Source organism: Budorcas taxicolor, chromosome 8 (assembly GCF_023091745.1).
Source record: "Budorcas taxicolor isolate Tak-1 chromosome 8, Takin1.1, whole genome shotgun sequence".
Lineage (NCBI taxonomy): Eukaryota > Metazoa > Chordata > Mammalia > Artiodactyla > Bovidae > Budorcas > Budorcas taxicolor.
In genome coordinates, this window is record NC_068917.1 from 53711546 (window position 1) to 53783634 (window position 72089).

At 39.4% G+C, this 72089-nt stretch overlaps 1 protein-coding gene across 1 annotated transcript; it reads left to right on the forward strand.

Annotated features, from left to right (window-relative positions):
* Window positions 1–498: 498 nt before the first annotated feature.
* Window positions 499–51757, forward strand: RORB (RAR related orphan receptor B). Its single transcript, XM_052644523.1, has 9 exons — window positions 499–735; window positions 6523–6664; window positions 13996–14397; window positions 29668–29789; window positions 31027–31159; window positions 33715–33822; window positions 37803–37913; window positions 40845–40957; window positions 51602–51757. The coding sequence occupies exons 1-9, from the start codon at window positions 499–501 to the stop codon at window positions 51755–51757; spliced, it is 1524 nt and encodes a 507-aa protein (XP_052500483.1).
* Window positions 51758–72089: the final 20332 nt, after the last annotated feature.

Consider the following 72089-nt stretch of genomic DNA (forward strand, 5'->3'; position numbering starts at 1 on the left):
CTCATTTAAAGTATCATTGAGAAAGGTAATGTGATCATTCCCAGTGACTTAAAGTTTGAAGTACAAAAAGAAAACCAAAACCACCGGTTCAAGAGATTTTTAAGTCACACTATATGAAGTTCGAAAAGGAAAAAACAATGAAATGAAAAGTTTAGAAAACTTCTAGTCCCTGGTTACATTTTCTAGGTTAAGGAAAACAAAACAAACAATGGTAAATGGATGCCCTTTATTTAGAAGGGATTCCCAAATGCCTCAGTGATAGAGAATCCCTCTGCCGAATACAGGAGACGCAGTAGACACAGGTTAGATCCATGAGTCGGAAAGATCCCCTGGAGGAGGAAATAGCAACCCACTTAAGTATTCTTACTTGGAGAATCCCATGGACAGAGGAGCCTGGCAGGCTACAGTCCATGAGGTCGCAGAGTCAGATACGACCGAGGGACTGACCACCACCAGGTTACTTAGAAGAAGCTTAGGGAAGCCATTCAGATAGAATAGATGACCCTACAGCACCCCCCCGCCCCCCTCCCCGCGCCCCAAAACACTGAGTCTTCAACACTGAGTCACGGCAGGAGAAGTGAGGAGGGAGATGGGACGGTGAAAGGAAGACAACTCTGTAAGCTCAAAACTGTCTGTTTTCCCCTTTCAGCACAAATTGAAGTGATACCATGCAAAATTTGTGGCGATAAGTCCTCTGGGATCCACTACGGAGTCATCACGTGTGAAGGCTGCAAGGTACGGGCATTAACAAGGCACAGCTGACAGCGTCTGTGTTGGCCTCAGGCATCTGTGTGCTTCACAATGCAAGAGGTGACAACTTTTGAAAGGCCTGCTAAAGGATTCTTATCCTGCTGCTGACACTCAGGAATTCTTGCTTGGTGGTGGGTGGGTTAATTTCTGTTATTTGGCCTTTCATCTTTTTGCCATTGTCTAACTCATCAGGAGCTGCTTAGAAGTGGATTGCTATTTAAAAGCCTCAGTTATTCACATTTACCAAAATATAAATACTGATGTGCTGTATTAACAGTCTTTTGTCCAGTAAACTCCACCACATTTATATCAACATTAAAGTTTAAAATAAAGATTATAAGTTAATGGGCCTGTATTTATTTATCTGCTTGAGAAAGAAGTCAAGGTAACATTTGCAATATGCTTGTGACTATCCTTTATTCTCATATTTCAGAAAAAAAAAACTAGAAGTATGAAATCTTAAAAGTGGAGCAGATAACCTCTTGTCAGTTAAAAATAATCTGCCTCAATTTCATCAAAAAGGTCCTGTGTTATTAACAAGATTATGTCATACGGCCAATATCACTGATCTAGTTCATGGGAGAACATAAACAAACATGTTTGTTTTTTTTTCATTCTCAGTCCAGTGTTCCCCTCCACGACAAATCCAACTAATTCTTCCAATTCCTATAAGCAAGTTGATTTTTAAAATCTTAAAACTGGAGGAATAGCAGTTAACATAGACTAATCCGAAATAAGAGAAATTTGAAACTTAAGAGTAAATGTTTAAATTCAATCCTTAGAAGGTAGGAAAGATGAGAGACTAAATATCAAGGGGAAATGAAAATAGTTCTACAACTAATTTTAAAGGGCACTGTGTAACCAGAACAAATGAAATGAAGCTATAGTCCAGGAAGAGAAATTGATAGACCGGCAAAGTTATTGGCAAAAGCAATTATTTTTTTGATCCAAGATGCAAGTTGAGTGAATCATTAATTTAAGGTCAGTAGAATGAAGGCGATGCGGCACAATCACAGATTCTAAGAACCACCCTTAATCTTGTAAGACGTTCAGATATAAATGAAACAAAATGTACTGAAACTCAGATCATCATGCTATGTGAAAAATTGGCAGTATCTTCATAACAGTCTCGAAGAAGTATAATTCCTGGAATTGAAACTGGGAGGAAAGGGAAAAAAAAGGAATAAATGAAAATAAAGTCAGGAGAGGGAATGCAGAGGGGGAAGAATAACACCAATGTACTAACGCAGCAACATACCAACCTGCTTTAGAGGTGGTAAGCAATAATCCATGTTTGAACATCATGAGATGTGCCTTGTATTCTGTTCTTCTGCAGACCTATAATTCAAAATTGCATGCTATCTACCTTAATGTGCCTCAACTGATCTCATGAAACAGTAAAGCAAAATTACAGATCAGCAATTTATTTTACTCTCTTAGAATAAGTTATTACTTCCTCCAAGCAGATAGACAATTTTCTTCATCAGTTCAGTTCAGTCGCTCAGTCGTGTCCGACTCTCTGAGACCCCATGAATCGCAGCACACCAGGCCTCCCTGTCTATCACCAACTCCCGGAGTTCACTCAGACTCACGTCCATCGAGTCAGTGATGCCATCCAGCCATCTCATCCTCTGTCATCCCCTTCTTCTCCTGCCTCCAATCCCTCCCAGCATCAAAGTCTTTTCCAATGAGTCAACTCTTCGCATGACGTGGCCAAAGTACTGGAGTTTCAACTTTAGCATCATTCCTTCCAAAGAAATCCCAGGGCTGATCTCCTTCAGAATGGACTGGTTGGATCTCCTTGCAGTCCAAGGGACTCTCAAGAGTCTTCTCCAACACCACACTTCAAAAGCATCAATTCTTCAGCACTCAGCCTTCTTCACAGTTCAACTCTCACATCCATACATGACCACAGGAAAAACCATAGCCTTGGCTAGACGGACCTTAGTCGGCAAAGTAATGTCTCTGCTTTTGAATATACTATCTAGGTTGGTCACAACTTTTCTTCCAAGGAATAAGTGTCTTTTAATTTCATGGCTGCAGTCACCATCTGCAGTGATTTTGGAGCCCCAAAAAATAAAGTCTGACACTGTTTCCACTGTTTCCCCATCTATTTCCCATGAAGTGATGGGACCAGATGCCACGATCTTTGTTTTCTGAATGTTGAGCTTTAAGCCGGCTTTTTCACTCTCCTCTTTCACTCCTCAGGAATCAGACCCCTCTCCAGTGAAATCACCCTCACTCCCACTGTGTTGTTTATTATACAGTTTTAAGAGCTCTGGTCTAGTTTATACACTATCCATGGGGGGGGAAAAAGGGACTTCCCTGGTGACTCAGATGGTAAAGAATCTGCCTGCAATACCAGAGACCCAGGTTCAATCCCTGGATCGGGAAGATGCCCTAGAGAAGAGAGTGGCAACCCACTCCAGTATTCTTGCATGGAGAATTCCATGAACAGAGGAGCCTGATAGGACACAGTCTATGGGGTCCCAAAGAGTCAGACAGAACTGAGTAACTAACACCACCATCATGGTGATGGTGATTTTAGACCACCGTCAAAGTGGAAATGTTTTGTTTTATTGTTTACAGCTGGATTTAGAAAATGTCTGATTTCAAAATATGAATCTGTGGTATTGCTAAGGAGCTAAACAGTTTTAAGCAGTAATTTTTAAACTATTGAGCTACTTAACAAATATATTCCAACAGGTCAATAGCCAAGAATGAGTGTTTAGGTTCCTGTCATCTTTTCTATTTAAAGAAGGAACCCAGATTCAAAAAACTTGTGTTGTTATTTTGAAGCATATTCTGAGGTTTTAGTCAAAATGACATTGTACATCACACAAATTTTTTTATTTCATGGAAAAACCCACATTTGTAAATATGCTACATTTTTCTCCAAATAGCAAACTCAAGAAATTCTGCTCAGAATAAGATATCAATGTCAGCACATTTAGTATCAATCTCTGAATTTTCATAATCCTGTTTTCAGGTCAACATAAGCAACCCACATTAAAAAAACATCATTTCAGCGTGTGCACTTGTTCAGATTCCTTTTCATTCAATAAAAATTTAAAACGAAATCTCCTTTTCATGCCAAAAACCTCATTTGCAATAATGAGCAACAGATAAGCAAGAAATGCCTTACAATTAATGTCAAATTGGCCTTAAATTAGGGCTATAGCTGTGACTTCAAAAAAAGTCTTTTCTGTCAACTCCTTTGCTAAGTGGCACTTAGAGTATCCACAGATAAAAACCACACAATTTTTTTGTAAAATGTAAATTCCAAGTCATCTTTAATCAGGACCAATGGACTGAGGTTATGCTTTCTGACAGCTTTCACGGTAGATGAAGTACATCATTTCAATCCCTGGGGGCTTGGATATGATCTCTTGTTTAAGGGCTCCGTGAATTGTTTCAAACTGGACAGTTGGATATCTTATTTTGCCACCACTGGTCCATTAAATAAATAATACACTTGGAACTATGGGGGCAAAATTAGTCCTTGTTGTTGAATGGCTTGGGGCTTATAAACACAAAACCTTAGAGAGGAGATACTTGGCCATGCTTCGTTTTCTGAGTTTTTCACAAGATTGGCCAAGCTCTCTGTTGCAGTGCTTTGCCAAGCCATATGGAAGCCCAAGACAAAAGGAAAATCGGTCATTTTAATTTTGCTTTTATTTAAATTTTTGAGGGGTGTGCATTAATGTTGATTCTTAACATTTAAAATCAGTGTTACAATATTTATTCTGAATGCCACATCTTTTGGCAACCCTTAAATATGGGATCAAGATGGTTGCCTCACCAACCTCACCGTAGTCCCAGCCCTGCTCTATCCTCCCATTGATACTTGAGGAGACATGGACGCTGTTTGACAGAAGTCAGGTGTCCACTTCCAGACCTCTCAGCAAGATGGGCATCGTGGGCATTGGTCAGCCCTCCTGAACATTTTCTAGGCTTCCTGCTGCCAAGAGCCAATACTATAGGTTATCTTTTCCTAACATTTGTCTTGGTAAATCTGTCTGTAGCACTTTGCACCTTTGCTGGTTTGCAGTTCAAGAGCAAGGAGTGATGAGGAAAACATTAAATAGGTAAACGAAAGGGTGAAGGAAACTTTCATATCTCTGGAGAAAATGTTTATTTAGGATTTTTGCTAAGATAACTAATATGGGTTGTAGCCAAAGAATTAGACTAAATAAATAAATAAATAAACTCAGCTGTGGATTTATTTATAAGGGTGCTGTATGGTCCAAGGCAGTTCATTTTGCACCAGAAAGCCCTAAACTTACTTGCTTGAGTACCTCCTGCATCACTACAGTCTCAGACAGTAACGGGAATGGGTTAATTTTGATCCATGCTGCTACCTCTGTGGCGTGAGCATTTATTTTGCCCCTTTTGTTATTAGAGGCATACATAATGGCCTGCCTCGGGGAGACACGCCCCCCTCACCAACACCCCCCCACCCCTGGGCTAGGGTGCCGTTGTTAGACTCACAGGAAGATAGCCTGACCCTGCCCGCCTGTGAAGCACTGGGACAGTCTTGAGTACTTTGTGTGGGAAATGGCCCCCAATGTGGCTTGGCTCAGAAACTCACATTAGGGGGACCAGAATCACAGATAGCTATGGTATGTTTGTTTATTGATATGACCGGAGATATTCCATTTTACACCACCCAAGAAATGACTGTAAGGAAGTGAAACTAACACATCCGCCTGTCTGAGACTTGCCATTCTAAGAGATAGTTGCAAGAATTAAATTGTCTTCTTACTTTGTTTCCTCACCTCCCCGCATCTCTGATCCATAAAAGAATCTGGCATCCAGGCCCAACAAGATGGTTATTTTGAGATGCTACTCTGCCATCTTCTCTGTTAGCTGGCTTTCCAAATAAAGTTGTATTGCTTGCCTCAACACCTCGTCTCCTGGGTTTATTGGCCTATCTTGCTGCAAGCAGAGAGAGCTTGGACTCAGTAACAAGATCAAGCAGAGGGCATTCATTCAGTTTTTACTTATTGTTTATTTTTTTAATTGGCAGTTTATAAACCATATTTCCTTTATTCAAAAGATGTGGTTGACTCTAATGTACATCATTGGTTAGAAATACAACCTTCCAGATACATTCGGGCCAAATATAAACATTTTGAAATGGATGAAAAAGCATCTGAAAAACTAGGAAGATAGTGGCACCTGTTGAACCCACAGTCCTCAGTACCCCGAGTTCCTCACTCACACAGCCTTGACATAAGCCTGTGTTATTGTCCCAGGTGGTGCTAGTGGTAAAGACCCTGCCTGCCAGTGCAGGAGCCTAAGAGACATGTGTTCAATTCCTGAGGCGGGAAGACCCCCCGAAGGAGGGCGTGGCAACCCACTCCAGTATTCTTGCCTTGAAGAATCCCATGAACAGAGGAGCCTGGTGGGCTATGTTCCATAGAATCACAGAGTCAGACACAACTGAGCACGCACGCGTTACCCCAACAAGTGTTGTTGTATGTGACACTCTCCTCTGCCACTCTTTCCCACTGCTCTCTGGAAGCAGGAACTCTGTTCTGTTTCACTTCACACAGAACAGCAAAGATGTCTTTAGTAAATATGAATGAATGAATGATACCTTCATATCTTGGCAGAGTCCAAGTTTTCTCCAATAGAAATGTCTGTAAGCTATCCAAGGAGAGGTAGCCAAAGAGCTGTAAAAATTGAAGTCAGTTACTTTCACTGTAGTATATGTTAATGGTCCCTTCTCATAAATCTACCTGCCTCCCATTCTCTCTCTCCCTCTAGGGATTCTTTAGGAGGAGCCAGCAGAACAATGCCTCTTACTCCTGCCCGAGGCAGAGAAACTGTTTAATTGACAGAACCAACAGAAACCGTTGCCAACACTGCCGACTGCAGAAGTGTCTTGCCCTAGGAATGTCAAGAGATGGTAAGGCGTTGCCTTCCTATTTCAAATGGATGCTTCGCTGGAATCTGTTTAAAGGGTTGGAAGAATGGTAGACAAAGAGAATTGGGGATCCAAAGTAAAGAAAGCTACATGCTGGCAGTATATTAAGAGGAAAAGTAAGAGCATATAAATATATAGTTTTGCCCATGAAATAGGAAGAAAGGAAAGACTTTCCTGTATCTCACCGAGCAACCTGTGCTAACTAGATTAGGTGAAAGCCACATAGAGTGAAAGGTGACCGCTTGTCCAGGTTTTTCGGTGAATGAGGGATTTCCTGGGATGTGAGAGTTTCTGAGCTAAAACTGGAAAGTTTCAGGCAAACCTGGACCACTTGGGTAAATTGAACTAGTGCACAAGCTGCTTATTATATGGAGATGCTAAGGAACAAAACTTGCTTCTATAGGAAGCCCAAAAGCTCCATTAATGAATGTGGCCTATTCAGATGAAGAAGGCAGAGGCTGCAGCAGAACTCCATGTCTTAGAAGGGTTGTGTAGATCGTGTCCTTCTCAGAATAGACTCAGGTGTGCACTTTACCATCACACCCAACCCAAATTGGTGGCTTGGCACTTTCTTAGATTAATGAAGAGGACAAATAAGCTCCCACAAAGGATTTCATCTAGCTTTGCTTCCATTGTTAAGTATTCAGCTAAACAAATTCTTTCCACACTGATACTGGCATAGCACTCCTATATTGGATTATGAACAGCCCTGAGTCCTGGGGTCATTTCTGTCTAGTTCCCACTGAATTCTCAGGATCTGGTTAAAAGCAGGCACCTAAGCGTTTGCTGAATGAATCATGAAAATGTTTTTTATGTAGAGCCTGAGACACAGACAAAGTCCCTGATACTTATTCTCTTTATGTGAATCATTGTGATTTCTGTGTCTCTGGTCTCACTCCCTCTAACGAAGTTCAAGATAGTTGGACCAAAAAAGGAAAAAGAAACATTTCTAGATTTTAAAGAAATTTAGCTAATTGCCTTCACTGTCTCTTGGTATAAAGGGATTCTATAAGCTATTAAATAAATTCAGGGCTTTTAGTCATTTGGATAAATTTAGCTCTGCTTAGAAGATATCTAAACATATACACTGTTTACTTCTTAGCTTGCATTCTCTAGATAGCTGCATCTTGAATTTTTCTTATCATTTCTCTAATTTCTAGCTCGCCTAAATTTGCCTTGCACAAAAGTACACCAATAAGATACATTTGACTCAAAAAATTAAAATAATCTGATCTTGAGCCCTTCAGTTTATAGGTAGATTCTAGGGCTATGGAGATTAAGTTTCCAAAACTTTTCTATTAGCCAATCTTTTTGTCTGTTTTTCTAAATTTGCTAATCACATACATTTACTCTTTAGGGTAAATTTGTAGCCCTGTGTACTTATACATTACTAAAGTGAAGAAATTAAGAGGTAAGGGTTAAATGATTTTCAGAATTTATTTAGTGAAATTCTGTGGGAATTTGAGTTGATGATTTTGTACTTCATTTTTATAATTTGAAGGTGGCATAACAATTGACAGTGTCTGAAAAGCTCCATTAACAATTATACAGAGACTAACCCACTGAGAAATGGTGCTTCTTCCCATAATATAAGGAAGTATGTATTTGGAATGAGAGATCATGTTGGTGTGGGCTGGTGAGCAGAATCATGGGCAAGGGACGGGTGTTTGGTTCAAGGCAGATTTAGTGACATCAGCCTACAAAATCTAAGAGATTATCTCAATCTCACAACATAAAAGAAATATATTGGTAGGGGAAGGATTGTTTATGGATAGAGCCACAATTCCTTCTCAAGGGGGAAGAAATTTACTGCAGCATAAATTTCTATGCAAGTAAAAGCAATACAGTACCTAAGGATGCTGAGGATTAAGAATAATGATCCTTCTTGATTTTAAGCCTAGAAACAATCCTGAGGCTTCCAGGAACATCATCCAAATTGCCTCCTAAACATGTCTTATGTCAAACTGATGATGAGAAGAAATACTAAGGGGTGATAGAAGTGGTTGGGAATGAGGAGAAGGAAGTACAACAGAAGGAAAAAATGATTCTCTCTAAGGGAAAACAAATTCTTTTTTATCATTTGTATAGAGGAAGTTTGTTATAAGCCTTGAATATAAAGGGTACTTTATAAACTAAGTAAGTCACACTAATACTTGGGAATGGACTTCCCAGGTGGTACAGTGGTAAAGAATCAGCCTGCCAGTGCAGGAGACACAGGAGACATGGGTTTGATCCCTGGGTCAGGAAGATCCTCTGGAGTAGGAGATGGAAAAAATTTCAGTATTTCTTGCCTGGAAAAACCTATGGACAGAGAAGCCTGGAAGGCTACAGTTCCAGGGGATCGCAAAGAGTCAGACATGACTTAGCACACACACGTCTGTCAAGTTCAATACCTGGGAAGCTAAATAGGGTTTATCTCCTATTGATTGATTATGCCTAGTATGTGGTATCAAAGGATTACAAAGTCCTGAGGTTATGGTTGATTAGCCATGTCTATAAGGACTCAAGAATGAGAGGTCGCATGTCTTCTGCCACTAATTTATTACAGCTACCTTCTGCAGATGAAGCAAGCATTTTCAAAGTGCTTTAGCAGTAGTACCAGCAGCCACAGTAAGTTATCTCACATCAAACTTCTTTCTACATAACACTCCATTCAGCTTCCCTCAGACATAAAGTGGCATCTTCATTTTTATGTTTTTTCATTTGCTCTCTATAAGTTAGGCCTGTCTGTAAGAATATTTACTTCACTATAGCCAGTCACTGAAACAGCATGACTACTAGTAGACAGCTTGATATAACTGTTGACTCCACTGGACTTTCATTCTCTCCTGAATTTCAGCTTTGATAGTGGTGGATTAGCCACAGCAGGTATATGAGTAGAAGACACACTCAGCAGTAACAAATTTGCTCAAATTTAGCATTGGCAAAGAATCAAGTCAAATCCACTTGGCAAACATGGAAGTGTTTGTGTGCACTAAAGGGTGAAGGTATTGCACGCACATGTGTGTGTGGAGTGAGGGCATGTGTATACCCACCGAACCTTCTCCATCATTGTATTTCTCTCTTTTTTTAAGTGGACCCTTCACAAATGTTAGCTATAGGAATCTTCAGTGTAAACTATTTCCAGTTGTATTAGTACTACTTAAAAAAAATAATAAACAGAAAAAGGTTTGGTATCAGTAGGAAGAAACTGCACCCCAAAGGGAAAACATGGTAATTACCTTGCAATAATTAACTATGTGTCCTCCAAATGGCATGTCTCTATGAAAACATGAAAGCTGCCTAAAGGGGCAGGTGTCACAGGTTTGGCTTCTTCTTATCCAGCATGGCATTGTCCAATAAGGTATCTGCATGTCACTATTTAAATTTAGATTTGTTAAAATTAAATAAAATTTAGACTTGTGGACACAGCAGGGGAAGGAGCAGTGGGACGAATTGAGAGAGTAGCATGGAAACATATATATTACCGTATGTAAAACAGACAGCTACTGGGAAGTTGTCATATAACACAGGGTGCTCAGCTCAGTGCTCTGTGACAACCTAGGGGGTGGAAGGGGGTGAGGGGTGGGAGGGAGGTTCAAGAAGGAGGGAACATATACATAATCATGGCTGATTCACATTGTTATATGGCAGAAACCAACACGACATTCACTGTAAAGCAATTATCCTCCAATTAAAAGTTTTTCAAATGAATTTTTTAAAAATTAAATAAAATTCACAATTCAGTTCTTTAGTCATACTAGCTATATTTCAAGTGCTCAAAAGCCACATGTGGCTTGTGACTACCACACTCAAAAGCACAGGGAACGTTCCATCATCACAGGACGCTCTATTGGAGTACAACCTGAGGAGGATGAGAAAGAATATTTCAAAATTATAACTAGCTTTAGGTAGATGGAATCAGATTATTTCTACAAATCTTAAAGCACTATAAAAAAGGCATATCCTTGACATTTAAATGTTAAATTAAGACCGGTTTCCTTGATAAGTAGTGAGATATAAACATTACAGCCAAAGATAAAATAATTTTTAAAATAACTATGAAAAGTCATAGATGATAAGTTCAACAACTGAATTCTTCTTGAAACAAACAAAAAAAAGCTTGTGTCTAGTTGTGTGGTAGAAAGCAGCAACCTTTGAAGAAGCAGCGTCTTTGTTTTATCGTTGTTCAGTTGCTAAGTGGTGTCTGACTCTTTGCGACTCCATGGGCTGCAGCACACCAGTCTTCCCTGTCCTTCACCATCTCCCAGAGTTTGCAACTTTGTTTTAAAATTACTCCAAAAACTTACATTCCATTTTGAATCCTATCATTTCAAGTAGACCTGAAAAAGTTTCCAACACATTTACACAAAGTTGTTCTTTGCAAGTGTGGGATCAAAATCAGGTTTAAGAGCACATCACAAGCAAATACTATCATTGTTGAATATTTATGAAGCACTTGCAATGTATACAGAACTGTGCTAGTTTCTTTGAGAGCTAGCAGTTTAACAAGAGGCTGCCTCCATACTCAAGTGAATCTCATTAATAGAATAATTCAAATTTGAGAGGGGCAAACATTTAAAACACGTGTTGTACTGATTAACGGGTAGTGGAAAGAAGAATGCTGCTGCTTGAAAATATAATAGTAATATAGCCTTTGCTAAAAATAAGTCTATGAATACAATAAATGTATTTACAAATAGTGAGAAGGAATTTTTTATTTATCAGGAAAGTTCAGTAAGTTTATTTTGCCAAGTGCTGTAATTTTTTTTCCCAAATATGTCACCACTTACTATAGAAAGGGACATAAAACTGAAAAACTGGCTCATCTGTGTTTCTGAAATGAACAGAAAATTTATTCTAAACTAATATTGAAGCCATTGTCAGCAAAATCCTTGATTTAGGATTAAGCCTGATTATTTCAAAATGTAGTGGAACTTTAAGTTTTTTCTTTGAAAATATTTAAGTTGTTCAGTGACTTGATAAGTCAGTTTTTTGGAAGAGGCATTACTATTCACCATTGAGTGAATTTTCAGATATTTACCAGGGCAAGGAACTTGGCAGCGTACTTACTTGACACTACTAGCTTTGATTGTGAGCAGAATTCTGAACCTAAAATTGCTAAATGTAGGGTGTTGTCTGGGTTCATTCCCACATCTTTTATCAGCTGCAGGTTAGTTCTCCAACCCTCCTAATTGTAGTTGGCTTTGACTGAGATGGCTCTGCTGTGTTTCACATCTCTTATCCTCCAGCAGACTAGTTTAGGCACTCAAACAGGCACTGTTTAAGTCTCTGTTTGCATTGTGTGTGTGCGTGCGTGCGTGCGTGCTAAGTGGTTTCAGTCGCGTCCGACTCTTTGCGACCCCATGGACTGTAGCCTGCCAGGCTCCTCTGTCTGTGGGGATTCTCCAGGCATGAATACTGGAGTGGGTTGCCATGCCCTCCTCCACAGGATCTTTGTGACCCAGGGATCAAACCTGTGTCCCCTGTGACTCCTGCATTGTAGGCAGATTCTTCACCACTGAGCCACCAGGGAAGCCCTCTGTCTGTGCGTGTGTTGCTCAGTTGTATCCAACTCTTTGTGACCACATGGACTGTATAGCCTGCCAGGTTCCTTTGTCCATGGGGATTCTCCAGGCAAGAATACTGGAGTGGGTTGCCAGGTCCTCCTCCAGGGGACCTTCCCAACCCAGGAATCGAACCCAGGTTTCCCACATTGCAGACAGATTATTTACTACCTGAGCGACCAGGGAAGCTTACATACATCAATATCCCATGGGCCCAGAGCATGACCCTGAGTCAAAGGGGTGGAGCAGGATGCCTGCACAGAATGAAAGGGCATTGCAAATTTATATGAGAAAGAGAAGGCACACCGGCAAAAAGCATCAGGGTTATTAAGGCAGGCAATCCACTACAATAGCTGTTTCACCTAGTGTGCTTAGTTGCTCAGGCTCCTCTGTTCCTGGGGATTCTCCAGGCAAGAATACTGGAGTAGTTTGCCATACCCTCCTTAAGGAGATCTGCCCAACCAGGGATCAGATCCAGGGATCAGATCCAGGTCTCCCGCACTTCAGGCAGATTCTTTACCATCTGAGCCACTAGGGAAGCCCAAGAATACTGGAGCAGGCATCCCTTCTCCAGGGATCTTCCCAACCGAACTGGGGGTCTCCTGCATTGCAGGCAGATTCTTTACCAGCTGAGCTACCAGGGAAGCCCGTTTCACCTAAAGTGCATAGAAATCTAAAGCAAGGAGGTTTTGAAAGAGGTTTGAAAGATACTACAATTGCAGCAGTATTTACAATAGCCAGGACATGGAAGCAACCTAAATTTCCATCAACAAATGAACAGATACAGATGTGGTACATATATACAATGGAATATTACTCAGCCATGAAAAGGAACTAAATTGTGCCATTTGTAGAGACAGGGATGGACTAGGGACTGTCATACAGAGTGAAGTTAGTTGGAAAGAAAAAAGCAAATGGTACATATATACAATGGAATATTACTCAGCCATGAAAAGGAACTAAATTGTGCCATTTGTAGAGACAGGGATGGACTAGGGACTGTCATACAGAGTGAAGTCAGTCAGAAAGAAAAAAGCAAATGGTACATATATAGAATGGAATATTACTCAGCCATGAAAAGGAACTAAATTGCACCATTTGTAGAGGCAGGGATGGACTAGGGACTGTCATACAGAGTGAAGTCAGTCAAAAAGAAGAAAAGCAAATATTGTGTAATAACGCTCCTATGTAGAAAAATGATACAGATGTACTTACTGGCAAAGCAGAAATAGAGACTCAGATGTAGAGAAGTGAAGGCAAATGATGTTACTTAAAATTGTGTTTCTCACCCTGTTCTACATCTTGGTCTTACCCAACCTGCTATTTAGAAAATAGTGAAATAATAGGGTCTTAGCTGAGAATCCAGAAATCCTAACACTTAGGAGGGAAGTTAATGATGAGTGTTGGCTGACATTTGAATAGATACTATGTGGTAGTTTGAGATTTTTGTGAATTTTATTTCCCCACAAGTAAGAAAGAACAAGGAAATGTGCCTTGTAACTTCACGGCAATGAGAAATACATCTATGAGTCTTTAAATTTCTTCCTAGCTTAGACTTAGTTCTCACTATGCACATAAACCATTACAGAAATCCCTGAATATAGCCTTTCAGCAAACGTGGAGTGCAAACCAGTGGACTCAGGGGCTATGGGACTTGGACTTTGTGCATTTTGTGTTGAGGAGACAGTCATCGTGAGCTCTTGAACTCCCAGTAGTTAATGAGAGAGATAATCACAAGTGCCGTTTTCTACTTTTGTCTCCCGCCAGCTGTGAAGTTTGGGAGGATGTCCAAGAAGCAAAGAGACAGCCTGTATGCTGAGGTGCAGAAGCACCAGCAGCGGCTGCAGGAGCAGCGGCAGCAGCAGAGTGGGGAGGCGGAAGCCCTCGCCAGGGTGTATGGCAGCAGCATCAGCAACGGCCTCAACAACCTGAACAACGAGGCCAGCGGCACGTACGCCAATGGACACGTCATTGACCTGCCCAAGTCTGAGGGTTATTACAACGTGGATTCCGGCCAGCCGTCCCCCGATCAGTCAGGACTTGACATGACTGGAATCAAGCAGATAAAGCAAGAACCTATCTATGACCTCACATCCGTACCCAACCTGTTTACCTATAGCTCTTTCAACAACGGGCAGTTAGCACCAGGGATAACAATGAGCGAAATTGGTAAGTGGAAATCTTCCAGAACATTTTTGGAAATTCTACTTTGAAGTGGCCTTGGTCCTGTTTCGTAAGATCATTTTCTTAGGTCTAAGGTGAATTACTTGCTTTCATGACTTCTAATGTGAAAACTAATTGATTTTAAAATATAGTCTAACAACTGTCATTGTTCCCAAGGCCCATAAAAGTTTATTTCAAGCAAAGGAAGAAAGAAGGAATTATAAATAGATGCTATCTGTAAAGAACAGATGCTATCTGTTGGATTTGGGTTCATCACTGAAGGAAAAATGTTATTGGTATAAACAAAATTTCAGCAAGTATTCAAAGTAATGCTATTAAAAGTGAAATAGCTAAGGGATATAGAAGCAGTATGTAGAAGAAAGTAAATGAACAGGGCTCCAACTCTCTAAGATAACTGGGGACAAATGTCAGTTTCCTTCTGTGTAGAGGCAGAAGGATAGACCCGAAGACCTCTAAGCCTCTTGTAAATCTCAATTCAAGAATTTTACATTGGAATAAAGTCTGAATTACTGGCAATAAAGAGTACAGTCCACCTAGGATCTGGAATGTAAACAGGACGTGAAAAACTTGGTGGAATCCAAATAAAGTCTAGAGTTTAGTGGAAAAAAAAAAAAGACTGTAGTTACAGAAGAGCAACAAATAAGCTCCACTGAGCAGGAAGAGTCCCAGGCACAGCTGCCTGAGCAACACTACCCTCTTGCTGTGGCAGTGTCCTTGCTAAGGAGTGGTGCTCAAGAGTGCATCTGTCTAGGTGCTCTATCTTCTCTCCTCACAACTCTTTTACCCTATTAAGCTTAAGAGTCTGTTAAATGTCTAGTCAGTTGATTTTATTCAGTAATTGCCATAAAAATATGGATGTAGGTTTAACACATTACCCTCCTGGGTGACAGAGCTGCCTGTTAACAGTGTCCCGGAGGAGCTCACAGGCAGTGGCTGTAGCAGGCTCCTTTGCAGTATTCAGTGCACAGGGGAAAGCAGTGTGGAGCTCAGAAGTCTGAGGCCTCCTCAGATCTCTCCCTAAGAGGTAGCAGAAAAGAGTGGTTAAGAACCAGGCCACTTGCAGACTTCCCTGGTGATCTAGTTATTAAGACTCTGCTCTTCCACTGCAAGGGAACTTCCACTGCAGGTTCAATCCCTGGTTGGGGAACTAAGGTCTCACCTGGCATTGCCAAAAAATAGGTACTAGGCCACTTGAATTCAAATCCTGGATCTGTGGCCTATTATCTGAGCTGGAAAGCAAGTTTCTCAATTCCAGTTTGCTTATTCTATTTGTTTCTCAAAAAGTACTAGCTCATAGATCTCACCATTGTTGTAAGAATTCCACGAGTTCATACATGTAAAACAGAGCCACGTTTGGCACTCAGTAAGCACTCAGTAGCTCTGAGCTGTTTCCACTTATCCACCACGTGTTCAGTCACCTTCTCTGTCTAAACAGTGAGTAGGAGCGCAAAGCCTACGAGTGTTTTAAATAAAGTTGATGTGAACACATAACGAAGGACATGCCATATGTATCTTGGCTACTTCTCCCATCTGGCTGAGGAAGACGTGGTGTGACACAGTTACAAAACCTGGAACGTTATTTCTCTCTCTCAGCAATTAAGCCTGTGGCAGGGAGCAAAGAAGTGGTCGACAAAGCCCTTGTAGCAACATCCACAGCTGAAGGACGTAGAAAACTGCCCATCAGCGCTGATAACAAAAATATTCATTAGATTTCTCTCTTCAACAGGGACCATGTCACAGGCACTTCACACACTTAATTTTCACAAGCATCTTATAAGATAGGTAAAACTATTATTCCCATTTTACTGATGAGGAAACAGAGGCTCAGAGATGTCTCATGACCTGCCCATATCCTTTGATTACTAAAGGATAGCGCCAACTTCCATCCCAGGCTATCTGATTCTGGAGTTCTCGTGCTTATCCATTACCCTACTATTTGCTCTGGGCTTAATGTCCACAAACTGCACTGTCAGTCAATAGAGGACAATCGGTTTAAGTAAAGTCACTCAGTCTTTCCAAGAGGACATGTTAAAAGGGAAAGGAACTAGGCACCATTTTTTGCTTTTATCCTACTTAATATCTGAGTGCCTGAGTTTGCTACTGACTTGGAACACATGTTTAAAACATACGGAAGCAGAAACAATTGTTGGGCAGTCTTCTGTTCCGTACAGAAAAAGGAAAGACTTCTAAGAATTCAAAAATCTTCGTGATTTCATTTCTAAATCACAGTTTCTTTGCGATTTAGAATCAGTAGGAGGTATTATAGGAAGGGAACTGCAGCCAGAAACATGAAGTTCAGGTAACTCTACCCAGGTCATTTTCCTTCTGGCCTGAACTAGAGAATCTCAAAATCCATCCAGATTTTCTACACAGACATTGACCCCAAAACAAACTAACATTTATTTTTCCCATTTCCAGATACTATTAGTCTTTAGAGATCTCTAGATCTGCGGTAAATTTTGGAGGTTTCTTCCATCAGACTTTTAGGGATGCAATTACATTGTCCCCCGAGAGCTCTCAAATTTAGCTGGCTCCTGAGCCTAAGCATTGTCTTGGTTCCCATTTCGTTAAAACGGCAACGCCATCTAGTGGACACAAACTCCTCTGCGCGTCGGATGGAGATACCTACCGGAGCCACAACAGTGTGATGCGCAGTGTTTCCCTGCACCACCTAAAAGACTGCCATTCATTTCACTAAACCATAACCGTCTCTGTGGGCAGGAGGGCACCAGTGATGCACAGTAGTTAAGAACTTCGGTTCTACAGTCGGACTGCCTGAGTTCAAAACCTGGCTGCGGCTTTTCCTTCAGTCAGTTTACCTAAGCTGAGTCTCAGCTGCAAACGAGATGCAAGAATAGCCCCAACCTGGGCATGTGGATCAAATTAGTTAATATTTGAAAATCCTTAGAACAGTATCTGTCCTGCATAAGCCTTATCATCATCATTGTTATTATCAATGATAATTTATATCATAAATGTATTCATCTCCTTATTACCTAATAACATTCCTAGTCATTACAGGTTATGTAATTACCTTTTATTGAGCACCTACATGGTGCCAAGCAATATTTAATGCTTATAACAACCCTCTTATGCCTGTTATATAAGTATTTGTATATCCATTTTGCAGGTGAAAACATTGAGTCTCAAAAGTTACAAAACTTATTAAAAGCAGAGTAAGCCAGTGAACCCAGGTCAGAGTAACAGCAAAACCCTCTCTTAACTACGTTTCCTCCCATCAAACAAAGGGAGCCCCTCACTAGCTAAGAAAAAGGCAAAAGGAAGCTGCAAATTAATAATTAGGCATCAGGTTTACCTGGTTTTAGCAGGAATTTTATCTCAAGCTGGCATGGTGCATGTGTTTATCTTTACAAATAAGACTTTGCAGCGGTTGGTGGCAGGGAGAGGAAGCTTTCTAGAGGCAGACTGGCAAACAAGCCGAGAAAGAAAGTGAGAGGCTGTGCATTAGCTCCCTCACCACAGCCTTCAGATGAGGTGAAAGATTCTGCAGGACTAATACTCTTAATGAAAACTCATTTAAGCTCAAAGATGATTGACAGTGTATCTATGAGATACCAGACAGCAAGACAATTCACACAGCCAATCGATGTGCTTTTAAAAAAGGGGAGGGGAATCCATCAAATTAGCTTCAGTGCTAATGGTATAGACTGCCTTTTACATATATCGTCTGAGTTTGCTGTTCAGTAATTTTCTCTCCAGATGGACAGTGAAATGTGAATTCATTGATCCCTGCTATATAATCTTAACTGTAGATTTACTTTCCTATTCCTTTTGTGTTCTATTTATGAAACCTGGAATTTTAAACATCAGAAGATAGAAATAAACCTCTTTTTAGCAAATTCTTCTATTCAGAAGCTGTGTATAAATAGAGAAGTTTACCAAAAGGGATTGGCCTAAAGGTGCTCTAATCCCTGTGATGTACTACTTTGTTTATCAAAGCTAAATAGACACATGGAAGATATTTCTAGATATTGGGGAAAATTCTATAAAACTTGATCGTGTTTCAGTTGTTCTTTCCTAAGAACACCAAGCAAGTGCTACAGTCATAAGGCAGCATTTTCGATGGCATAGGCTTTTTGAGGTAAATATTTTATAACTGCTTAAATCTACTATGCATATAGAGAATAGAGTTTAACTCCAGCTATGTATTTTCTATGTCTTCTAGTGGCACCTGTATCCAACACACATAGGCATTCCACTTAGGAGCAAGTGCCTAATAAGTCTTTAAAAATGAATAAAAGTAGACTAAATCAGTGAGGAAAACCATTCAAGCAGGTCAGGGAAATGGAAATCCAGTGTCCTGAGTTCTTCCTTTTTGCCTTGGTGGAAGACATCTTGTGAACTTCCATTGTTATCTGACGCTCCTGTCACCCTCACCCGAACACAGGTCCTATGCAGGCAGTTTAGGAAATCCTGGCTCCACGTGCTAGCCATGTGAACTTGTTCAAAATTATTCAGCTCTCTGGAGCTCAGTCTCTTCATTTGAAAAATAAGGCCGATGGACTAAATGATTTTGAAGGATAATGATTCTCCCACTTCCTGGTGGACACTCTGGGCCTATGCACAAATATCCCCTTTGTTACAGCTGCTTCCCAAGGAGAAGGGTACAGTAGTGGAGGGAAAAGGACTTATAGGCAACTAAGCAATCCTGAGTGATGTCTGTGGTGGGGGTTTCCATAGGAAATTTCCATGGGTAAAATGGTCCTGTCAACTATACAGTTAATAACCACAGTCACATCAGAAGTGTGCACCAGCCTCTTCTCTTCACTCATGCTCTTGGAAAAAAAAAAAGAAAGTCAACATCGAGGACAACCAGGAGCTACTCAAAGAGAGGGTGGTGACCAATCCCAAACCATCCCAAGTTTATGTACAATCAAAGTAAAGAGTAAGCTTTTGTATGGGTACAGCTTCAGGGTCAATCCACCTGTCCTCCCTGGCCCACTTCAACCTGATCACCTCCCTGGCTCCCTCTTGAAAGAAAAAGGGGGACAAAAGATTAAGATATGTTCTTAGTTGAGCCGCAGGCCTACCCAGGTGACCTTGGTTACTTGAGAGGGATTTACTTGACATCTCTGAGTAGCAAACTATCCATGTACTACATCCCAAGAAGCCGCTTATTTCCAGAATCCCATCTTCTATCTCAAAAAGAAAAAAAAAAGAAATTTCATGAGTGTGGGGGCTGGGCTATGCAGCTCAATTTGTCACATTTCTGGGATCTCTACCATGGTCACAACTGTATTAAGTAGTCAATGGTCATGAATTATTTTAGACCATCCCAGAACAAAGGACACTGTAATTCTTTCCTGTGGGCATGCTCTGTCTCTTCAGTCGTGTCCGACTCTGCGACCTCATGGACTATAGCCCACATGGCTCCTCTGCCCACGGGATTATCCCAGCAAGAGCACTGGAATGGGTTGCCATTTCCTCCTTCTTTGGCAGGTGGATTGTTTTTACCACTGAACCACGTGGGAAGCCCGTAGTTCTTTCCTAGGTTTTTATTCAAATCCATATCTTTTCTCAGTTCAGTTCAGTTCAGTCGCTCAGTCGTGTCCGGCTCTTTGCGACCCCATGCATTGCAGCACGCCAGGCCTCCCCGTCCATCACCAACACTTGGAGTTCACTCAGACTCACGTCCATCGAGTCAGTGATGCCATCCAGCCATCTCATCCTCTAGATATCCTTAAACAATCTGAAAAAATCTCCAAAGTCACCTAGTAATGTGTTATAGTCACTCACCTATCATGCTCAGTGCAATGATTCATATATGTGTGTGTGTGTATATATATATATATATATATGCTCAGTGAGTGCAATGATTCATATATATGTGTATATATATATGTGTATATATATAAAAATGATCTACATCATAAGCAATACATACCTGTATGCTTAATTGAAGTGCTTATAAGCCTGTGCATCCACTCACAGCACATGTATGCGCATTGGCCGTGACATACTCACATCTCTGTCAGTACAGCTTTCCTTGCATGCTAGCATTCACTACATTAGGTAAATCATCTTTTCTGTTTTGAGTTGAAATTGTATAAAACTGACCTTCCTCAGGAGACTTCTCCTGGAGATACTAGTTTGGAATTAATTTTTGACTCAGGACATCCTAAGAAGACTTTAAAATCCACCAATCAAAAAAAAAAAAAAACTATTGGGAAGCTATGGGAAAACCAATTCCATTTTCTACACTCAATTTCAAAAGCCATAATAGACATAAACTATTCTGCAATAAGGAAGAGGAAAGGAGATTTCATGAGGTTCTGCTGCTGACTTATTGAAGGATAGAGTGTTTATGCTTATAAGACAGCCTCTGAAACAGCCCCACTGTTAACTAGTACTTCCCAGCATTGCAAGCTTGACACTGACTCTCAGAAATAGCTCTGAATCGCTCTTCCACTGATTGGGGTGAATAGGTCCTGCTTTGGCCACATTTTCAAATACCCACTTTGGGAAGAACTGGCAAGGGTTAAAATACCACATAAGCTATGATACACAGAAATGTCAACTGATGGGTAGGAGTTGTTGGAGCATGATACACTTTGGTTTTCATTACCATAGTACACAACCAACTTAACAGGCTCGCTCCCAACCAGTACAGGATTTATTTCTGTGATGTTTACAAATGTGGGGAAGCCTGTTGAAAATGTTTCTAGCTGGAAAGACTTTTATTTTAGACGTAAGCTATAGATAAGGATATGTGACAATATACCCTTGCTACTGAGAAAAAGAAATTTATTTTTTAAATCTGAGCCCTGTTTATGCAGACTATTGTGGAACTGCTATTTGGTTTTCAGACACGTTTGTTCTAGGAACATTTGGTGCCAGACTATTTAGAAAATACTTACTTTAAAACATTAGTCAATGAATGAAATGTATTATTTAAGCAATCAAGTGACTTTTAAAAATTTAGATTAAATGTTTGAAAATGTTATAATTGCCTCCAAAGATGTCTTCTGATTTAGTTATTCCTAAAGGTCAGAATTATATTGGCTACATTTCCAAAAGGGGGATAAGGTTGGGGAGGGATTGCTTCTGTTTAAATTAACGGTCAATCCATATGTCAGCAAAATCCAAATAGTAAAAGTCAATCCTAATGATGACTCTGGGCAATTTTCATAATTAGGTTTCCATCATCTGTGACCTGCTGAGTGTCCTTTGGGTGACGTGGAGAGGGAGGTGCACTTTCTGAAAGAGAGTGGTAAAGATTTTCATGGGCTCAAGATTATGTTGTTTTTGTTTGTTCTGCTGCTGCTGCTGCTAAGTCACTTCAGTAGTGTCCGACTGGCTCCCCCATCCCTGGGATTCTCCAGACAAGAACACTGGCGTGGGTTGCCATTTCCTTCTCCAATGCATGAAAGTGAAAAGTGAAAGTGAAGTCGCTCAGTCGTGTCTGACTCTTAGCGACCCCATGGACTGCAGCCTACCAGGCTCCTCCGTCCACGGGATTTTCCAGGCAAGAGTACAGGAGTGGGGTGCCATCGCCTTCCCCGTCTCTAAAACTAGACATGCACTATTGCAGTGAAACAAAACACTGTGTTCCAAAACAGCTTTCCATTATTAAATTATGAAGAAGTCACCCTTTTAGATAGTTAATTTGTTTTGCTGCTTATGGTCTTTTTTCCCTTTGGATATACTCTGTTTAAATATAAATGCCATATGGATTCTTTCAGTTTTTCTTTCTGCTTTAGTTTCTGTTTTCTTAATTTTAAAATGCTCTCACCTGAGCTTCCTGAAATTTGATAAAATTTTAACTATTTTATTTATTAATCTGTTTATGCAGTCTTTGCCCAGGTATTATTACTTGTAGTATTAATCCAATTTTTCCACTGTTTTTCTCTGTGTGTGTTCATGTTTTATTGAATTGCGTTTTATCACATTTCCATTATTTTTATAGGTAATAACATAATCTTATATTTTCTTAATATATCTTTCTAAAGAACTTTAGAGCATTTTGCTTAAGACCTACATGAAGTAAAAATCAGTTATGCCATTCTCTGATATAATAATTGGCTGTAGAATTTGTTTGAAAAGGAGACCAGAAGCTTTCCTAATTCACTGGTAAGAGAGCAATGAGTGATTGGACCTTGAAACTGAACCAACACATGAGTTATGGGTTATTTATGGCTCCAAATTCTTCTTCAAAAAATTTAAAGAACTTGAAATATGTGCTGAAAATCTTTCCTTCCTCCTTTTGAGGTTATGGATCACTGCTAGATGGCTGTTTTAAGCTTTAATATTGATGTTTCTATACTGGTAGCACATTTCTACTTAGGCCCTCAAAATAATCATCTCTAAATAGAGATTAGAAAAATCAGAAAAGCCTTAAAAGTAATCTTGTCCTCTCTGACACTGTCGTCTGTTACACCCTAACCAGTAGACTTGTTCTATTTAATGACAGAAAGCTTACAAAACTGGGAGTCTATTGTCAAAAAGACAAAATGCACACTTGGTTAAATGTTCCACCTTTAAACCAATTGTTCTAATATATTAGAGTTACTGCCTCAGTGTGTGGGTTCTGAGGAGTCTTGATATTCTGAAAATCTAATGCAGGCACTTAAAACTTGCCTTGAGCAAGTCCGTAGAGATATCCTGGCATTAATTCAAAGCGAATCCCCTAAGAATTCCACTTCCACACTAGTAGTATAAACTAAACAGGGAATTGAGCAGTTCTCTAGATCCTTAAGGCGAGTGATAAATTAAAAATTCATTAATCATTTCGATTGAGGCTGATATATAGTATTTTAAGAAGAATACTTCCAAGTTTTCTTTTCGTTTAATTCCTTATGGAGAAGAATGAATAGGGGCTATAGTTCACAAAGAAGAAACCATCCTTTCTCATGAGAAAAAAAAAGGAGGAAGAGAAAGAATTAGGAAGTTCAGATACAACTCCCTCTAGTACTAAATATAGCTTTGAGCCTCAGCTTTCTCGCCTTGATACAGTTGGGCCACCGGTGCTCTTGGTAATAACACCGAAAGCAGCAGTTTTTAAAGATATACTCAACTTTCCCCGCTCCCAGGATGTGGGATTCTAATGAAACCACCCGTGCAATCCGTGTCTGAGACACTGTAGCCTTTGGAGCAGACCATTTGCTGAAATGTCGAGTGAGAGCTAAAATAAGCCCCTTTGGTGGAAAAAACCCGCTGAGTGGTTGAAATCAGAGATGCAGAAGGTCACTTGCTATTTTAGTAGCTGCAAGCTGGTCCTCATTTTATAATATTGCAGTTATAAACAAGAAATTGTCACCTTACTTGTCAGTTTACTTACTTCTCATCAAAATAAGCAGATGTAGCCTTTTTTCTACATAGTACTAGGTAATTTAAATTACTTCTTTCCAAACTTTGCTTTACTATATGGATTAATACATAATAAAAGTTATTTTTCATATATTTCTTTAAAAATTACTTCAAATATTGTTTTATACTGTCTGATATGATAAAACTTTTAAATCCATTGACCTGTGTGTCTCATGTCCATCTCAACCATTTGTAAATACCTTCGGGAGGGACTTTTTTCATACTTCTTTGATTTATTCCACAGATCACAATGAAGATTGACTGGGATTGGGGTAGGGGAGGGAAACTTTACAGTTTCAGAGAGAGACAGGTGACCCAACTAACTTCTGGAATTATTTAGATACAGTCCTTTTGGAAATAGAGGAAGGAAGTTAGTTCCAGATCCAGTGTTCTACAATTTTTGCACACCCTATTGAGAATTACTATCAACTTTATTCCAGTTTTCCCTTCAAAAACTTACTTTCTCTCTTCTTTTTGCTCATAAGTGGATCTAAGCTTACTCCTAAAGCTTCTAGGGAAGTGTAGCAAATTGAACAGTATTTTTCATCAAAAAATTATAAAGTACATTTGCCTGCATCAGTTATTTCTTAAATCTCTTTATTGAGGCAATAATTGACATACAAAAATCTGTTCATATTTAATGCATACAATTTAATTAATTTGGAGGTCAATATACACCCATGAAACTATCACCACAATATATGCTATAAACATATCTCTGTATCCATTATTTTAAAATTTATAGGATTATTCTTTCATTTGAAATATTGTCTTTTGTATCTTGTAAAGATACTTAACACATGAAGTTACAAATTCTATTAATTGGTTTTAAGTCTTGGGTTCTAATAAGCCTTCCTTCAAGGAAAGTGTAACAGTAAAAGTCTAAAAATAAAACAGGAATTTTATGGGGGAAAAAAAAAGAGATGAGAGAGTAAATGAGAGCAAGATTTTTTTTTTAATTAGCAAAGAAAAAATGAGAAAGGTGGACTTACTATTAATTTGTAATTATACACCCAGTTTTTCCTTGCCAGCATCAATATTTACTTTTCTCACTTCCTAATTGGAAAGGAATGACTTGGACTGAACATATGAAATTGTTTTTCTCATTCCTTGATATCATTCTATTAACTATCAAAGCAGCCCACGTACTCTTAGTGAAATGGACAAACCTTTGTCTCATTGACATAAACCAAATCTTAACTACTGAGAAGATGGAGTTGCATTTTCAGATCCACTTAAGAAATCTCTAGCCTCATCCCTGGTCTCAGGGAGAGGAGAGTATAGTCCAGGGGCATCATCTCTGAAGGTGGTAGAATTTCCTATTATTCAGTCATTGGGGCCATACATCTGTGGACCCAATATCCCAGCATAGTGTGAGCCGACTCCTTTCTCAGCATGTGCGGTCTGCAACCCAAGCTGGTTAAAGGATCTGACCAAACCTGGGCTTTGAGAAGCAACTGCAGTCCAAGTCAGGGAAATGGATGAAGGATGTGTGATTGCCCAGAAAGATTCCACATCCCCTGCTCGTTTACTTCGGTCTCTTTGTCTGGACTTTCTCACGTGGTTGGTCCCTTGAGATCATACTGTTTACTCTTACCTTTTCTATTTTTCCAGGCAAGGACTCTTGAAAGTTCCTTTGGCGCCCAGCAGGAACTTTGCATACTGTATTCATTGTCTCTTCCTTTGTCCCCTCTTTTTAAATCCTTCTCCCCGTTTCACAACTGCAGACTCTCAGTCCAAACAAACCATCTCCTCTGATGGTCATGCATCTTTCTAATGGACAGAATGAGTCTTCTGGCCTTGCTCCCTAGGCACCAAGTCTAGCTTTACTTGTATGGTTTATACAGACCTCACCCACCCCCTGCTGAGCCTTGAGAGGGTCAATTTGGCTTTTGCACAGGGCTCACCTTTGATCTGCAGACCCGAGGAAGGAAGTGGAAAAGGACTGCTCCTGCTCCTGCTGCTACTGTGTCTTGGCCTTTATTGATACAGGTCTTATGTCAGAAAGAGCTCTGCCTTGTATTTCTCACCATGAGGGTACGGGAAATAAACACTCATGTGTACTGTTTGACTTCAAAGCTGTCGTGAGTGCTAATGCTTTAAGATCATCCAACAAAGGGTCAGTCTTAGCTTACTAAAATCCCTTGTCAAATAAAGCAGAAAACGAGGGGATGAATGGATAGATGGATATTTGCAACATTATCTTTACTAACTAAACATTGGCTGAGTACCTACTGTAATGTTCTCTCTCTCTCATGCGCGCGTGCCCACACACACACACACACACACACACGCACACACACACACACTCCCCTGCTGATCCTGTGCATCCTTCTTCAGAACTGTCCTAAATCTAGCCCTTCCACTCTTTCTCTGTCATTCTTGCCTTGTCCAGAAACCCGTCACATTGCCTGTATTTTTCACAACAGCCTGATTAATCTCACTCACTCCATAGTGCCGTCTCATCTGCTTTGCCGTGGCCAGGATAACCCTTTAAAAACAGAAGACCGACCGTGTCACTCTCCTGCCTCACAGCTCCCACGAACTCTGAATTGCTACAAGATAAAATTCGAACCCTTTGGCCTGGCTTACTCAGCTGCTCCAGCTCCAGTCACAGTGTCCACCTCTAGTCTCTTTTTTCCCTCTTTTCATCTCTTCATGCACTCTCCACTGCCAACAATATAGATGTTTTGCTGGGAAAGACAGAGCTGATTTCAAAACACCATTTGTTACCTTTGTGAAAATGGGTCTAAAGTCGCTCACGCTTTCTGAACCTCACTTTTTTCCTCAGTCAAAGGGAAATTGTTTGTAAAAGGTAAAGATTGTAAAGATGTAAAGTACAATGTCAGCAGTTATCCAGCTCAGAGCTAGTTTTCTCTCTGTGCCTTTCCATCATCCCTTCTACCTCAGGTCTGTCTCTCTCTTTATGTGACAAGCTCCTGTTCAGACTTAGGTCAACAGGCATCTTCTCTATGGATGTTTTTCTGCCTTCCTCAGACTAAGTTAGACATTTTCTTTTTGGTCTCCCACAATAACTCATGGTATTTGTTATATCACGATATGACAAGATATTATTATAAGATCCTTTACAAAAAAAGAATGTCATTTTTTAAACTCTGTATCTTAGCCAGGCATGTAATACTGCCTCAAAAACCATGTGTGAGCATGTGAATGAATATATGAAAGCACTATGTTGGGTTCTGCAGTCCAGTTCTTGAAGAATTTAAAATCTTGAAGTGTGTAAAAACATCCACTCAAATAAGCACAATGTGAGCCTGACCGGAAGTAAGGCCTGGTTGAGTGAGAATTAAGTGTCATGGCAGTTAGCTATTCTACCTGAGGACACAAGCCATTCCTATTTGAGCTGAGTCCTAAAGCATCCATGTGGAGATAACTTTCCATTTTGCTTAATCTGTCCATGTGTTTATTATGTTCACTTCTCTCATATCCCATAGAACCCTAAATTTTGGTGGCAGAGAGCTAGAGAATTCTTAAACTTTGGCTAAGAATTCTCAGGAAATGTTGTAAAAGAACAGATAAAAAGTTTTTCATAGTGCAATTTTGAGTGCAATTGTAATTTTGCTTATAAACCCTGAAGCCTGTAAATTACTGACAAATCGTATATCTTTGAAAATGAAAACAGACTACACTGAGAAGATAAAGGTTTGAAAACTATAGAGCCATAAAAATCTTATGTTTTCCTTATATACCTACTGAGGAATAGCTATGTTTTTTTAAGAGTCTTAGTAATTAGACTGCCCAAGTGAAATTGAAAAATGATGAACCATGACATGCCAATCTATTTTAATATGATGTATAGAATATTTCCTGCCCTGTTTTACAACATAGGAGGATGTTCAATAAAATTTTGAATATAGGATTTTTTTAAAGAAAGGATCTTTATAATATGATAAGCAATGAAAATCTAGAAATGCTCAATGCTGAATCCAATAGAGCATAACAATAATCATAAGTTAAAATTTTGTAGCATCTTCTATATCCATCAGCTTATGGTTCTGATTGAACAACGCTAATAAATATTGAAATATCTTCCTTCAGTAGCACTGATTCCAAAATTAAATATCTCTGTTTTGTCTCCACTGTATGGTCAGATTGCTTCCCTGATGAAAAACTATGTAGAATGTCCCAATAATGACAATTGTGGCTACCATTTATTCAGTGTATATAATGTGCCAGGCAATGGCTATATGAGATTTTTTATTTGGAAGGTTCATTAGAAACTTAAGCTTACCTTTTTAATTCTCTACATTACTAAAACTCAATTTATTTCATGCCATATAAATCAGAAGCTTAGCGAGGTAAAAAAAAAAAAAAAAGGTACCTAAGTACTGCTTTGAGATTTCTCCTGCAGAAGAAATGAAATATAGCTACTTAAAAAGACAGAAATTGCATTTAAAATGGCACAGCCTGCAAGACAAGAGAAACTCCACTTCCATTATGAGCCAAGAGCAGTTGCTAGGAAGAAAAGTCGCTCATCTTCATTTTACTCATATCCCACTTACAGAATTCCTAAGTACTCTGATTTCCCAAGGGATTCCCTGGTGGCTCAGATGGTAAAGAATCCACCTGCAAGGCAGGAGACCCGGGTTTGATCCCTGGGTCGGGAAGACCTCCTGGAGAAGGAAATGGCTATCCATTCCTGTATTCTTGCCTGGAGAATTCTGTGGACAGAGGAGCCTAGTGGGCCACAATCCATGGGGTCACAAAGAGTTAGGCAGAACTGAGTGACTAACATACTTTGGTTTCTCAAGATGTCACCTTCATGTGTTCAAATAGCAGAAGAGATTATGAGGGGACCTTCTTCCAGCTCCACCCAACTTCAGGAATTCATGGCAGGTTGTTAAATAGAACTCTTGTGTCTGGTGCTGTGACTCACCTTTCATACCTTGAAACTCAAAATGATCACTATTTAAGATACAATGCCATATATAACTCATTTGGACTAAATGCCCCACCAAGATTGATTGTGTTTATTTCTACTTTTTTATGAATAAAACTATTTTCTCTTTTTTAACTTTTTCAGAGAAAAACTTTATCTTATGAAAAATTTGAGAGAATATAAAGATACTAATGACCTAACTTCAAAATTATCACCTCATGAGTCAATATTATTTCATCTCCCTCTCCTATTATTTATGGAAGATATCTACATGATTCCAAAGTCAAATCCACAAAATTAATACTATTGGAGAAATGACTTCTATCCTTGCCCACTCCCTATTTTCTTCTCTTTGCTCTATAGAAAACTATGTTTTTAGATTATTGTTAAATCCTCCCTTTTTAAAATATAAGCAAAACATTTATATTTCAACTTCTCCTTTCTGAGATAAACACTGGTGATCTAGTGATGTTCAAAATATTTTAAAGTATTTGGAACTTAAACCGATTGTTACAGTACAGCAAATGTTACAAGACTGTTAGCAGACTTTCAGGCCAAAAAGCAAGAAACATGGTAATTTGTATCCATTTCAAAAATAAATACTTATTTGAACACTATAACTTTAAGACCCCAGTTTTGTGACCAAAAAGAGGAGGAGAAGGCAGTTAATTTTTATTAAAAGCATGATATTTGGCGGCGGGGGCCGGGGGGGGAAGCAATAAAGAGTTTGTCTGGAGATGTGTAAATAGATAGTAGTGTTAAAGATATGCTCATATAAGTAGAGTATCTTCAAAATGCATTCCTTCAGGAAACACATTAAGAGCAGGTTTCCTTCAGCAGCTCCTGCTGATGCTGCTTCTTCAGTCGTGTCCGACTCTTCCCGACCCCATGGACTGCAGCCTACCAGGCTGCTCCGTCCATGGGATTTTCCATGCAAGAGTACTGGAGTGGGGTGCCATTGCCTTCTCCGTCCTTCAGCAGAGTGGGATTTTATTCACAAACCCTCAAAGTGATCTTCTTTCTCATAGATCGAATTGCACAGAACATCATTAAGTCCCATTTGGAGACATGTCAGTATACCATGGAGGAGCTACACCAGCTGGCATGGCAGACCCACACCTATGAAGAGATTAAAGCGTATCAAAGCAAGGTATTCTGGGAAACTAAAGGGTTTTCTGTGACTTCTCTGACTTTTTCAGCCTCAGCCCTATTGACGTTTCAGACTGGACAGTTCTTTGCTGTAAGGACTGCCCTGCACACTGTAGGGTGTTAAACATCATCTTTGGTCTCTACCTACTAGCTGCCAGTAGCATGCCCTCCCACGTAGTTGCGACAACCAGAACATGTCCAGATATTGCCAAATCTGGAGGCAAAACTGCTCTGATTGAAAACCAGAAACCTACTCGAGTGACAGAGGAGACTGGGCCCACATTGGATGATGTTAGGACATCTCTTGGTGGCTTCCTTGGTCCAGGCAAGGAACGAGAGCAGTTGAAAGTCATAGCAGTAATATTTGCAAACTTACTCTAGAAAAATATTAAACAACACATTCTGAATGTTTTCTTCTTGCCCTACATGTTAAAAAATGACCAGAGGAAAAAGGGAGAACTCATCCCACATTATTATAATTGGGATGTTGTTTTTATTATAATTATTATTATTTTGATTATTTTGTGTACATTAGAGAAGGTTTTAAGAGAAGGAATTTGTTGTTGTTGTTTTGACTCACATTATTTACAAGACTGAGATCCACAATCACAAAATCTACCAGTAAATTAACTTTTAGTAAAATTTATAAATGTATCTTTATCTAAATATATGACTATAACATACTGATTTTTCTCCAGTGGAACAATTAAATGTGACCATTTTTATATGAATAAGGAGACAAAAGCATAGGTATTATTACGGTCAGTAAAAAAACAGAATTAACATACTTGGATTTCCAAAGAAAATAACCCAAGGATCAAAATACATTTCCGGATTCTGTTTTACTTAAGAGAGTGATTTGATCTGATGTCTTTTCCATTGAAATTCTTTTTGTACCAAAAAGCAGTCTCCATAAGTTCTGGGAGAAGAACACAACATAAAATATTGCAAATGTTTCAGTCAGATACACATTGAAAAAACCTGTAAATATCGATCTTTATGTACTATTGCAATATTTCCATTATTTTAGCTTCAGTACTTTGATAATTGTGGTGTATCAAGGTTCAAATAAATCAAAACAACATCTTAGAAAATATCGCCTCTCTTCTAAGGGGGGTGAATTCCCACCATGAACCCCCAAGTGACAGGTAAGCGCCGGTTAGAGCAATCTTGAGTATTTCACTGAGTCTCCAAGTTGTTCTTGGCTCCATGTACATTCTGTGTTTTCTGTCTTGAAGTCCAGGGAAGCACTGTGGCAGCAATGTGCCATCCAGATAACTCACGCCATCCAGTATGTGGTAGAGTTTGCAAAGCGAATAACAGGCTTCATGGAACTCTGTCAAAATGATCAAATCCTACTTCTTAAGTCAGGTAAGCAAGAAGATTCATTGCTGGGCGGAAGGGGGTCTATTTTAGACCAGGATGTGGTCCACCCTTAGCTGAGGTTGGTTCTAGAAAATCCTCCATCTGCTATGTAGCTCATTTCTACCACCCACACTGTCAACCAGCTCCCAAAGGAAACACTCAGTAATAAAAATGCCCTGATACTCATTCAGCTCGCCTTTGAAGTCAAATACAATTTTGCTTATTGAAAGTGGAGCTATTAATTGCGGAGGTTGAGATACCCAGCTTGACAGGCAGTGCAAGTAATTAGCGTGTCAAGGTGGCTGAATTGCTGAGCTGGCTCTAAAATGTACTACTTGCCTTCTGTTGGGGGGCTGGAATCCAGGCTGGCTGAGCTCTGCCTCTGTGGTCATTTCCAATCATTTTAATGAGGATAGCCTGCAGCAAGAATATACTGTGAGAAACTCACTCTACTCTAATTTTTGCTCCCCCTTCTCTCCCACATACTCCCTGACACATGCACTCACTTAGGAAGCACCTCAAGAAACTGCATGGGATTCACTTTGCAGCTGCCATTACCCAAGCAGGAAAACTACTTACTTGTCTTTCTCGGTCCCCTTCAAAATAGAAAATAAGAACCACGCTGGTGTTTGCATAAAGAGCTATAGCAAATAATAATAACATAATTTTATATACGTAATAGCACACATATACATGTTTATGTTTACCTATGACTTCTTTTAATCTCATGTGCTCAATACAGTTTCCATCTTATAAATGAGGAGGCAAAGATTCGAAGAGCTGAAGGGCTGTGTTCGATACCACATAGCCAGTACCTGGCAAAGCTGGCTTTTGAACTTGAGTCAGATAAAATAATTATTCTAAGTTATTGCTGCTTCTTTACCAAATGATTAAAAAGGAGGTGCAAATCTTGACTCAAAGGTGAACTTGATGTATTTGTTGCTGGATTAAAAATCACCCTGAAACTTAGTTCAAACAACAGTAATAATTCATTTTGCTCCCAAAGCTGATTTGAGCAGGTCTCAGCGAGAGATGGCTTGTCTCTGCTTCCTGTGGTGTTCACCAAGGCAACCTGACTGAGGGCAGGAGGACCCACTTTCACGTTGGCTCATGCACAGGGCTGGCAGTTTGTGCCAACAAGTTGACAGCTCAGAGTTCAGTCAAGGCTTCAGGCTGAAGGGCCTCAGTTCCTATCTATGTGAGCCCCTCCACAGCCTGCTTGGACTTTCTCACAGCATGGTTGCTGGGTTTCAAAAGTTAGCATTTCAACAGAGCAAGACAGACGTAGCTTCCAAAGTCTCAGAGTGTTATTTCCACCTGACTAATAAGTCAAGGCAGTGATGAAATCCACTTTGGTTTAAGGGTAGGAGACATGGAATGTCAGTAAAGTGCCTTCCATATTGTAGATACTGAATAAGTGGTTCCTATTATCATTTTGGTCAGAAAAGCATTACGTCCATTAATATTTGTGAATTCCCAATGTGTAAGCCCCTATGCTAAGGTGACATATGAGAGAAAGCAGAGAAATCAGCAGAACAAAGAAATAAGATACCAGATTAAGAAAGGCACCAGGGATACCTCGGGGCACCACATGGGTATAGTACGTGTGTGTGTGACGTTCTCATGCAAATGTGTGACTTCTGACTGTGGATGTCACCTTCCAACCCACTGGGGGGCAAAAGCCCCATGCAGTCGTTCCTCGGGATGTCAGTAAGTATTCAGAGGGACAAGCAGAAGTAGTGAACTAACTCATTTAATAAAGATTTATTAAGCGTCTACTATGTGCCAGAGACTCTTCTAGGTCCTGAAGATATAACAGTGAGTAAAATAGGCCACCATTGCCTATGGCTACAGACAAGGGCCCTGCCACTGCTGGTCTAACAGAAAATTCAGAAATGTTGGGCCATCAAGGTTGAACAAGCTACTTCTTGATGGGATTTCAATAAACCTTCAATAAACCATCTGTGAATGTTGATTATAACTCCCTGGAGTGGATAATGCTCAGTATTTTGCCAAGACTTGTTTGACCTCTTTAAGAAACCCTTGTGTCAAAGGCATGAATACATAAACGATGCCCCAGAAAACATCCTGAAGGCCTCCTTAAGTCATCATATGCAGAAATATAAACAGACTGTGTTAAAAACTGAAGTAGCGTGCAAGTTTTCCCAATACCAAAACTTCTACAAAAAATTAACAGATTGGAGTTGCCTGCCACAAAGCTTCTTTCTGGGCCACTTATCATCACCTGTGAATTTGAAACTAACTTTAATACTGGTCAAAAATGGGCGGGAGGAGGGCAGAATGCATGCTTCCAAAGAAAACAGTGTTGCCCTCCATTTTAGTCACCTTTAAAGTATGTTTTAGCTTTCATTCCTCACATATGCATCAAGAGTTTATTTCTAACACAGTTCTTTTTTACTTGGGAAGGAATCTTGAGGTGTTTCTGAATGTGCATGTCTATGAGTCTGTGTGTATTTTAAAGTTTTTTGATGTCTCCTGACCTACATGCAGTAGTAAGGTCTTTATTATTGTGTATATATACATAACTTTTTTTCTCATAGGTTGCTTGGAAGTGGTTTTAGTGAGAATGTGTCGTGCCTTCAACCCATTAAACAACACTGTTCTGTTTGAAGGAAAATATGGAGGAATGCAGATGTTCAAGGCCTTAGGTGAGTTCAGTTTTATTAGCTACCATCAGTTTTATTAGCTACCATCAGTTTCTCCACTTTGATTATAACTGGTAAAAGAAATGTCCTGATTCTCTAATGAGAACTAGTATCTCATTATTCAATAAGGGTTGTAATAGGTGAGCCTCCAATGTTTCATCTAACTCCTCTGATCTTACAACTGTGCCTCCAAATATCAAAAGAAGGAAGGAAACATATTCTTTGTAGCCAAAGATGGAGAAGCTCTATACAGTCAACAAAAACAAGACCAGGAGATGACTGTGGCTCAGATCATGAACTCCTTATTGCCAAATTCAGACTTAAATTGAAGAAAGTAGGGAAAACCTCTAGACCATTCAGGTATGACCTAAATCAAATCCCTTATGATTATACAGTGGAAGTGAGAAATAGATTTAAGGGCCTAGATCTGATATATAGAGTGCCTGATGAACTATGGAATGAGGTTCATGACATTGTACAGGAGACAGGGATCGAGACCATCCCCATAGAAAAGAAATGCAAAAAAGCAAAATGGCTGTCTGCAGACGTCTTACAAATAGCTGTGAAAAGAAGATAGGCGAAAAGCAAAGGAGAAAAGGAAAGATATAAGCATCTGAATGCAGAGTTCCAAAGAATAGCAAGAAGAGATAAGAAAGCCTTCTTCAGCGATCAATGCAAAGAAATAGAGGAAAACAACAGAATGGGAAAGACTAGAGATCTCTTCAAGAAAATCAGAGGTACCAAGGGAACATTTCATGCAAAGATGGGCTCGATAAAGGACAGAAATGGTCTGGACCTAACAGAAGCAGAAGATATCAAGAAGAGGTGGCAAGAATACACAGAAGAACTGTACAAAAAAGATCTTCACGACCCAGATAATCACGATGATGTGATCACTAATCTAGAGCCAGATATCTTGGAATGTGAAGTCAAGTGGGCCTTAGAAAGCATCACTATGAACAAAGTTAGTGGAGCTGATGGAATTCCAGTTGAGCTGCTTCAAATCCTGAAAGATGATGCTGTGAAAGTGCTGCACTCAATATGCCAGCAAATTTGGAAAACTCAGCAGTGGCCACAGGACTGGAAAAGGTCAGTTTTCATTCCAATCCCAAAGAAAGGCAATGCCAAAGAAGGCTCAAACTACTGCACAATTGCACTCATCTCACATGCTAGTAAAGTAATGCTGAAAATTCTCCAAGCCAGGCTTCAGCAATACGTGAACCACGAACTCCCTGATGTACAAGCTGGTTTTAGAAAAGCAGAGGAACCAGAGATCAAATTGCTAACATCCGCTGGATCATGGAAAAAGCAAGAGAGTTCCAGAAAAACATCTATTTCTGCTTTATTGACTATGCCAAAGCCTTTGACTGTGTGGATCACAATCAGCTGTGGAAAATTCTGAAAGAGATGGGAATACCAGACCACCTGACCTGCCTCTTGAGAAATCTGTATGCAGGTCAGGAAGCAACAGTAAGAACTGGACATGGAACAACAGACTGATTCCAAATAGGAAAAGGAGTACGTCAAGGCTGTATATTGTCACCCTGCTTATTTAACTTCTATGCAGAGTACATCATGAGAAACGTTGGGCTGGAAGAAGCACAAGCTGGAATCAAGATTGCCGGGAGAAATATCAATAACCTCAGATATGCAGATGACACCACCCTTATGGCAGAAAGTGAAGAGGAACTAAAAAGCCTCTTGATGAAAGTGAAAAAGGAGAGTGAAAAAGTTGGCTTAAAGCTCAACATTCAGGAAACGAAGATCATGGCATCTGGTCCCATCACTTCATGGCAAATACATGGGAAACAGTAGAAACAGTGTCAGACTTTACTTTTTTGGGCTCCAAAATCACTGCCGATGGTGATTGCAGCCATGAAATTAAAGGACGCTTACTTCTTGGAAGAAAAGTTATGACCAATCTAGATAGCATATTCAAAAGCAGAGACATTACTTTGCCGACTAAGGTCCATCTAGTCAAGGCTATGGTTTTTCCTGTGGTCATGTGTGGATGTGAGAGTTGGACTGTGAAGAAGGCTGAGTGCCGAAGAATTGATGCTTTTGAAGTGTGGTGTTGGAGAAGACTCTTGAGAGTCCCTTGGACTGCAAGGAGATCCAACCAGTCCATTCTGAAGGAGATCAACCATGGGATTTCTTTGGAAGGAATGATGATAAAGCTGAAGCTCCAGTACTTTGGCCACCTCATGCCAAGAGTTGACTCATTGGAAAAGACTCTGATGCTGGGAGGGACTGGGGGCAGGAGGAGAAGGGGATGACTGAGGATGAGATGGCTGAATGGCATCACGGACTCGATGGACGTGAGTCTGAGTGAACTCCAGGAGATGGTGATGGACAAGGGAGGCCTGGTGTGCTGGGATTCATGGGGTCGCAAAGAGTCGGACACGACTGAGCGACTGAACTGAACTGAACTGAACTGGGCCCTCTCGATACCAACCATGTTTCATTCAGAAGTCAATGAAAACTGATTCTAAAGAACTGGGATGCATTTTAAGCACTCTTTATAGGATCAGGTTTTCTTTTACTTTCTAGCTTACTGCTTCACAAAGTTTATCGTATAGACCACTGGTGGTCCATGGGTGATCTCTTAAGTTTCTTTTGCAAGTTTATAATCATGAACTAAGATGTTTAAAGGAGGAACTCTTTCACTTGTTTTGCACCCAGAGTCATGGGTTCTCCCTATTAATTCATTAAGTTCTGAGAGCACAAACAGCATGGGTGCCAACTAGCCCTAAATGATCCCCAGACCATTCCTGTGGGAGGGCAGGATAGTCAGTCTCTGGAAGTGTGTCATTCACTTCCAGTCATCAGTGTACGGGGTGGATAAGAATGTTAGCAAAGATGGACTGATGCCAGGAAAGGTTTTAACTATTGGCAGTGTCATTTGTTCCATATCCTGCCCACAGACATCAAAGAAGGCCACTTCCCTTTCACCTTTTGTGCTGTTAACTGATATGGTAGCCAACAGCAAGTCCACCAGGGCCGGCAGTGTTTCCCTCCTGTAGCTGATACACATCCCTGTCATCTCCAAAGCTAGATTTTCAAGAAAGGAGGGAAAGCATTGGCAAGCAACTTGGGTATATTTCCAGCTTCATAAAATAAACATTTACCAAGGATCAGTGTAGGGATGAAGCATTGTTTTGTGAGGATCCACAATGGCTAAGCGCCTGACCTGCGAGTCGTTCATTAGAAGGTAAAAAGGAATGAATGTTTGCTCCTCAGTCAAATTTCCAGGAAATTACAGGCACTTTATCTCCATTCTCTTAGTCTGAGGCCCATGGACATCCTACATCGCCAGTGACATCCTATAAGTGTCACTAAAAATGACAGCCCTTGGCTCATTATACATAATATTTTAGGTTTTCCATGAATGCTATCTCTGTACTAAAGGATCCTCAAATCGCTAATTTAAAGTTTTTCAGTTGGAACTAATTTCAAATTTACAAGATTAGAGTGGGGTTATATAGTCCCAGTTGGATATTACAATGGGCGCACACTGTCTCTATCTGCCCTTCATTGGTAATTTTGACTTTCATTACCTGGTCAAGGCATTGCCCACTTTTCTCACTCACAATCATCACCAAATCACTTCTCAGGTTTTCCTGATGGTTCAGCAGGTGAAGAATCCACCTGCAATGCAGGAGGCACTGGAGATGGGGGTTTGATCCCTGGGTTGAGAAGATTCCCCTGGAGAAGGGAATGGCTACCCACTTCAGCATTTTTCCCTGGAGAATCCCATGGACAGAGGAGCCTGATGGGTTCATGGGGTCCCAAAGAGTCAGACACAACTGAGTGACTAAGCGCACAGCAGAGCACAAATCACTTCTTCTGGCCAGGAACTTGGAAATATTTTTTTCTGTGTGCTTACTATGCAAGACCTTGAATAATTTCTTGATTATGGGACTTTTTCTTACTGTTATACCATTCTATTCAAGTATTTTCACTTGATTTGCCTTCTTTTATAGGTTCTGATGACTTAGTGAATGAAGCATTTGACTTTGCAAAGAATTTGTGTTCCTTGCAGCTGACTGAGGAAGAGATTGCTTTGTTCTCCTCTGCTGTTCTGATATCTCCAGGTAGGGAGGTCTGAGGTAACCATTTAAAAAAAAAAAAAAAAAAACTGTTTGCTATCTTTAACATGAATCGCACCTACCCAAGCCAAGGTTGTCTGGAGAAACTTTCAAAGAACTATATTTTATTTAGCAAGCTTGTAATATTTTTGGATAATTCAAAGAAAAGTACCCTTACGTTAATTTGAATGATCCATTTCATCTCAAATGCAAGAATAGGGTGTGTGGTAAGGTTGACTCCAGATTCAGAACAGCATCATCATTTCTTAAGGGATAAATGAAGACAGATAGTGGCCTGAATTATAATCAAGTTCTATTTTGATTTTAAGAATAAAGGACACAGAAAAAATGTCCAATAAGGTGAGGCTTAGAAATATACCTGAATGAACAAGCCAGCATAAGGATTAAAACAAGTACTTTCTTTTCTTTAAATATCTGTTTCACTGGCCTTTCTATCCAAATTATTGTTAGCATTCTTACTTCCGGCAAATGCGGGCGCCTCTTTGTTGTTGTTTAAAGCAATATTAGAAGCTGTAAAAGGAGGTAAGGACAGCAGAGGAAACGATGGCTCCCACTAAAGACTGGGAAAGGAAGGGCCTCTGATGTGGTGGTAGACGCTTTAGAACAGGTCCCATCACCAAGTATCTGGGTGAGCTTGAACACCTGACCCCTCAGAATCTCAGTTTCCTCACCTGCAAAGAGGGCTGAGTTTCATGATAATAAAGACCCAGTCTAGCTCTGAAATGCAACAAACAGCGGAAAGTTTTCAAAGCAGGTAAGGTATGACATTTATAGCTCAAATAGCACTACAGTCATTGAAATTCTTTTTCAAATCATGTGCCAGTTTGAAACTGTATAGAATCCTCATAAATGCATGGTTCCTTCCTCAACCAGAATGAAAAGTCAGAGCTGCTCATTCAGTCATCTGTTGGGTTAGATTTGAGGTCAAGGAATAGCAGTGTCATTAACAGTTCTCTATAGAAAGAAAGACACATTCCTGGTCATTTTCTGGTCAAGAGACTCATTCCTTCTATAAACCATTTATCTCTAGAGACTTGCTCTTTTCTCTTTTCTTACACCTAACACATTTTTCAGTGAGGCTGGAAGAAATTAATCTTCCTGGTGATGGGACTTGTTGACATATCACTCTAGCTATGTGTACCCATAATACAGCCTTTACACTTTGTATCCGGTAGACTTTATTACTTATTTTTTAATTTTTTAATGATTTTAAAAATTTGGCTCTGTTTTTTATTCCCTTATCAAAAATGGAAGTTAGTTATCAATTGGCATATTATTACTAACAGTTTCTTTCGTGGCTCTGTCTAAAATAAAGTTGCTCCTCCAAGCTTTTCCCTTTTTTTTTTAACCCTAAAAGGTTTTCCAGACTTGGCAGCACAAAGATAAATGAAAGAAGTGACAAGAAAGATTTATTTCTGGTAGCAACCAAATGCCAAATAATTTTCCGCCAGCCATTTTCTCATTGCATTTGCTTCTTCCCATCAATTATAGTTCAGTAGAAGATAGAGCCTGCAGGTCTGTGATGAGGCAGGTGGTTTCACTCTGATTCCCACTTCCTCAAAGGAAGCAATACAAAATTCACTGTCCTCTTAGGTATGTGTGTGGCAAATCAGTAAATTCCTAGCAGCAAATATTTAAGACACAATATATCAAATCTAAACAATCCATGAAGATAATTTCCCCATTTGAAAGGCAAATGTGCTTCTTATGAGTGAAAAATCAGCTGAACTATGAGCCTTTTTCTAGGAAGAATATGCTAAAGCCATCAAATTCCAGAGTTTGGAAGCAAAGCATGAGATTTAGCTTATTCTACCCGGTGGGGAATCTTCCAGCCCTGCTCACAGACCCACACTCAGAGGCTTCTAGAAGCAACTCCAAGATACCATGTTTGCCACCTTGGCATAGTGCCATATTTAAAGAGGAAAGACAGTATTCCCGTCTGTGGAGGCTCCATCTCATGCCAGACACACCCTTCCGCCCAGGTTCTTGCCATAATAGTTACTGTCTATTCAGCTCCAGATGGTTTAGGGAAGGGAGAAGCAGGGAAACTTAATGTATCCTGATTGACAATGGTCACTAAAGGTTTTTGTGCTCACTTACGTAAGGGTTTGCTTAACTGTTGGCTAGACTTGTCCTGGCCCTGTCTAGGATTACAGAATCGAGTTTCTCACCTGACCTGAACTGTGTTCAGAAGGATCATGTGAAGTTCTTTTCCATGAGTATTTGTTCAGCATTTGGACACTCTGGGTGTCTCTTCACTGAAGTTTCAACCTAAGGCATTGATGCTGGACTGAATTTTGTCACCACAGTATAAAGCATCTGGGAAGAAAGAAGAACAAAGTGAAAGAACAAAGAGAGGGAGGGAGGAAAGAAAAAAGAAAGTAGGAAAGGCTAAAGGAAAGGAGGGATTATCCTAGCCATTATTTAAACATTCAATATAGAAAAAGAGGACACAGGATTAATTTTTATGTTGATTCATGTCGATAGTATATAAAATATAACAGCTTATATAAAAGAAGGGAGATCCTGAATACCAAAAATACTCCTTTACAATAGATTTTCTTCACTTCTATAATTCATTTATTTACAAATCATTAACTTACACTTTGAAAGAAAATCTAAGCATATGTCCAGGGAATGAGTTAGAGATGTCAACTGTCACAGACAGTAAGACACGTGGAGTGTCTTTGAATCACTGTGTCCTTACCTCCACCCTGATTTCCTTTAAGTGTTTTGTACATTACTGTCCTCATGGCATTACTTATAAACTATTTGTTTTAGAAAAATAATTACATGTCTTCAGAAGCAATTTAGACTAATTTGAGTTAGGTCTAAATCTCAGCACTTACATAGGTAGGTGAAATACAACGAAGCTTACCTTCTGTTCCCTTCCTACCTACCCTTTTCCTTTCTTAGACCGAGCCTGGCTGATAGAACCAAGGAAGGTCCAGAAGCTTCAGGAAAAAATTTATTTTGCACTTCAACATGTGATTCAGAAGAATCACCTGGATGATGAGACCTTGGCGAAGGTAGGTCCTCGGAGCACAGACCCCCTGTCACTGACAGAGCCCAGTGAGCGGGGGAGGGCTAGTCATATAAGGCAAGGGACATTTCTCATCAGCAACAAGGTCTGAAGTTTACCAAAGGTGGCATAAACTTCAAGTGTGCGTTTTAAAAGGGACACTGCTGCTGCTAAGTCACTTCAATCGTGTCCGACTCTGTGCGACCCCATAGATGGCAGCCCACCAGGCTCCCCCGTCCCTGGGATTCTCCAGGCAAGAACACTGGAGTGGGTTGCCATTTCCTCCTCCAATGCATGAAAGTGAAAAGTGAAAGTGAAGTCACTCAGTCATGTCTGACTCTTAGCGACCCCATAGACTGCAGCCTACCAGGCTCCTCCATCCATGGGATATTCCAGGCAAGAGTGCTGGAGAAAGGGGACACTAGGAAACTATAATAAGTTGAGAGCATAATAACTTCTTAGTCAAGGATGATACTGATGGGTCTGAACCCCAGATAGAGGAAGACACATTATAGGAACTGAGGGTGCTTATCTGAAGAACAAAAGCAAGGAAACAAGTCTTCAAAAATCACATGTGAAGAAAGAGGAGACTTTGCGCCACGTGGGAGTCTGGTCTGGACAAAAGAATGGTTAGATTTTTATTCAAAATAAGGAAGAACTATAAAGTGATGAGAACTGCTGAACAGAGGGTAGACCACTGAGTGGAGTGAGGTCCCTGTCATTGGTCAGATTCTTAGAGATTCTGCCTTGTTTCCTTTCAGATATGTTTTTATTTTTTATTTATTTATTTATTTTTTTTAGTATTAAGTTTTTTATTTTTTTAATTTTAAAATCTTTAATTCTTACATGTGTTTTTAATGGCAGTCCTACCCAGAGTAGAAGATTAGACTGATGCCTTGTAAATTTTCCTTCAACTCTAATCTCCTCACCTCTAATCTGGGATTTTTTCAAAATGAAATATCTCAAGGGCAGACTGCATGCACAGCGCTTTGCACTTCATTCACAATTCAGCTTAATTAAAAATAGTGATCCTTTAGAAGAATTCTGGAAAAAGTTATGTACCAACATAAAATGATCATAAGAGGAATAAGGAGTTTTCTAATGATATCTAGCATTATTTTAGATCCTAAAGTATCTTAAATTTCTTAAGAATTGGAGTTTTTTTTTAGAGGTTGAGCAACTAAGAAGTAGAGCTTATCCTCAGTTAAAGATGACAGTTATCCGACTCTATATTTTTATCATTAAAACTCTCCCACTCTGCTCTTGAAGTTCTTTATTTTAAAAGGCGGGGGGGAGGGGGGCTCTGCTGGAGATACTATCAGATTTTACTTTGCACATACAGAGTACTACCATAAAAAACCTCCCTGAGTTAAATATGCTGCTTCATTATGGTAATATTTTGCTAAAATTAACACATCACTAGGAAGAACATTTCTATACCATAGAGTGATAGTTCTCTTTGATGTAACTTGTCACTTATCACATGGGCAAGGACAAATCCCATGCTCTTCATACCTCAATTTTCTCCCAGGTAAGAGCAAAACTGCAACATGCTTTCAGATACACTGTGCAGAAATGATGATACTGTGGATATATGCATCTGTCTCTAATTGCTGTGTAGCATGTATGCAAAAATGCATCTGGTTAGTTAATGTTGGCAGGAAGAATGTTTCTTGCATTTGGATCCCCCTAAGACTTTAGTCCCCATATTTACCACCCTAAAATCCAGAGTTAGACAAAAACTACTCCACTTCAGGGGATCATCTTCTTATCAGAAAACCATGGTTCTTTTGTCTGTAAAATGAAGATTATAATTTCTTACTCCTATAGAGAAGTATAGGTTCAAATGAGATATATACACTGCGTAAATTCTAACACACTGTGACATGGTGATTATTACTTCCCCAAGACAGTAACCCTTGTGCTTATTCCATTTTCTACTACTTGGTTGGTATCCTGATGGTGATCCGAGGTATTTGGGGGTAGATAGGAGAGAAATTGAAGATGAAACATATGTAATAGCAAAAAAAAAAAAAAATTAAAACACCAAGTAAAGTCAGCTTAACTCTCCTTTTTCCACCTTTAGTGGGAAAGGTATACAATTATTTTATTTTTTAAGTATAATTAACATACAACATTATATTAGGCTTAGGTATATAACATAATGATTCAATATTTGTATATGTTGTGAAGAGTCATGTCCGACTTACAAAGACTCAGACATGACTGAGCAACCGAACTGAACTGATATGTTGTGAAACGAACACCACAGTAAGTCTAGTTAAATCCATTCAGTTCTTTTCTTATGGAAAGAGAATGTTGTAAATCTGGGAATCAGAGAAAGTGTTACAAAGGATAATTTCTTATACAAAATTCACTAGAGCCAAATGACAAAGCATTGCTTCCACTAGTCATGTGTGGATATTGAGTTTCTGTGTGGACATTTCGCTGTAACGGTCATCATTTGATAGGATGTTATGTGAACTAGGGGCTTCCCTGGTGGCTCAGAGGGTAAAGAATCTGCCCACAATGCAGGAAACCCAGGTTCATTCCCTGGATCAGGAAGATTCCCTGGAGAAGGGAATGGCTACCCACTCCAGTATTCCTGCCTGCAGAATTCCATGGACCGGGAAGCCTGGTGGGCTACAGTCCATGGGGTCACAAAGAGTCGAACATGACTGAGCGACTAACACTATGTGAACGAATGTGGAGGGACCATGAAATGGAATGAGAATTGGGTTCTCGTTTCTCCCTGCTCTGGACCGTGTGGTTTTGCATAGTCACTCCATTTGTCTGTCTCAGGTTCAAGTGTGTTGGGGAAAGGGAAGGGACAGGCAAGTCTCTTGAGTTCCTGACTGCCTTCATACTCTAAGGACAATGGCGCCATTGACATATAGGGACACCCACTCATCAAACCCATGCTCTCCAAAAGAAATAAACAGCTTCATTTAAATCCACGGAGAACTATTCCACCATACCACAGATACTTTTCATATTTTCAGAAATTTCTTCTTTCACCTTCATAGCCATGGAGCTCTTTTGCTCCATGACACCCCTAAAAGAGTGACCCCCCTGGGCAATCGGGCACACAGTATGAAGCTTATCTCCAGAAAACTGCACATATGCAACTGCTGTATTCAAGTCCAGTGGTTTGGGTTATAGTCTCAGTAAGTAGGGTGGATCTGCCTCTGTGCAAAGGACAAAGATTGTTAATACTGCCAGCCACTTTGACTCTGAACAGGTGTAGCCAGCTTCAAGTGAGGTGCAGGGTTCAGACATAGTTATTAGATTTCATCTTGAAAAAACTGTCTCCAAAACACTTTCTGCATGCCTACTTCCTGAAATTAAAGTTCAAGTAGCAATGCCTTATACTTTTGACCAAACTTGGACCTGGAGAGGATTTTAAATTCAGGAATTTTAATCCATTAACTAAAAGTTCTCAACCCCTGTGTATTAATCAGTTTATTAATTTTTTTGTTTGTTTGGGGTAAAAATAAATAATCTAGTTTCCTCTTTTCATGATCATAATGATAATATGTACCATATATATAATGAACCATTAGAACTAGCTTAGTTATTCTGCACAACTGACTTAATCTCTGTGTCTCAGTTTTCTTATTTGTAAAATGTGATTAAAGATAGCATTGATGTCATATGGTTATTTTGAGGACTGAATGAGATCAAATATAAGCATGGTACATGATTCATAACCAATATGTAAATGCTGTTGTTGTAGCTGCTGTGGACAGAAGAAACTTTTTTTCCACAGGGAAATGTTTTATCCAAGAAATGGGTATATTTGAACTAATCGCTGATGAATGCATACTGTTTCAAAGGATGGAAGTTAGAGGTTTAGGGAGGTGAAGTATGGCATTCCAAGTGATGGGGGCAATGATATATATATAAGAAAGTATACGCTGTATGCAGACCATGAATAATAGTTAGATTTGGCTGGATCCCGGATTGGAGAAGTGAGGAAATGAGATAACACTGGTCACTCTCACTACAGCTCACAAAAGAAATACATGGAGAAGAACATGGACATGTCAAGCCACTCCAGTATTCTTGTCTGGAAAATCCCATAAACAGAGGAGGCTGGCAGGCTACAGTCCATGGGGTCACAAAGAGTCAGATACCACTGAGCGACTAAACATGTATACACATACACGGGCTTCTCTGGTGGCTCAGACAGTAAAGAATCTGACTGGTGGTTCAGGAAGATCCCCTAGAGAGGGGAATAGCTACCCACTCCAGTATTCTTGGAGAATTCCATGGACAGAGGAGCCTGGAGGGCCACAGTCCATGGGTCACAAAGAGCTGGACATGACTGAGTGACTATCACTTACTATGTATATATATGTATATGTATGTATATATGTATATGCATATATACACATATATTTTTAAGCCCCATATGACTAGGGGAGGCAGCCCATCTGTTCTCTGGGCTTCACTTTTTTTTTTTGTCTCCTAAATAAGGAGGTTGGACTGGATGGTCGTTAAGGTCCCTTCAGTATAACATTCTTTGACTCTAGAAGAGAAAAACAAAGGTTCCTTCTAACATCTTCTTTTGCCTCCCAGTATTCAGTCCTGTGCAGTAGTTTTAAGGACTCTTTAGATGTTCTGCCACTACAATAAGTGAATAAATAGATTTCTCCAGGTCTTGCAGATTCAAATGAGTACTCTATGCACTATCGTACTGAATTTAGGGTGATATTCTAGTCCCAAAGCATACACTGTTTATCAACCCCACATCCAGGGGTCAGCATTCCTATCAGGCTTTCTGTTTCTGGCAGAACAACAAAACTATCCAACACAGAGAGGGGAATTTTTCTAATGTAGCAACAGCAAGTTTCTAAATAAAAGCTTATATGAGGGAAGGTTTACACAGCCCTACTTTACAGTGTTAATAATTGAGATTTTTATCTGAAAGAAATCACTCCTAGTCACTCTCACTTTAGTAAGCACTATTAGGATACAGAGTTAGGAAAAAAAAAAAACAGCTGTGCTGACTCATAGGTAGGGTCTATGGAGCAAGCAAACACTGATTGAGAGATCAGTGAGAACTGCCAAGGATCGTTTACAATGATTTTCATTGCTGTCTCAGTAAGATCAAAAGAGACTATGTCATGATTAATAATGGGATGTTTACACCTGAAGCCTGCTTATTCTTTGTGCAGGACACTAGATGTCACATTAGAATTCCTAGCAGGTGGGCCTGCGATTCATCAGTTTAATCTTGAACAGCACAGTCTGTCCAGTCACCACTTGAGTCCCTGCTCAGATGATGTGGCCTCGTGGTCTGAGCCTCCCTGTTCTCCTTCATATTTAGTTAGGAATTTGTTTTATATTTAATTTTTCCGTACTTTCTTAAACTACAACATACGAGCAGAAAGTTCTTAACTTGTTAGTGTTTAGCTCAATGAATCATCACGCAGTTAACATACCAGTGTAACCGCTGCCCAGGTTAGGACCAGGCACCCCAGAAGCCCTCCTCAGGTTTCGCCAAGTAGGATATACCCTGTAAAATAATGCAAGAAGAGGCAAGATTACAGAAAACAGTTCAACAGATCATCCAAGATTTCTAATTCCAAATCAATTCTCAAGAAATAGCTTTCTTAGGGAATAGTTTTCTGCTTCAACCTACATGTATAATGAGTGTGTATTGGGTGCCAGATGCAGGGGAGGGAGCAAAAAATAATACACAGTCTTGGCCCGTGAGTGGAAAGTTTGCTTGAGGAATCCCTGAGAGAGATCAGATTATTTCAATTCATGTTAGTCATTTATAGTTTGCTGGCATACACTATAGGTCCCACACCCAGAAATGTTAGGGATTATCTGTCAGACTAATAGACGATAAGAAGAAGCGAGGTGTTCTTTGTTTGTCTGTTTTCTGGCTATTCCACAAGACATTCAGTATCTTAGTTCCCTGACCAACAATGGAACCTGTGCCCCCTGCCATGGAAGCTCTGAGCCTTAAACCACTGGACCACCAGGCAAGTTCCAGAAGAGAGGTTTTGATGTTACTTCCCACTTACGAAGTTGCAAGTTGATGTATTGGTTAGGACTCTTGAGTTACAAGGAACAAGAACCAACTCCCGCTAGGAAAAGCAAGAAGATAATAAAACTAATGAAGAGAAATCTCATGGAACCTAAGGTCAGAAATCCAGCCCCCATTCAGGAAATGCTGGGACAAGAAATTGGGAAGCCTTCAGAATCCTTCATCCCACAAGTTTCTCTCTCTTTAGGTATCTGCTTTCTTCTTCTCCCTCTCTGAATACCAGTTTTCTCTGCTTCCTTGGTCTTGGTGAAATATGGCTAGCTCTTAGCTCCTTAGGTCACTAGAAAGTAATTTAGAAAGTACATTTAGAAAGTAATTCGCTGGCTCTCTGTCTGATTCCAGATTCCAATCCTAGCTGAAGCAAGTGTCTGCTTCCACTTTAGTCAGCCATTCCCAGAGTAGAGAAAACATCCTTTACAGCATGGATGTCAGGATGGAGTAAGGATGGTGGAAGAGGGCTGTGACCTGAACAGATACCTCAGATTCAGTGCTGGAAGTCTAGGCCAAATATCTAGAATTAGCTAAACAAAAACTCCAAAAAGAGTGAATGGAGAAGACGAATGAATGTGCAGCCTCACTGTATATTTCCTGTCTTTATCAGTGCTTCTGTGGTTTCTTCTGCTTTAATCAAGCCATTGTTGACTTCCTGCTTCATGTAGGAAGGCATCATGATGGCCTAAAATCTCACATGATCTCTAGTTTTCACCTTTGCATGTTCCATTTTTTCAACATCAAATGTGCCAATTATAAAATTGTGGGTTTTTTCATAAAACCACCCTCTGGAAAGAAGCATAGGATTATTATCTATTCTCAAGCAGCTATTTTTCTTCTTATAGACCCCTGTAGGTATAAGCTGAAGCTTCTTTCTTACAAGAAATGTTTATCATAAGAGAGTGAGATGAGTAAATGAGTGTGAAAATGCCTTTTTCTAGACCCTCTGTCTACTCCTGCCATGGGGATTATTTAAACATGATGAAATCTCATGATAATTTGAAATCAACTACACCTTCCATCTCCAAGTGCTTCTAGATCACCACCCCAGCTATTTAAAAAGTGGCTGAGCCTTCAACTACTGCTGAGGCTTCTCTGAGCTCCTTTTGACATGGGGGTTTCCCAGCTGCGGTACAGCTGAGTTTCCCAGCTGAGTAATATCTTCTCAACCCAGGGTTTGAACCCACTTCTCCTGTATCTTCTGCATTGGCAGGAGGATTCTTAACTACTGAGCCTCCTGGGGAAACCTCAACACACAATATGTGTGTGTGTTCTCAGTCACTTGTCATGCCCGACTCTTTGCAACCCCATGGACTATAGCCCACCAGGCTCCTCTGTCTGTGGGATTATCCTGGCAAGAATACTGGAGTGAGTTGCCATTTCCTCCTCCAGGGGATCTTCCTGACCCAGGGATCAAACCTGCATCTCCTGCGTCTCCTGTATTGCAGATAGATTCTTTACTGCTGAGCCATCTAGGAAGCAAACATACAATACATAGAGAATCAATTTTGGTTGCTTGTTTAGGGGCTAAGCTGGTTTCTTGTCCTCTGTGTTATTTGGCTGAACAAACATGACCTTGACTATTTCTCTCCTTGAGGGAAGCATTACTGTCATAGATGGCTTGTATTGACTCACTTAACCCTCCCAACAACTCTCTGAGGTAGGGACTGTCATAATTGTCATCTGACAGATAAGGAAGCTAATAGGTTAAGTGACTTGTTCAAGATTATACAACTGTAAAGAGCAAGTCAGGGATTCAAATGCAGAGAGTCAGGCCCATTGAAAGCCCATATTTTTATCACTAGACTAATCCTCTTTATGTAGTATTTGTGTTTAATAGGGAACTCAAGAAATTTCATTACTTGTCTCTCACCAAACTAATAGAACCAAGCAAATGAAACCTTCCCTCTCTAGATATGATCATTTCTGATCAGCCTCCAGAAAAGAAGTTAACTTGACACTCAGTTACCAGGACTATTTCTTCTATGATAAAGAATTTGTCACTTTTAAAAAACAGCTGTAAATTTATAAGATTTGAATCTCTTAACAGTTCTTCTCAAAGTCTCTTCTATGGACCCAGTGCACCAGTATCCTCAGGATATGTATTTCAAACATTAAATCTGAGCTCCACATCTAGGTTTCATGAAACAGAATCCCTACAAGTGGATTGCAGTAATCTGCATTTTTAGGAAGCACCCCAGCAATTCTTGTGCACACCAAAGACTGACAAGCATTACAGAGTTGCATCTGGGTGTTTTAGGAACTCTGCACACCATCAATTCAACTGCAGATAATTATAGAAAGCTTTCAAAGCCTCTATGCATTCAGTAGCTATTTCAGGGAGAATTGTAATGTGCAAGAAGTTTTCCGAAATTGTTACAGTCTCCTTCTGTGTGAACCAGCTGGTTAAGAAAGCTTGAATAATTTCCCAAGGGACTCTAGTTAGTGGACATTTGTACACTCTTCACCTATGAAAATATAGAAAGGACACTGCTTTCCACCAGGATTCAAATCAGATCTTTCAGAATGGGATTCTGATCATCGTTCTTAAAATTCTTCTAAAGACCTTAACAGAGACCGTGAGACCTAGCATAACCTGACTATGCAGCCTCCCCAGCTTTATCCTTGAACATGCTCACCCACTGCTCCAGGGACACTAAACTTCTTTTAGTTCTAATACCGCATATGATCCTGGAACATATTATACACCCCCGAGCCCCAGCATCTGGTTAGCTCTCTCTCCCTTCAGAGCCCAGCTTAAATGGTCCTTTCTCAGAAGTGCCTACCTTAAAGAAGTCAGAGCATCCTATTATGTACCACTGGTCCTAGCATCGTTCCTCCATGGCACTCGCCACAGTTTTTCAGTCTGCTTTTGACTGTGTGGTCATATTCATCTGTCTCCCCACATAGATTATAAGCAATAACACTACTGTTTTGTGAATTCTGGTATCTAATAGAAGTGTCTGCTACCAGTTTAAGTACCTCACAACGTTGAAAAGTCCTGATTCTTAGTCTAAAACTTAACATCCATTCTGTAAAGATTCTACAGTTTTTTTTTTTTCATTTCTGTCCCTGTGATTAAATAGCAGTGAACTGAAAATTCTGAACCCCAGACTTCTTTGTGTGTTCTAGATCCCTTTAATGAATATGTCAACAGCTCTAATCCTGGTGCTATTTTTAAATGGCTCATAGTGTGGTTATATAGTCATTAGTTGTTAAAAGGAAAGTTAATGAAAGAGTGGAAATTTCTGATTTTGAAAAGTCACAAAGTAACTAATTATCTATTTCCTCCTTTACTTCAAAGGCTGAAATGGTTTCTTATTATTGAATAGAGTAGGGAGAGCAGTGAGCCTAATTGGTGATTAGATGGGTTTATTTTATTTCATCATTGCTTTCAAGTGTACCTTTGGTCAACTATATGAACTATCAAGCTTATCTTTTGTAAAAGTATTATCTATATGAGAGTATTTCTTATTCCCACAGTAATTTGATCACAATGATACTTGGTTTTAAGCAATTTTGACACTAAATGATGGATTCTAAGTGTTTCAGAATGACAAGTGTGTTAAAAGCTAGAATTGTCCAGAACCTGATGACATATGTAGTGTTTAACAAACTGTGGGTATTTTAAATTATTAAAACACTGTCTTCTGGGTATTTAAATTTAAAAAATTATATCTTACATGATACTAACATATCAAAACCTAACAGTTATAAGTGGATGTTCTAAAAAAAATAATAATAAGTGGATGTTCTAAAAAATAATAATAATAAGTGGATGTTCTCCCATGACTTTTTAAAACACCTCCCCAAGGAAGCTGAGTGCCAGTGACCTCCCAAATTCTCCCTTAATTAAATATAGGTTTCATTTTATGCATTAAAGTGGGAAAGGATTAGAGAGATAGTGGCAAGCTAGTGACTGGACAGCAGAGCAGCCCAGAGCATTGTGAATTACACCTCATATGATTGATGTTATACCTTTCTAACACTGTCATCTTCCAAAACTAAAAATCTGATATTCATGTTATAAAAGTCTATGGGAAATGGTATTCATGTTATAAAAATCTATGGGAAATGGTAGATAAGGATATTAGCTAATTGTGTTTCATGCCTACAGTATTCTTAGCACTTTCATATTAATTTCGTCACTTGGTTTATACAACAACTCAATGAAATAGATGCTACGAGTAAGTCCATTTTACAAATGAGAAAACTGAGACATAGAGGGTGTCACAGACATATAGCCATTTAGCTACTTTAGAACCAGGATTCCAACTTAGTCAGCCTGCCCGGCCAGCACCTCCTCCTAATGATTAGACTAAACTCCCTTCCATACATACTTTCTATAAGAACAATGAACTAGGAAGCTTGGTCCTGCTTTCTTTCCTGCTCTTTATTTTCTCTTTAGAGAGTGGGGGAGGAAGGTGTTTTGTTTTGTTTTGTTCTAAAGGAGAAGCTGAAAGTGAGCCTTCTTTCTTTTTGAACATCTTTTTCCAAAGTCGGTTCCCTTCATCTGGGGCCAGGGAGGACACTGATTCAGGAGACAGAGCACTAATGAGCTTCCCTCTTTGTCTCCTTCCCTGTCTCTCCACTCTGCAGCTAATAGCCAAGATACCAACCATCACAGCAGTTTGCAACTTGCACGGGGAGAAGCTGCAGGTATTTAAGCAATCGCATCCAGACATAGTGAATACACTCTTTCCTCCGTTATACAAGGAGCTCTTTAATCCTGACTGTGCCACCGTCTGCAAATGAAGGCGACAAGCGAACTGTCTCATAGTCGTGGAATGCATCACCATTAAGACAAAAGCAATGTGTTCATGAAGACTTAAGGAAAATGTCACTACTGCAACATTAGGAATGTCCTGCACTTAATAGAATTATTTTTCACCGCTACAGTTTGAAGAATGTAAATATGCACCTGAGTGGGGCTCTTTTATTTGTTTGTTTGTTTTTGAAATGACCATAAATATACAAATATAGGACACTGGGTGTTATCTTTTTTTAATTTTATTCAGGTATGTTTGGGGAAACAACTGTTTATAGAATTTTATTGTAGATATATACAAGAACAGAGCAGTACTTTACATGATTACTTTTCCTGTTGATTGTTCAAATATAATTTAAGAAAATTCCACTTAATAGGCTTACTGATTTCTATGTTTTTAGATAGGCGATGCATGTATAAATTTGTAGCTGTCTTGGAAAGCACTGTGCAGGTATGTGATAAGTATATAATATCTGAGAATATTAGATATGACTATTACTTATACACACACATGCACTGTGGCTTAAAATATCATACCTACTGGCAAAGGAGGTTCAGTCAGGCGCTCTTACGTTATTTACCTTCTGTGTTATATGTGACCTTTATGTTAGACAATCAGGATTGTGTTTTTTCAGCCAGAGTTTTCATCTGCAGTTAATAGCAGAATGGTATCAATTCAGAATAAGTTGATAAAGGAATAAATATAACGCATGACCTCTGTAGAAAAACTCTGTTTCTATCAATGACATCAAAGCCTTGTCAAAATGGTACATATAGAAAAAAAAAAAATTAACTATTTGGAGCCATTTTCCTGTTTTAAGCATTAGGCCACAGAAAACCTTGTGGAGTCCAGGGCCTTTTGACCAAACAACAGATATTTCCTATTTTTTCACCAGGACACAAACACCACCTTTTTTTTCTTTGAATTTCAAGTTGTGAGAGAAACTTGATTTTGGTGCTTATTGTATCAACAGAGAAATACAGTCGGTAGATTATGACCACCAGCAATTTTTTCTAAAAAAAATTGGAGTAAAAGAGTAAATCAGAACCCAGGGTCCTTACACCATTTCATGTAAACATTTTGATCTCTTTTGCAAAGAAGTAGAAAGAGAATATGCAAAGCAAAGAAGTAGCTCTTTATGTTCATTCTCTTTAATAAGTTTGTTAGAGAAAAAGGAGCAATAAATAAAGGGGGAGGCAGGACTTTCTATGTTCTTCTAGTCTGGGACCTCTAATTTTTTCAACTCCAAAATGCCATATTATAAAAATATAGTAAAACCTTGATCGATTAGAATTAAAAGATCTGTGTTATTCTACAGAACGAATGCACCCCAAAGCCAAAACTCTTTCTGGTGCCGTTTGAAATTGCATCATCCATCTACCCTGGGGGTATTCTTTTAGCAACTTTTAAAAGTACAAAATGCCAGAGTTGAGATCAGGATTAGACAACTTGGATTTCCTAATACAAGATCTCACTTCTCCACTTGCCCTCCAATCAGGAGCTTGTTCTGCTTGTGTTCGGGAGGCCTTGTGCCTTTAGTCTCATTTGGTCCCAAACAAGAGTTTTTAAAAGGGATCTAGAGAGGAGCTTTGTGTATAAGACAGGGAAAATTATGATCTGTAAGTGTAGCCTGGCCATCAACTCAAGAAGACCTGCCCTTATCTTGCTAATACTCACACACACACACACACACACACACACACACACAAATGCACACCTGCTTTGTGAAGTTTCCATCAGTGGAAACTGATTTTTTTTAATCTTATGCTCTCCTGAAGCTGGATGGTTGACAGCCGTCTTCATGATGCCACGGCACTGCTCACTGATGATCAAACAGTAGTGTTCATCTTGTCTTTTAGAAAACAGAGCCTTTTCCCACCTCATGATTGATGAATTCCAAACCAATGGAGAAAAAAAGGCTTTAAAATAATGAATCCCTTTCTCAACTACTGTTATATTCAATTAATTTAACTACACTGAACCAAATTACCTTCAGTGTCTAAGAAGACAGCTGTAGACTGCTTATTATGCTGCTACAGGGACTCAGTTCTTTTTGGTGTAAATGTCACTCCTGTTAGCTCTTTGTATAAAGAATTAATTCCAAGAGTCATATTTCCTTCTAATGGAAAGATTACTTTACTGATTGCTAGGAAAACAGGGTAATGGAAGGCACTCAATTAAACCAAGCTGTTTCCAAATGCAATGTATGTTTTATGATTGGCTTGTGATAGGCAATGCTTAATGTGTCTACTTGGCGTTTCCCTTTGAGCTTTGAACTTATGTCAAACTTTGCTTTCATTGTTCAGTTGGACTGGTGTTTCCTATTGTCAGCCTGTAATTCCTGCTCAGTTGCAAAGGGAACCGTTTGTTTCCTCCAATTTACCTTAGAGGATTTAAATTGACTCAATTGATGAAGTGGCTGAGAATTTTCCCTCCCTTGTCCCATGGGTGATGTAGGAAAAAGATTGTTCCCCACACTGCCTCAGGAGGTCCTAGATTTGAATTTGTGTTGTTTCCACTGGTGCAATCATTTCACTGGGACGGCATGAACCTTTTGAAGCTAGGGGACAGGAAACAGCTAACAACTGAACCAGAACAAAACAGTGGAAACCAGTACACGATCAGCCCCTTGCAGTTGAGAAAAGAGATTTCCAATTTTTGCCACAGTTGCCAAATCTGTCCCTTGAAAGACAGCCAAGTCATGTGTTCAGTGGTAACAAAGTACCTTTAAAAGCTGCCCTATGAATGTCTCCTGTGACTACCTCTGGAGGTATTTTGAAATTTTGGTTAACAACTTTCTTGACCACATGCAACCTTTGTCCCTTCCCCATGAAGACTCACAAGTGTTTGCAACACAGTCATAGTAAGGTGGGCACCGGAAGAAAGGACCCAGGATCTGTACTTCTCACGTCATGCTTCGTAAATGACAATCACTGCTTGATGCAGATGTTGCACTGTATCCACTCAGGGATGTTTCGTTTTGTTTTGTTTTTTAAAAAGGTACACCAAGAAGGAGGGGGACAAAAAACAGGAAAATGACAACAAAATGTAAATGGCACAAATTAAATATGCCAGCGAGAGAACCACTCTGACAAGGCTTTCAGACCAACGAGGGGTAACTTCATGCTGTAAGCTGAATTTACTTCTATGTTTGGACTTGCTGAAAAATTGCTCATGAGTAACAACTTAGCTTCATTTTCTAAAATCTCCTAAGAGTCAAATGATCCAGTTGCCCCGTTTATAGGAATATGTATCTCCCAGAGAACCCAGGCTTCCTATACAAGTCCTATACAAGTCAGTGGCATTCACCACTTGACAAGGGAGGTGACTTGTGGTCTGTGAAAAGAAAGGCAAGTTTTGGAGGGAACATAGGAGAATAAGGAATTCCACATCTGGCCTAACATCTCATCTCAAGCCCAACTGTCTGTGACTCTGGTCCTCTTTGTATCCCTTTTTCTGCAGCTCTTTTACCCCCCAAAGATTGAAAAACTGAGGGTGGAGATGTAGTTGACAAACATACCCTTTCTGGATTTCCCTTGTTTTAAAAGTGTCTTCAGGACCCTGAACCACTGGGTAGGTAAAAACAGACAATACAGAGGTCTCCTAGGTAATCAGATTTCTTTGATAGAATCTAAGAGACTCTGGATATTAACAGTAGGTTCCAGGAGGCATTAGTTCATGCCTATCACAGCTGCCTGCTCCACACACAACTTCCCAGCAGTCAAGCTAAACTGCTTGTAGAAAACCTTGCACATGGATAGTCAATTCACGCTCACTCTCTCCAGTCCCATGTGTACCAGACTTGACTGCAAAAGCAATTCTTATGTCCCAAGGACACAACTTAACAGCTTTTTTCAAAGCCATCAATCAGATGCAAATTATGTCAGTTTTGTTCTATATTCTGTTTCCATTTATTATAGAAGCAAGGAAAAATTCTACTGCTATTGGAAATTAGAAGAAATAACATTTTCCTGATTCCTTTCTCTCTCGAAGCTACTACAAGTGGCAGCAAGTTCAGACAAGGGCATCTGCGCCCTGACAGAACCACCGTTTAAGAGAACAGCAATAACTTGAAAGTGTGCATCTGTAGTGACGGTTTGCACAGAGTCCCCTCTAACGAGAGCGGAAGTCCCACCATCTGCTTTAGATGAAGTGGTATTTGATTTTCTGTTCCCAACTGCTAATCCAAACAGCAATCTGATATGGGCAGCCACGTGTGTCTTTCGACAAGAGTTGGCATCCTTTTGGGGTTGTTGGTAGGGGAGTATCTCAGGACCAGAGAAACATGTTTGTTTAAAGCTAAGTTTAAAAATTCAACAGTCTTAGAGGGCCAGGGAGTTGATGCAAATGAGTGAAGCAGTCTGGTGGGAAGCTAGCAAGGAAATGCCCCAATGAAAAGGGGCATCCAAGAGTCAGCTAAAGCTGAAATATTGCTAGTTTCTAAATCTTATGCAATCTCTTGAGTTGTAAATGTCAGTTGATTCAAGGCTTAGTGCAGACCAAACAAACATGTCTCGGGGCAGAAGGTGGTCACAGTCCCTGGAAATCCAATCTTGGGGCCTATCTGACTGGAGCAAGTCTGACCAGATACAACTCTGGGTGACATTAGAGTCAGGGGTTCAGGGGCAAGAGGTCTTGCTCTTCTGACAATTTGGTTTCCATATTTGACTAGAGGATATAGTAAGAGGTCAGCTTTAAAAATGGCAAACAAATCTGAAAATGAAAATAATTTCATGATGGCTTATAAAAGACACTGTTTTGCCCAAACTTTCAGCTTCATAGAGTCAGGTGATTAGATTTCTTGCCACTTTCTGTTTCTGAAAGTCCAATGCACAATTTTTATGCTTTTGAGTCTCGGTGTGTTTCTTTAAATGTGCGGTTTCATAATCTGCAAGTTCTTATTTTTCCCTTGGTTGTGTCTAAAGAATTTATTCCACAGTCACAATAACATAGTCCTCCATTGTTCTGAAGTGAGGGACCATGGATTTTTTTGCAGCAAATAGGGGTTGTCTGTTTGTGCACTTTTTTCCTTAGCTGTTGAAATTCCTCCGAAGTGAATTGGCCATAATAATCTTTGCCTCCTGCATGACTGTAAGCACGACCTCCAGTGGAGCAGACAGAGCAGCTCAGTGATTGTTCTTATGGCCAAAAATAAAGCACAAGTTTACCGAGATTGAATAAACCCAGTCGGGAGAAGCGCAGGGGATGTGCACCCCCACTGGGCAGAATGATCCTTCTGTTAAACCATACTCTTCAGGCAGTGGCTGATGGAGGGCATATACCTGCCTGGGTCATGACTGAACACACACACACACTAGGTATGTCAGAGAAGCTCTGGACCACACCCCCAAGCACGGTACCGTCTGCTTCATCTGATTCACACACACACACACACACACACACACACACACACACACACACAGAGGAATGAAAACTACACCTATAGAAAATTGAGTATGTATTGTAGAAATGTAGAGGAAAATAAAAATATTTTTTCAGATGTAATTACTTTTAATATATGCTTGTGGAAGGTCTAATATGATGTATGCTGTCTCTGTAATTTTTGCTGTAAATAACTGGAGACAGTGAATACACTGATTTTTCTATGTCTCTGTTTAAGCATAAGACTTTGTAATGATTTTTTTAGAGGGGGAAAAACCAACAAAGAGCGAATATGTACTTGCTTCCTTTCTGCGTGTTACGTACTTCTCAGAAACTGGTTGTAATGGTTTAAGCATCTTGATGGGTCATTGGTGTTAAGTGTACGCTTCCTTTTGTAAGACAGCTGAGAAAGGGACAGGGCTGTCAATTAAATCTGCTCCAAAGAATCTGTATTAAGATTTCCCTAAGACTTGTAAACCCTATCTGAACCAGACAACATGAAAAAGGAAAGTTTTTTTAAAAAGAAAAAAAAATGTTGCCTGAGGAAGTCCTCTTTCCTTGTAGCAAATGGCTTAGTCCATATCCTTTCTGCACGGAATAGCTTAAGGAAAACAAACTCTGCTTTCTGATGAACAAAATATTTTTGTACACATTTATTTCGTATTAATAACCTAAGGTCAGATCACTCATTCGCTGAAGCCATAACTGACCTTTACCAAATAAATGTTGTCAAGAACCTGGGGGAGGGTGGGGGGAGACTGAGAGGGAGGAAAGTTGAAGGTGTCATGAGCGGTAACAACACAGGCAGGAGCAAGTCTGATGAGTCTGATGCTTTTCCTGCATCCCAAACACAACTTTAAAAGGCTAATATTTTATGATGATTGATTTATAATAAAAAAAAGATATTTAGATTTAAATGAGACTTTCCAATATTTTTGAAATCCCTGACAATAATTCCTTGCTTTTAGGACTGAGAGAAATAATTTTCATGTACTTCCAACATTCAGAGATTTAATGTTTTTACCTGAGCTCCAGCCCACACGTGTCAAGTAGAGAGCAGAGGTCTGAGTCCTCCAGCGTTGAAACCATGTGGTTTGGGGCTTGGCTGTACTTACCAGCCACCACTGCACCTGGAATGTGCAGCTTGCATCTCTTACTAGCACGCGTGTCATTGCTAGCAACGCATACAACCTGCATTGCCAGACTATGTAAAATAAGAGTTTTCACTCTACAAAGCATAATAATTATATTCTTTTTTTAAAGAAATAATGCCTCCTAGAGGCTTTGATTTTTCTGGAGCTTAACTTACATTATTACATGCATTATTATTGGCTGATAGGGGCAAAAGGCAAACTACAAATAAACCCAGTGACATATGTAGTTTTAAAATCTACAGTTTTCTGATCTCTCTCTCCTTGTTTAATATGTAAGCCCTAATTTCTGTGTACGTGAGTAAAACTGCAGCCTGAGTCATTTAGGAAGTAAGCATTGAGTTTTTTTATGATAAATATACTAGAATAAAACAGCACTCCCTAACAATTAAAAAAAAAGAGTTTTATATTACTTTAGAATGTAATAGGTTTTTGTCCTTATTTTATGTCCTGTAAATTATTAGTTGAATACTGTTAGCATTCCCTGGATAATGCACACATGATTTCTGAATGTTTTCTGTAAATGACAATCAATGTTTATGAAGTTCCCTCCTTTAATGCTGAACAAAATTAAAAGAAGAAAAAGGAAAAAAGTCTGGCCTCATTATTTTCTTTTTCTCACACAGGAAACAAGGAGGCTATACAGTAGATAGATAGATTTGGCTTTGAAAATATTATTCCATGGGTTCCAACTTACAAAATTGCCTTTTCCAGTAAATATTGGGTGATTTTTTTTTTCCTGGAAAGTCTTGTGTCCTCATGGACCTAGTCTGAGTTAGAAATGCTCATTGAGAAAAGAGCCAGGCTTCATTCTAGCCAAACAGCTTACCAAGTTGCAATTAAAATGAGAACAACACCTCTTGAAGACAGCAACTAAAATAATGCTAATAGCCCTACTTTTCTAGAACTTTCATAAAACGAAGCCCCAGCTAGCTGAGTCATAAGCAACTCCTTTGCTGTTGAAATGTTATAGCACATTTGAAATAGATGAAAGTTTTCAGATAATAATTAATAGTTAAGCCTCTCATCTGATTTTTTTTTAAGCAAAGCATCACCAAAATCAATGCTCACCAACATAGGAATGCTCTGATTCTTATTTGAAACTGTAGTAAGAAGTGATTGAGGCTAATCCCAGACTCACAATAATGTTTTTTAAAAAGCCGTTCTAAGAGAAGACAGCGATTTATCAGGTGCTCGGAAGCTGTTGCAGGTTGTGGTCCCTAGAGCTGGCATGTTCTGAGAAATGTAGTTTAAAGCAAGATTTAATAGATTTTAAAACTAGAACCACTGGCCCATATGATAGGATAAGCATCAGAAAGCCTTTCTTCTACAGAGTCTCTCCCAACTTCAGTCTGTGAAATCAGGAGAAACCCTTGAAATATATATGTTTCAAGACATTCACATCCCCTGTGGGAATCTTAACTCAAGATCATCACAGATTTCTTGAAACAGAGAAATACACTGATGTTGTCCCTTGGTTTCTAATCAAGTCTTCAAGTGACTAATTAGAGACATCAAATATATTAACACAACCTATCCCAGGCTCATGTCAATTGTCACCAACAATAGATCATAGAATTTTAACTATAAAATCATCTCAAGTTTTATTAGAAACCTAGATTTAAGCAGGATTGAAACACAAGATGAAATTTACTATTTTTTAAATTGAGGTTGGATCATGTAAGATGATGATTATTAACCTTTGATAGCATTACTAAAATGATGAATTAAGCCCTTTTTGTGCTCAAAGCTTTGTTTCATTCATAGATCCTCTTTTTTATTTAAAAGTAAGAACTGGCAGCATGTTTCCATAATCACACCAGGAATGAGGCGTTTCAGGTATCAAAGAAGTAGCCAGGGTTTGGCTTCATACTCCCAAGTAGCAACAGCTCCTTGACCCAAATAAAGATGAGGCAGAAGTGAAGCAAACCCTTTACTGTCATCTTGGTAGAGAGGTGTCTCAAATTACCAAACTATGCTATAAAAGTTTTATTTGTTTTCTAAATTTGAACTAGCTAAGCTTAACTAGTTAAGAAACTACAGAATTCTTGATGGCTGTGCCTCACAGATCTTAAGTCTCCCGTGTTCATGGAGTAGAACATGGCATAGTGTAAGAATTCAGTAAATGTGGCAACTATGCATTGGGGTTCATTCTCCTATTATAATTTTAGCTTCCCAATGGTCTATCCTCCTGCCATCTCACTGGATCTTTCCAGCAGAGGCACAAGATACAGACATGCTTTTTACCATAAGCAGTAAGAGAAAAACAGTAGCCCATTGTCAAAGAGCAGTGGAAGGCTCTTTCCCTTCCTTTCTACAAAGATTTAACCAAAAGCAATAAGGGAAGAAGCCTGAGTGGATATCAGAGGCTAGACTTAATTTTCCAGACTTTTTACAGAAGACTCAGCTAGGCAGGAAGCAAACAGAGAGACCAGGGAGACATAAAAGCCTGGACTAGGAATATTCCTCTCAAATCTCAGTCTGGTTTCATCAAATCACAAAGTCTCATCAATAAGAACAGAATCTGGAGAACTGATGAATTCTTGAGCTATGTCACTGTACAAATAGGAAATTTTAGAGAAGATACTGCTTTTTAAGAGATGGAACCCATTATAGCTGTAATCATGTGTTCCTGTTGCAGCAGTCACAACAATAGGCCAAATGTCATCTTAGATGTCATCTTAATCACTGGATACTTTGCATGTGGCCAGAGATGAGAGGAGCAAGAGAGAGCTTGCAGGAGTACACAGGAGGTTGAATGGGCCAGGCCTGCACACACTCCATGAATCAGAATTAACCCCACAGCACCACATAATAGGAAAGGTTAAGGGAAATGCAGTCTACCTGTGTGCCCATGGGGAAAGGGAAACTGGACTGAGAAACCCTCAGCAGTTCTGACACAAATGTGAAAGGAATCCACAGAAGTCTCTAGCCTGATTTCCTATGAGATACTGCAACAAACATTCATTCAACGAATATTCATTTCCACTAATATATGCCAGGTACTATGCACTAGGAATATAATTGTGAAGTATGATAGATATAGACTCTGCCTTATGGAATCTATGCTCTAGGTCCAAGAAAGGTGCTTATATAAAAGGGCAAAAACATAACACAAATAACTATAAAAGATAAACTTTATTACAACTGTTATACTAGCTACAGGAGCCAATACCCTACATGTATATTAAACATGAACCAAGAGAAGGAAAGTTATGACCAACCTAGACAGCATATTCAAAAGCAGAGACATTACTTTGTTAACAAAGGTCCGTCTAGTCAAGGCTATGGTTTTTCCAGTGGTCATGTATGGATGTGAGAGTTGGACTGTGAAGAAAGCTGAGCACTGAAGAATTGATGCTTTTGAACTGTGGTGTTGGAGAAGACTCTTGAGAGTCCCTGGGACTGCAAGGAGATCCAACCAGTCCATTCTGAAGGAGATCAGCCCTGGGATTTCTTTGGAAGGAGTGATGCTAAAGCTGAAACTCCAGTACTTTGGCTACCTCATGCGAAGAGTTGACTCATTGGAAAAGACTCTGATGCTGGGAGGGATTGGAGGCAGGAGGAGAAGGGGACGACAGAGGATGAGATGGCTGGATGACATCACTGACTCGATGGACATGAGTTTGGGTGAACTCCAGGAGTTGGTGATGGACAGGGAGGCCTGGCGTGCTGCAATTCATGGGGTCGCAAAGAGTCAGACACGACTGAGCGACTGAACTGAACTGAACTGAAGAGAATTATAACACTTTCTCATAGCCAGCTAAAAATATTTAACCAGGAGGATGGAGAATGGAATTAATCATCACTTTAGAGCTCCAAGTAGCGGCAGAAGGGGTTTACCAAATGGCAGGAAAGTTTTCCTGGAGCTGTGCTCCCTACTGAGCTATCATGTGGTATCATCAAGGATTTGTTAACAACTTCCTTCTCTGAACTTTCCATCCTTACCACACTTCACAAATCTGAAGCCCTGCAGTTCTCTAACATGCTCAAGTAAAATGCCATTTGACCTTTCCCTTTGGGAAGATAAAACATTTTTAAGGTGGGATGGAATTGACTGACAGTTGGGGTAGGTTAGAGGGGAAAGCAAAGTCAGGAAAGATTTTCCTCAAATAAATAGTAACTCTCATGACCCTCAATCTAAAGAAATTTGAAATGCCACACCTACACCATTGGTCAGGGAACTTTTGTTCATTACATAGTGAAATTCCCTGTGTACATACTAGACAGATTATATGAAAATATGATGTGTGTAGAAACTTGATTTTTTTTTTTTTGGAGGATCTTAAGCACAAGAAAGGGGGGGATCTTGTACTTAAAGCCATTGAGCCCTAGATGTTTCTAGTTTTCAAAGTCATAATAATATTATCTATTAAAATAATTCCTCCCCTCAAATAACCTTTTGGCACATATCTAAATTCTACATCAGGATTTCCTAGTGGCTCAGTAAAGCCACTGCCTGCAATAAAAGCATCTGCCTGCAATGTAAGAGACCCGGGTTCAATCCCTGGGTCAGGAAGATCCCTTGGAGAAGAGAATGGCAACCCACTCCAGTATTCTTGCCTAGAGAATCCATGGACAGAGGAGCCTGGCAGGGTACAGACTATGAGATCACAAAGAGTCAGACACAACTGAGCAACTACAACTTGCACTTTCACTTAATTCTATATCATCCAAATGAGATAATATCTTCATCTTTACTGATTCTTTCCATTAAAACTAATTATTTCAGCATAATAAAAAAAGGGGGAGGTCTCTCACTAAATTCTCCTCTCCAATACACTGTTCCTCCCTGAAATTAGGAATTAAATTCTTTAAAGTACTCTCTATGAACCTGTGGAGATCCAACTCTCAGATAGCTAAATGGCACTAGTCTGTGGAAAATACTCTGATATTTCACAGCAGAATTTAAATCTCTTATCTGGACAGGTTCAAGGTAGCAGTAGGATTGCACTTTCTAATTCCCATTCCAGATGCTATCTAGACACTTCCATCCAACTTCCAGCTTTTACTTCAGTCACACACCCATTCCCCTTCACCCTGACAAGAATAAATTCCCGTCTCATTGCCCTCAATGGACTAAGCAGTAGAACACTCTTTAAAAATAGACTCTTCAAAGAAAGAGCTCAGACATTTGCTCAAAACAAGCAGTAAATCTTTTTCACACTAGTTTTTCACAAAGATTGTATCAACTATTTTTCTGCTTGTCCCCCAAAATCAGGGACAACAATTTCCAAATGCAAGGCATTGTGATCAAATGTAAAAGAAATATTTGAGAGGCAGAGCAGAAGGAGAGGTGAGCTCAGGCGCTACATCCCAGAATCATGTCCCTTTCCCTCATCCGTTCAACAAATATCGAGTGCTTTGTCACTGTCATCATGTTTGGTCGCTCACTCATGTCCACCTCTTTGCGATCCCACGGACTGTATGTAGCCCACCAGGCTTCTCTATCCATGGGATTCTCCACGCAAGAATACTGGAGTGGGTTGCCATTCTCTTCTCCATGGGATCTTTCCAACCCAGGAACTGAACCTGGGTCTCTTACATTGCAGGCAGATTGTTTACTATCTGGGCCACACAGGGAAGCCCATTGAGTGCTTATTACATGCTAAGTGTTTGATCAGGTCTAAAGTATAGAAAGATGATTAACATGGCCCCTATCCTTGAGGTTTTCATAGTGTAGAAAGGCTGGCAGACCAGCAAACAAATGCAGTGACAAACATCAAAAGAGGTGTTTAGAGAGAGGATTTTGGTGACTGTAAAGAGGGAGAAATGAAATCAATTAATATTTGGAAATAGCTGTGGGAGCAAAATGAAAAACAATGCCATCTGAACGGAGCCTTGAAGGATGATGAGATATTCTTTGGAAAAAGAGTATTTCTAGTAGTGGAAGAAGCATATACAAAAAGAGAGAGAGAGAGATGTCTAGAATATGGAGCAACTGGCAGCTGCATTCCAAATATTACCCTCAGACATGTTTTGTTTGGTTTATACTTAATTAGGAAATTCCATGTGAAATTAGACTCTCCAGATTCTTTTATAAAAAAAACAGAAGATCTGGCAATAATATTTCCACATTCTCACATGGAAAAATTGTTCCTTGTAGGACATGTTTTCTCAAGTTTTGCTCTTTACTCATGTTCTACCAGTCTGGCTCCTTAGATGACTAGGTATATGAACAATGATGGAAGATCAATAGAGAAAGGGTAAAAGTAGGCTAATTATGAAGGCTCTGGAATCCTGCCTGAAAAGCTTTCTGAAAAACTTATCTTTAACTCAGTGTTACTGTGACTATGCCCCCACATAACCGGTTATCCACAAGTTGGACTTTCCTTTTAAGTCTTTTTTTAAATATCAGGACTGGTTGCCACTCATCTACATTGATGTACTAGGGGAAAATATCTGTTATTTATAATCACGACTACCTGCTCCGAAAGGCAGTTTCTGTTAAGTAGAAAATGCTCCGTTCTATTCATAGACTTAATAGTATTGGAGAAGAATTCAAAGTTTTCAAGGCTCTCCAAGAAGGAGAAAGTATATGACGAAATAAGGGGAGAAGACATAAATAAGAAGCGAATGAGATCATGGAACTTGGGTAAAGATAGGCCAAAGAATTGATGAGAAACTCTCAGAGGCAGGATTTTAAGATCAGGGATGGTAATGTATGATTTTAGATTGTTTGGTGCTCAATGGCACCACTACCACCACCAAGAGCCACCATCCCCAGGCTCCTGATTTTCAGTAAAGTCAATCTCAAAATGGTTTATGTGACCATGAGGATTCAAATACCAGGCAACTCACAGAAATCTTCAGAGGATGCTCAGATTTCTTTAGTTAGAAGTTAACTAGAAGGTAGAATTGTGTGCTTAAGTTAGATCTCATAAAACAAGAAAGCCCTACTCAATATTAAACTTATACTGGAACTTAATCACTGATGAAATACTATGTAAAACAAAAATTGCTTATTAATTTATTTTATGACTAATCTTAATATTTGATAATAATGTATTGTTTTCTGTAAGGAGCCACATGACTCTCAGGAGCTCTGACACCTGAAACACATCTGATGAGCAGGAAGCAAGAGATTTTCTGAGGCTCTCCACTTCTTTACTTGGGAAGTGATTCATGGAACTCAACCTAGGAGAAACCAGAGGATGTTTCCTCTAAATTTCCTCTTGCCTCGTACGGGAGACAGTGCCCTTGTGGGAAAGACCCTAGAGAGGTCTGTGCCAGCTTGCTTACTTGCACTTTGTTGGTGACCACAACTCTTTACCTGCAATGGAACTGAATTGCAAAGTCTCACCAGCTGGTGAAACAGCTTTGGCCTCTAATTCACTTCCTGGCTTGTGGTTCTTGTGTCTGATGAATGCAAATCCCCAAGCTACTCATTCTGAATGGTGCCTATGGTAAAGCTTGAGTCTCACAGTAAATCATCAACTCATAATCCTCCCTTCAGCTGGAATTAAATGTGTCCCTCAGATTTCTCAGTCTGGAGACCCTTGCCAAGACAACAAAGGCCTGCCAGGTGGTTGGGCCTCAGGCAAGCATCTGCCAAGCTTCATGTTTGACCAAAATGACCACTGGGACACATGTATTCTGCAGATGTGTTGTCAGAATCAGAAGCAAAAAATGAAAAAGACCCCAACGTCTGCCTTTCAAATAAACATGTATGCTGTAATTTATTTCTAAATAAATAATTCCCACATATCCACTGTCCCTGGGCATAGAATCTCACATCCCTTTTGAAAAGCACATAGATAACTGAAAAGGAAACATGTGGTAAAGGTGGCCAAGTTAGGTATCAAATCAAATGAACATATTAATTGGGTACCTACTCTAATAATAGTGACTAACCATTGTAGAGTTCTTTACCTCTTACGATATGCCTCATGTATATTATTCATTTGAGCACCACAACAGCCCATTAAAGATAAAACATGCTTTACGGATCAATATTTGTAAGCACTACTTTCAAAATTCAGCTATGGAATATAATTTTCCACCATAAAATCAACTACATATAACTGAGAAATATAAGGAAGACTTTCAGATCTTAATATTACTAGAGATTCAAGATTAAGGCCATTGATCAAGTTATTAAATTATATCACTAAAGTAAATTATATGTCACATTACATTATTACTATAGTAATATTATACCTTTTTACCTGTAAAAATTTTCTTTGCCAAGAAAAATGCTTCCTAAAAGTTATAAACTAAGCTTCACACCTAATAAGTTTGGATTCAAATGAATGTTACATAAAACTAGATTAAAAGAGAAGAATTTAGAGTTTTACTAATAGCTGCCAAAAAGACATTTCCAATAAAAACTCTATGAGATATTTGAATAGAAGGAAACTGTGCATACCTGTCAAACAGAAGTAGATTATCAGTGAAAATATTAGGAAAAAAGAAATAAAGTTATGTTTATATTTAAACAATATAATTATATATTTAGAAAATCCAAAAGACTATTTTCAAAACTCTATTCATAAAGGATAATTTCGTTAGATGGCTATATGGATGATAAATATAAAAATATATAATTTTAAAAATACTGTATCAGTAAGAAATTAAGGGGGAAAAATTATTACTACAATAATAATACTATAAAGTCCCACTAGACAAATTGGATAGTAAAAGTACAGAACCTATGTGAACAAAATTATAAACTTTTACTATAAGGCAGAAAATAAGACTCAACACACGGCATTTGTAGAGGAAAAAGAGAAAAGAAACAATAGAGAGCATAATATGTATAAAACATATAATAAAAGCCCCCCCAAAAAGTTTATATACATTAACAATTTTTAACCAATATGTTATTTCTCCGTTATAAAACTTGAGGCACAGATCATTTTTTGGTAAAAAATTTTAGTGTATAATATTTTTTAAAGAGCTGAAAACAAATTGATACAGGAAAACTGAAAATGAATGAAGAGGTGACCTAGATAAAAACTAACAGAGATTTTCAAGGATGTAGAAATAGTAACAAAATAGAATTTAAGAATATTATAGTAAGGACTATTAAGTATTTTAAGTTACAAATTTACCTAGAAGATTCAATGAGTGAGTGAGTGAAAGTCACTCAGTTGTGTCAGACTCTGCGACCCCATGGACTACACAGTCCATGGAATTCTCCGGGCCAGAATACTGGAGTGGGTGGCCATTCCTTTCTCCAGGGGATCTTCCCAACTCAGAGGTCGAACCCAGGTCTCCCAAATTGCAGTCAGATTTTTTACCAGGTGAGTCACCAGGGAATCCCTAGTCATCTACTTTTTTATGTACCTAACAATGTGGTTTTGAAATATATACAGCAAAATTTATTAGAATTTTAAAGAGAAATTGAAAAAGCACAATGGACAAAAATCACAGAGATCTCAGATCCTAGAAGATTAAATAGATTTTTTTAAAGAAAATTTAGATATTTTAATAACACAGTCACCAAGTTTGATCTCAGATAAATTTAGTTGTGTACCAACAAAGAATTCACTTTATTTTCAAACACATGGAACATTCATAAAAATTGACAATGTAATGAATCACACAAAAACTCTCAGTAAATTCCAAGAAAGAGAAAAATATTCATCACAATGGAAAAATTAGAAGTAAAACCACAACATTAAGATCCTCTTCCACCACACACATGAAAAATCAAAGCATATGAAAACTTAAAAATAAACTTCTAATTCTTGGATTAAAGAAGAAATCAAGATTTAAATTACAAATTATTTAGAAATAAAAGGTATGTGAGCTCTTAATACCAATACTTATGGACTGCAACCATGCAGAACTATGTGGATGGAATATATTGGGATGCCATCACCTTCTCCAATATATATATATATATATATATATACACACACACACACACACACATACATATTTATAATATAAATGTATATTATATATAATATAAATGTATATATATAATATAAATGTACAGATATATATGTTCTAGAAAACAAAACTAAACTTCCAGCCCAAGAAACTGAAATAAACACAAATAAAATTGAAAGAATGTTAGACAAAGCAGAAATTAATCAAAGTTAAGTAGAGCTGACCAATAAGTCAAAAAGTTGACTTTGAAAAAAAGCTGTAAAACAAACAAATTTCTAACAGGTCAGAATCTGGGAGGCAGTGGGATGGGAAGAGCTACAAATAGACATCATCAGTTAGTAGGAGAATTTCTAAATTTTATATATATTTTTCTATCTCCATAGATCTTGCTTCCAGCAGCAGGGCTGTCTGAATCCTTTTTGCCGACACAAGAAGGAGCACCTTTAGGATCATTATTACCACCTTTGACAAGTGATGGTCAACACCTCCAGCTGTTGGCCAGCCCTGATCCCAAGGCCTGAAAATCAGTCTACTGAAAAGTTGGGCCCAGGGTTGTTCTTGTCAGTTTCCCAGTCTGTTCCCAACCCCAAGGCTGTGATCAGCCCTGACTTAGAAATGACCACCTACCTGAATGTTTAGCCCTGAGGGCCACCTTTTGAGACTGCAAAAAATGGAAATTCCTGGTTAACAAAGCAAAGAGAGAGACAAACCTGAGTAGGGCTTAGAAAATGTAAGGGAAAGAGAGATGAAATTTTCAAAAAATCATTTGAGAAAAAAATGAAGATACAAAAAATAATCAGAGAGATCTGGTCAATGAAGACAGAAATCAGAACAATGGAATAAGGAATAAATAAGGACAAACCTCTCCAAATATTTTAGACTGGGCGAGGTCACTCTGCTCCAGGCAATTTACTAAGAGATGGTCCGTGCCTAAATAAATGCACTAAATGTTTACATTTTAAAGTAAAGAATCCAGGCTCCAACCTGTCACTAAATCCTGATTGTTTTTCACTTAAAATATGACACATCCAGGATCCACCCACTTTTCTCTATCTGTTACCACCAACCCAGTTAAAGACTTTCACCTCTGCCCTTCCCTATTGCTTCAGTCCTTTCTTTTTTCAAGGTTAAATTTACTTATAATACCTTCTTAGAAGGCCTTTTACTTTATATTCTGCATGTAAACATAACCACACAGTTAGGAAACACAGACTTATATATGTTGATTGTGACATAATTTTTATCATGTCATATATGAAGTGCCCAAGATTTCAACTTTAAATACAACACATATTCAAAAAAGAGGGAAAAAAACAGTAACATTTACTCGTACAATTCTTCAGAATTTCAACTGAAAATTGATTCAGCTGATTACTAAATCAAACTTAGAATTCAAGAATCCTTTGAGCTTGTTATAGATGTAATTTAAAAAGTGACAACCACCTCAAACTCTTTTCTACCTAAATTATAGCTTAAGAGCAACTGACAATCGGTTTGTTTACAAACTATATAGGCTTGGAACTGAGCTCTTTGCTTCTGCTCTAGCTCCCTACAGACTATTCTTCAGCCAGGACCCAAAGCAAGCCTTTTACAGCTCAAATCATAGTATGTCTTTCCTCTGCTCACATTTTTCTAGTGGCTTCCCATCATCTCCCTGAGAGAAAATATAAAACATACAAGGTTCTATAGGATCTGACTGCCTTGTCCCAAACCTCTTTTGACCTCCACTCCAGCCACTCACCACCTCCCTCAGTGCCCACATTTTAGTCTTTAACTAAAACGACCTCCTTTCTGTTACTTCCCGATTATGTGCTGCCTCAATCCCTTTGATCTTGCAGTTCCCTCTGCCTGCAATGCGCTTCCCCAGACTTTCCCAGGGCTAGCCCTTCTCCTTGAGGCTTCAAGAGAGGCCTCACCATCCTATCTACAAAAACCACCTCCACTTCTCCCTCTATCTCCCTTTTGGTTATTTAGTCATTAAGTCATATCTGACGTTTTTGCAACCCCATGGATGGTAGCCCGCCAGGGTCTTTTGTCCATGGGATTTCCCAAGCAAGAATAATGCAGTGAGTGGCCATTTCCTTCTCCAGAGGATCTTCCCAACTCAGGGATCCAACTCACATCCCTTGCATTGGCAAACAGATTCTTTACCACTGAGCCATCTGGGAAGCCCCTATCTCGCTTCAGTTCAATTCAGTTCAGTCGCTCAATAGTGTCAGACCCTTTGCGACCCCATGAATCGCAGCACGCCAGGTCTCCCTGTTCATCACCATCTCCCGGAGTTCATGCAGACTCACCTCTATCGAGTCCTTGATGCCATCCAGCCATCTCATCCTTGGTCGCCCCCTTCTCCTCCTGCCCCCAATCCCTCCCAGCATCAGAGTCTTTTCCAATGAGTCAACTCTTCGCATGAGGTGGTCAAAGTACTGGAGTTTCAGCTTTAGTATCATTCCTTCCAAAGAAATCCCAGGGCTGATCTCCTTCAGAATGGACTGGTTGGATCTCCTTGCAGTCCAAGGGACTCTCAAGAGTCTTTTTGAACACCACACTTCAAAAGGATCAGTTCTTCGGCGCTCAGCCTTCTTCACAGTTCAACTCTCACATCCATACATGACCACAGGAAAAACCATAGCCTTGACTAGATGGATCTTAGTCGGCAAAGTAATGTCTCTGCTTTTGAATATGCTATCTAAGTTGGTCATAACTTTTCTTCCAAGGAGTAAGCGTCTTTTAATTTCATGAGTGCAGTCACCATCGGCAGTGCATCTGGAGCCCAAAAAAATAAAGTCTCGCACTGTTTACACTGTTTCCCCATCTATTTCCCATGAAGTGATGGGACCAGATGCCATGATCTTCGTTTTCTGAATGTTGAGCTTTAGGCCAACTTTTTCGCTCTCCACTTTCACTTTCATCAAGAGGCTTTTTAGTTCCTCTTCACTTTCTGCCATGAGCGTGGTGTCATCTGCATATCTGGTTATTGATATTTCTCCCAGTAATCTTGATTCCAGCTTGTGTTTCTTCCAGTCCAGCGTTTCTCATGATGTACTCTGCATAGAAGTTAAATAAGCAGGGTGACAATATACAGCCTTGATGTATTCCTTTTCCTATTTGGAACCAGTCTGTTGGTCCATGTCCAGTTCTAACAGTTGCTTCCTGACCTGCACACAGATTTCTTAAGAGGCAGGTCAGGTGGTCTGGTATTCCCATCTCTTTCAGAATTTTCCACAGTTGATTGTGATCCACACAGTCAAAGGCTTTGGCATAGTCAATAAAGCAGAAATAGATGTTTTTCTGGAACTCTCTTGCTTTTTCCATGATTCAGCGGATGTTGACTATTTGATCTCTGGTTCCTCTGCCTTTTCTAAAACCAGCTTGAACATCAGGGAGTTCACGGTTCACATATTGCTGAAGCCTGGCTTGGAGAATTTTGAGCATTACTTTACTAGAATGTGAGATGAGTGCAATTGTGCGATAGTTTGAACATTCTTTGGCATTGTCTTTCTTTGGAATTGGAATGAAAACTGACCTTTTCCAGTCCTGTGGCCACTGCTGAGTTTTCCAAATTTGCTGGCATATTGAGTGCAGCACTTTCACAGCATCATCTTTCAGGATTTGAAACAGCTCAATTGGAATTCCATCACCTCTACTAGCTTTGTTCGTAGTGATGCTTTCTAAAGCCCACTTGACTTCACATTCCAAGATGTGTGGTTCTAGATTAGTGATCACATCATCATGACTATCTGGGTCGTGGAGATCTTTTTTGTATAGTTCTTCTGTGTATTCTTGCCACCTCTTCTTGGTATCTTCTGTTTCTGTTAGGTCCATACCATTTCTGTCCTTTATCGAGCCCATCTTTGCATGAAATATTCCCTTGGTATCTCTGATTTTCTTGAAGAGATCTCTAGTCTTTCCCAATCTGTTCTTTTCCTCTATTTCTTTGCATTG

Coding starts and splice junctions, on each gene's coding strand:
- RORB (XM_052644523.1), top strand. CDS start 499: ATGACCCTACAGCACCCCCCCGCCCCCCTCCCCGCGCCCCAAAACACT. Junction 736..6,522: donor TCACGTGTGAAGGCTGCAAG/GTACGGGCATTA, acceptor CTCTCCCTCTAG/GGATTCTTTAGGAGGAGCCA. Junction 6,665..13,995: donor CCTAGGAATGTCAAGAGATG/GTAAGGCGTTGC, acceptor GTCTCCCGCCAG/CTGTGAAGTTTGGGAGGATG.